The sequence below is a fragment of the Populus trichocarpa genome, chromosome 4, assembly GCF_000002775.5.
Source record: "Populus trichocarpa isolate Nisqually-1 chromosome 4, P.trichocarpa_v4.1, whole genome shotgun sequence".
Lineage (NCBI taxonomy): Eukaryota > Viridiplantae > Streptophyta > Magnoliopsida > Malpighiales > Salicaceae > Populus > Populus trichocarpa.
In genome coordinates, this window is record NC_037288.2 from 7,458,030 (window position 1) to 7,530,118 (window position 72,089).

Genomic DNA, 72,089 nt, shown 5'->3' on the forward strand with positions numbered 1-72,089 from the left:
TGTGTGATACCCGGTTATGAATTGGACACTTTGCAACATCACTGTTTAATCAGGTGAATTCTTCCTCCCTTGATCTTGATTTATATATAAAAATCATGATAGTTTTGTATATGCATCTCACATTCTCACTCTCTTCTATGCAGGAATATCTTGGTAAGCCAATTCGAGTTAGCTTATATGTGCTTGGTCGGAAGTTCCAGAGTGGTTCAGTTATATAGGTACCGAAGGATCTTCAGTAAAAATCAAGCTACCAGCTCATAGGAATCATACTAATAGTACTGATCAGTTCTCGGGTTTCACTTTTTGTGCTGTTGTTTCATTTGGCCCCTGTCAGAATGATGGTGACTTTGATATTAGATGTGAATGCCATTTGATAACCAAAGGTGGAGTCCAGAGTGATCTCATTTTCAACAACAAAAGAGATGAAGAAAAGAGGCTGAGTCCTTTGAAAAGGGAGCATGAGTTCTTTTGGAGCATCAACTCTCATTGTTTTTTCAAGGAGTCCATCCACTGTTTGTCCAAAGATTATATTGACGAGCCTGAGCAACCACACACCCTAAAAGATTGAAGATAGACATTTTAGAAATCAACTGGAATCCACTTTTCTCAAGGCCTACAATTTCTTTCAGATGAGTTGAGGATTCTTTGCTGGGTTGGTTCCCTTTAAAATCCTTGCCAACTAATTTTCGTCCAAAGAAACTTGTTGAACTCAAAATGCCTGCTAGTCAGCTTGAACACGTTTGGAATCAACATCCGGTATGCTTTAGCTTTCTCTTCTTAATTTATAAAATATAGATGGGCATCTATCTATTCTTACCTTGCCTCGTTTACTTTACAGCCACTAATGAATTTCACATTAATGAACCTCAATTCCTTCACAAAGCTGAGCTTAGTTAATGCATACTTGTCTAAAGTCCCAAATCTTGAGGTTCTAAATCTGGCATGGTATTGTAGTTTGGTTACCTTACCTCATTAAATACTGCACCAGATTTGCTAAATTAGACCTCTCCTCTTGTAAAAGCTTATGTAATTTGCCCTCATCAGTTGGGCACCGCTCTCGACTAGTCGAATTTGGATTCATCTGTGAAAAGTCTTAGGAGTCTGCCAGACAGCATTTGAGAAATTTCTTGCAAAGCTCAGTAGTGATTTAGAAAAAGATAATATACTATAATAATGTACTACCCAAATCCTACGTTCATAACCAACAACACACCAATGGTGTTGTAAGAATTATAATTATTAAATCCAGCCCAGGGGTTGACCCGGCTAAGAGGTTAGGTCCCGGGTTTCATGGGTCAACCTAGAAAAATTAAAAAAATATATTTAAAGTTTTAATATTTCATATGAAAAAATTAAGAAAAAATCCATGTGAATATAAACTATATATGTTGTAAATAATGAAGTTTAAAATAATATTTTAAAAAGTTTTTTATCCCACATTGAAAAGATATTATGTTATCCTTTTAAGTTGAATTATTGAAAAAACATAACTTTTTTCTTGTGAACATAAAGTATATATACTAAAAGGCTTCAAATCCCACATTGAAAAGATATTATGTTATCCTTTTAAGTTGAAGTATTTAAACCAAAAAGTTTTGTATCCCATATTGAAAAAACATAATTTTTTTCTTGTGAACCTAATATATATACAAAAGGACTTCAAATCTCACATTAAAAAAATAATTTTTTTTCTTGTGAACATAAAGTATATATATTAAAGGGTTTAAAATCCCACATTGAAAAGATACTATGTTATCATTTTAAGTTGAAGTATTTAAACCAAAAAGTTTATTAACCCACATTGAAAAAACATAACTTTTTTCTTATGGACATAGAGTATATATACGAAAGGACTTCAAATCCCACATTGAAAAAATAACTTTTTTTCTTGGAAACATAGAGTATATATACGAAAAGGTGTCAAATCCCACATTAAAAAATAACTTTTATACTTGGGAACATAAAGTATATATATTAAAGGGTTTCAAATCCCACATTGAAAAAAATAAAATATTTTTTCTAATATTTATGTAGTGAACTTTAAAAAGTTTTAATAACTAACTAAATAAATATAAAAAAAGAGAGATATAGGAGAAAAACCACATTTGAAAAAATAAATAAATCAGGTCTCGTCCGGGTTCGCCCTGGTCATGGGTCGACCGGGTTTTGCCGGGTTGTTGCACTGGCCGGTCTTTTAATAAACCTGGACTGGTCTAGCCACCAGGTCGACCCGCTGGGCCGGTCCGGGTTTAATAACTATGGTAAGAATACCCCACCAATACTAAACCTCAAAACATACATATTATAAAACAAATTATATAAAAATTCCCCACCATTTCATTATCTTTCAAAATACAATGTTCTTGAAAGCAATAAAATCAAATGATACTTCAAAAACTATTTATCATCAAATAGAACAAAAACAAATAATCCATAATACTTATTACATTGTCAAAATTCAAACTTAAATAAAACATTGTAATAATGGAGCGTCTAAGACATCGAATCAAAAAGGAAAGTCTAGCAAAAGCAAGTAAGGCATACCAACAAACAAAGTAGGAGGAACTCTCAATCAAAGATCGACCTGCTAATGGAAGCTAAGAACTTTAAACAATATTAAAATGGAGGGGTGAGTTCAACCAACTCAGTGAGGAAATAACATTTAAAAAACATCTTAGATATTAATAATTTACAAGTCGTACATATCTTGATATAAATATACATAATAAACATTTTAATATAAGGTTGTGGAATACATGTCAAGGATCATATAACACCCGGAGGTGATCAGATGACACCCGAAGGTGATCACTGTTGGAGGATCAGTCGCCACAGGCTAGTGCCTCTCTCACAAACTAGGTGTGCAAAATATTATGTGCACATAGACTAACAACGCTCTGTTAATATGAGTTACTAACAAGTTCTATATCAAGACATAATAGATATTCGTATCATTATCAAAGCAAACAAATATTGTATCAAATAAAATTTAATTCAACAGAATACAAGTGTAAATCCAAGAATAGATGAGTACTCAGATAATAAAGCAACATATAAAAATATTCAAGAATTAATCAATTGTTCTCATCATATAATCAACACACATACATTATTTATATTATATTCATAATAAAGATTATCTCACTCACAAAAAAATAAAAATAAAAGACAAACGGATGTAGAACCGTCAGAAACGGATACGGAAAAATATAATTATATTGTATTCATAATAAAGAATACTAGAGATCGTTAGAAGAAACGTCAGTATAACCTATAACGGATACGGAAACACTCAAAAACAACTCGAAGTAAAATAACATAAAAGATTAAAACTCTAAGCTTAGAGACCAAAATATAATTATAAAGCCGAACTAATTCACTTGATCGATCCCAAACATGACCCAAATAGATCGAACCTAACAGACCCAAGTAACCCCTAATATCGGGTCAATCAATTGACTGAAATGTCCAACCGGTTGACCATCACCACAAGCCAACTGGCTAGCCAGTTTAGACCAATTGGTTGACCAGCAACAACCAATGAGTCGGTCGGCCGGTTCAGCCAACCAGTCGACCAAATTGGGATTTCTAGAATCCCGCTAGTATTCAACACTTTAGAACCCCAAAACAAACAATCTAATCTTTAAATCTTAAAGTTCTAGATATCTAATCAGTTTGTTTTGAGTCAACTAACACTATAAAACATCAATTCAAACCCTTAAATCCTTCAATCACCAAAACAATATAAAAACCCTAAACACTTCTTAAAACCATCCATAATCAATCTCTTAAACAAAAAGGAGGGATAATTACTTGTTTCTTCAACCTTTATCAAACTCAAAACTTAAGTTTAAACTGAAATCCTTGTATTTTTTATGAGGAAGTCACGGTAGAAAGAAAAAAAAGAGGAAAAGAGAGAAACAAATTCTAGCAACCTTTTCTTTAAATACCTAGTTTAGTTGAGTTCTATTATGGTCTGAACTTTAGACTTGGGTCTATTATGTCAAAACATAGATCTTACAGCACTCCCTCTATTATACAAAATTCATCCTTGAATTTACACTTTAAAAACTAAAGTCTTACCATCAAGATCAAACAAGTATGGATACTTGTTAAGCATTTCCTCCTCATGCTTCCATGTCGCCTCTCTGTGTGGGTGTTCGCTTCATTATTTCCACTGGTTGGACTTTACAAGACATATCCTCCCTTAGCTCAACTAGTTAAACCTCCAACACACTATGGATCAAACAAATACTTTCTCAACATCAAAACATAGAACACCATATGTATGGAGGATAGATTAGGCGGCAAGGCAAGTCTATATGCTACTGCCCCTGCTCTTTCCAAAATCTTAAAGGACCCTATTAACCTGGGACTAACTTTCCCTTCTTTCTAAATTTGATTATTCCTTTAGTCAGAGAGACTTTCAGAAATACATCGTCACCCACTGAAAACTCTAAATTACATCTCCTCTTATTCGTATAACTCTTTTGCTTATTCTGGGTTGTTTGAAGCTTATCTCAGATCACCTTAACCTTATCTGAAGTATTTTGTATTAACTCGAGACCCATCAATCTCATCTTACCAACCTCATACCAACATATAGGTGATCTACACTTTTGACCATACAAAACCTCATACGAAGCCATATTAATACTCGTTTGATAACTATTGTTGTTATACGTAAACTCCACTAAAGACAAGTATTTGCTCGATACAACTCCAAAATCAATCAAACAAGCTCTCAACATATCCTCCAAAATCTGTAGAGTCCTCTTAGGTTGTCCATCAGTCTAAGGATGAAAAGTAGTACTTAACTGAACATTAGTTCATAAAGTTTTGTGAAACTTCACCTAAAACCAAGAAGTGAACTATAGACCTCTATCGGACACAATTGAGATTGGCATACAGTGCAACCTCATGATCTTGTTAACATAGATTTCTACCAGCTTTACAAACCTATATATCACCTTAACTAGCAAGAAATGAGCTAACTTTGTCAAAATAGTAAACTATCACCTAAACTAAATCGTAACCTTCCTGACTCTAAGGCAAACCCAATATAAAATCCATAATGATCCTTTCCCATTTTCCTTTAGGAATTAACAATGGCTGCAAAAGCCCTAGTGGCTTCTGATGCTCACCCTTAACCCTCTAACAGGTCAAGCATCGAGACACAAACTCGACAATGTCCCTCTTCATACCATTCCACCAATAACACTCTCTCAAGTTTTTGTACATCTTGTGAGAACCAAGATTTATTGTAAAAGTAGTTTGATATGCTTCTGTCATCACATCTCTTTTCAGATCATCCACCCAAGACACACATAGCTTGGAATCAAATCTCGATACACCATCCTTATTAACAATAAAACTTGGAGCTATCCCTAACTCCAACTCATCTTGAATCTTGCAAAATTGTTTATCCTTCATCTGAGCTTCTTTAATCCGGTCTACCATCTGACTTAGCCTGAAAGTGAGCTAATAATGCTCCTAACTAACCAATCTCAAAACTGACATTTTCATCCAACAACCCATGTAACTATATAATCAAAGGTCTCCTCACCTCCTGAATATGAGTCAAACTACCTATAGACTTTATTCTCAATGCATCAACAACAACATTCGTCTTGCCTAGGTGATATTGAATTGTACAATCATATCACTTAACAGTTTTATCCTTATTCTTTGTCTTATATTCAAATCCTTCTACTAGAAGATATATTGAAGACTCTTATGATCTGAAAATCTCTCACATGTCTCTCTATACAAGTAATTTCTCTTAATCTTAAAGGCAAACACTTCTATATAGGGGTAATTTTGCGTGGGGGTAATTTTGCTCATGCTTCTTCAGCTTCTTAAGGCATAAGCAATCACATTACCATTCTGCATCAAAACATAACCCAATCCAATCCTAGATGCATTATAGTACATAGTAAAACAACCAGACCCTGAAGGTACTGTCAAAATCAAAGTTGTAATCAACATTTCCTTCAACCCTAAGAAACTCTTCTCGCACTCTTTTGAATACTGAAACTTGATATTTTTTGTGTCAACTTTGTCAACGGAGTTGTAATTTATGAAAAAAAATTCACGAACCTCTTATAGTATCCTACTAAACCTAGAAAACTTCTAATCTCAGATACCATAGTCGATCTAGGCCACTGTTTAACCACCTCCACCTTTTGTGGATAAACCTTTATCTCATTCCTAGACACTATATATACCAAAAATCCAACACTCTCTAACCAAAATTCACTCTTCGAGAACTTTCCATACAATTGATAATATCTCAAAATTTGAAACATCAATCTCAAATATTATTCATGTTCCTCTTCACTTATCGAATAAACCAAGATGTCATCAATGAACACAATAATAAATCCATCAATCATGTCTATAAAGGCCGATAGTGCATTCATTAACTCAAAAGATAATATTAGGAACTCATAGTGCCCATAACGAGTCTTAAAGGTAGTTTTAGGAATATCCTCCTTCCTAATCCTCAACTGGTGATACCTCGATTGAAAATTGATCTTTGAGAAACATTGAGCTCCTCGTAACTAATCAAACAGGTCATCAATGTGAGGAAGTGGGTATTTGTTCTCAACAGTGACTTTGTTCAACTACCTATAGTCTATACACATCCTCATCGACTCATCCTTTTTTTTTACAAACAAAGTAGGTGCTCCTTACGAAGACACACTCGGATGGATAAACCTCTTATCCAATAAATCTTGAATTTGCTCATTTAACTATTTTAATTCTGTTGGTGTCATCCTGTAAGGTGCCCTTGAAATTGGTTTCATTCTTGAAACTAGATAAATTCAAAATTATATCTTTTTATCAAGAGGTAGTCCAGGTAAGTCATCGAGAAAAACATTGATGAACTCCTTAATTATCAAAAACTTGTTCCATCTTCGGAACCTTCATACTCACATCCTGCATATAAGCCAAAACCTTTTGTATACCCTTTCATACCATCTTTCTCGTAATGACCGAGAGAATACTCGACGAAGATGATAACCCATCTACATGGAATGCAAACTCTATCTTCTCATCAAGCTTGAAAACCATTGTCTTATTCCAACAATCAACTAAGGCATGATGCCTCTATAACCAATCCATACTCGGTATCACATCAAAGCCTACTATTTCTAAGATCACCAAATCACTCAAAACCTTTCTACCTTAAACCTAAACCTCACAATCAATATAAACATATTTCCCAAACATAACCTCATCCGAAAGGCTTTTTTTACGAACCAACTGATAAACCATCCTCTAACTCTCATGCCTCAATAACTCAGGCATGATCCACTACAACCGCGTATGTCTTAAAGTCGTAAGCCCCAATAGCTTTGAATTGGTAACTATTAAGACTTAGAACATACCTTTTGATCTTCCTCTCCTCAGTCTGTACCAAATACCCAACATATTTGGACAACCACATGAACTCTACCTCATACTTTGTCATAGTCAAATCACTTTGAACCAACCTCTCAAACTTATATGCTCTAGCATCCCTCACATTTTCAGGTAGAAAGCGCTATAAACATATCTCAAAAAACTCATCTTAGACTCAAACCAGTTCATAGTCACCTCACCTTCCAACCTGAAAGATTCTAAAGTCACTCTACAATGATCCATACATCTTATGGCCTCACACATATGCCACATTGCATCAAAAAAACTATTATGGAACCTCAAAGTTATCATTTCCCTTAAAGGTGGGAGGTGCTAGCTTAGAAAACCCTGACAAATATATTTTCACTCCATGCACAATATAGGAAGTCAAAGATGCATTCTTATTCTTCTCCTTCTCTATCTCAACTAAAAGATTAGCCAAGGTCTGCATGGCATGTCCAATCTTATCCAAAGCACAGTCAGTATGAGTCACCCTACCGTTAAGTTCCTCCTCCTGGTCCTGACCAACATCCAAACCATAGCCTCTCTTAGACTTGACATCATCCTGAACGTCTACCTCCCATTTGCTAACGAGAAGGGGTTTAAACCCTCTTTCTTCCCCTCTTATTCTTGAGCCAAACAATAGGAATGTCCTTTGATCATTACTGTTATTACCTAATTTTTTACCCTATTTTGGAAAAAAAATTGAAAGAAACCAAAAAATAGCAATAAACAACAAAAACCCAAAAAAATATGTTTTTGACATCTTTGTATCACTTGCAAAGTCTTTTTCTACACGTTCAGTTGTTAACGTGCTTTTTAAGTCGACGTTGGTGTTGTCTGTTTTTTTTTCAAAAAAGATCAAAATACAAAAAAAATAAAAAATATATAAAATATTTAGACAAAAGGACCAAAATAAAAAGAACGAAAACAAGGGACTAAAGTGAATTTAGGTTGCTTGTTGGACAAAGCAATTGGGGAAGAAGAAAAAATTTTTTACCTATAAATAGGTGGTTATCTCACACAAGAAAAGGGGGGGTAAATTTTAGGGGCCAAAAAAAATAAAATAAAATTTTCACTCTCTCCCACACAAAAACAAAACCCGAGCCCTAATAAACCTAAACCTAGCCGCCAACCCGTAAGAACGGAGCCCTCCTCACCAGACCATCTTCTCCAGAAACACATAGGAGCCATCAGTCACACGAAAAAAAAAAGACACATTCTTCTTCAATTGAAGCATAACCATTTTTTTCCCCGATAAAGCCTCGCCCTCTTTCTCCACCATCTCTACCTATTACCGAACCGGCTGCCAACCATGAAAACAACCTAAAAAGAAAAACAAAATAGACGACTGCCTCCTTCACATACTAACACCACCCAGTTGTTATCCTCATTCTCCTAACCCAACAATCACCAACACCCCTAACTCCAACCTACCATACCTATACAAGCCTAATCATCGTCTCCTCTGAACACCCATCAATAGCAACTCCTTTTGGCAGCAGATCTCCTTTTAGAAAAATTCAATTGACCTCCTTCTAACATTATCAATAAAAAATCCACTGATAACCAAAAATAGGACCCTCTTTTTGAAAAATAAGGAGAACAAAAACAAATGTGATCTGACTCTCCCAAAGCGTTCGTTATCTCTATCTCCACCACATTGGCAGCTTCTTCGCCTCTATTTTCTTTCACCAACATCACCACAACAATGGTGTCTACTCTCCCAATAATGGTGTCCTTCACAACATGATCACGCTGAAAATCCATCGACTAGAATCAGCACCATCAGATTTGTCCCTTCACTCTCCCATTCCAAAAACAAAACAGCCATCAAGCTGCCCCTCTCCTTCAGCCGATTACCAACAGCAACTCACCATGATGTCAACCACCTTTTCCTCTATTGGTCATTGTGGTAACAACCATTAGAGAGCTTAAAAGAAAATTGTAGAGAGAAGCAAATCTTTAAAAAAAAAAACTGATTGTGCGTGTTTGAGATCTTTTTTGTTTACAGGTAACAAAAAACTACACAGTTGGCAGGGAAAGGAAGAGGTGAAGGAGCCACTTCAGATCCTATAGTTTTTTCCCTTCAATCAGTGATGACGCATGGATCTACGCACCACCAGTGGTGGTGGCAGCACATAAATACACGTGCCACCACTGTTCCACCATTTTCAAGGGCTTTCCGGTGCTACTCTTGTACCTTCAAAAGACTCCAAACTTGATTTCTTTATTTCTTGGACATGTTAAATGCGTCAGAAGGTCGATCCATAACCTTAATTCATTTTTTGGAAAAATTGCTAAAATATTATGAAATTTGAGACAAATGCTTATTATTGTGTATATTTTTTAGACTGATGAACACTTTGGTTTGATGTGTGTTATTGATTTTGAAATGACTTGATTATTTGCGTTGAATTATGGGTTTATTTTTTGGGGATTGTGATTGTTTTGTGGACAATTAATATCGGTACATGAGTTATAATGACATGATTTTATGGACACTCTGATTTATTTGTTTAGCATGAAATTTGAACGAAGTAGGTGACATTAATAAAATTTGTGGATGTTTAGTGTTTTTTGGTTTTGAGTCTATAAACGATTATTTGTTTTGAATTGACATTGTGGTCAAAATAGCTTGATAAAAACATGTTATTTGTGTTTTGTTAAACAAGGCCTTAGTCTAGTCACTAAATCATTTTTGCAATTAATTTTGAGTTCTTCATATTTTCATCCTTTCATATTTAATATTTGGAATTATAACCGACACACGAGGTTTTTTTTTATATTAAACGAATCGGTTCCCTCCCACAAAAAAAAAACAACAAAAAAATTTCCTTCAAAAATACAATTTCTATTTTAATTTGCATATGGCCAAGCCTCTCAAAAATAAATTATACTTGCATATTTTATCATATTAAAAAATCATAAAAAAAAAATAGTCTTATATATTTGCATGCATTTTGGATTTAATAACCAATTTATTAAAGTCATGAGAACTTGATATATATTTCAAAAATACCAACAAATTTATTTTGTTTCTTTTTAATATATGGAATTATGAACTTATATGTAAGATGTATTCCCTATATTAAATTCAAAAACACTAAAAAATCTTCTTCTTTTTTTGTAGTATATGGGATTATGAACTTATACGTGAGATGTATTCCTGATATTAAATAAAAAGATAGTTTTATTTATTTTTATTTTGGCATTAAAACGGTTAGGTTTTTAATCTGATAATATAAGAACCTTCTTACTGGGAAGGACTTATCTTTAACCATAAATAGACCAACAGTTAGAAAATATAATATTTTCTTAGTTTATATCAGATAAACAATACAGTTTATCTCAGGTAAGGCGTATTAAGGGTGTTAATACCTTCCCTTTACGCAATCAGTCCATTTTCTTAGACTCTGAGACCAGTTAGGGTTTCTAGTGATAAAAAATACTAGGTGACGACTCTCATTCCCTTTTGTTATTGATAAAGGACAAGAATTCCTTGTCCTTTAATCCCACACCATTCCCGACCATCCAGACCCAGGAGGATCATCGTTGCGACGCCGCACATATACAACAATTACCAACATGGTCAGCATTAACTACACGTCTGGCTCTTGGTATTTTCCTAAAAGAATGCATGCATATCAACATAACTATAAAAGAGTTTAAGGAAGACAAACTAAACATGAGATTAAAGAATTTAGAGAGGAATGGCAACAAGACAAAATGGATCCTAAGTTCCACATATTACAGGGGTTTTAACTAAACCAAGTTACAGAGGTTTTAACAAAACCTGGCTCTGATACCACCTTTGTCACGACCTGAATCCTGGGTCCATGACCAGCAACGCAAGAGTGGTGTCATAAGGACACTCCACTTATGCTAAGCCTCAGAACATATATATCATAAAACAAAATATATATAAAAATTCACAGCGTTTCATAATTTTTCAAAATATAATGATCTTCAAAGCAATAAAATCAAATGATACTTCAAAAACTCTTTATCATCAAATAGAACAAAAACAAATAATCCATAATACTTATTACATTGTCAAAATTCAAATTTAAATAAAGCAGTGTAATAGTGAAGCGTCTAAAACATCGAATAAAAAAGAAAAGCCTCACAGAAGCTAGAAAGGCATACCAACAAACAAAGTAGCAGGAACTCTCAATTAAAAATCGACCTACTAGCAAAAGTTAATAACCTTAAATAATATTAAAATGCAGGGGTGAGTTCAACCAATTTAGTAAATAATAACATTTAATGTACATCTTAGATATTAATAATTTACAAGTCGTACATATCTTGATATGGATATACATACTAAGCATATTAACATAAGGTAATGAAATACATGTCAAAGATTAGATGACACCTGAAGGTGACCACTATAGGAATGTCAGTTGCCACAGGCTAGTGTCTCTCTCACCAACTAGGTATACAAAATATTATGTGCATATGGACTAATAACTCTCCATTAGTATGAAATTACTAACAAGTCTTACATCAAGATATAATAAATATTTGCATCATTTTCAAAGCAAATGAATGTCGTATCGAATAAAATTTAAATTCAACAAAATGCGAGTGTAAATCCAAGAATAGATGAGTACTTAGATAATAAAGCAACATATATAAATATTCAAGAATTAATCAATTGTACTCATCATATAATCAAAACACATATATTATTTATATTATATTCATACTAAAGATTATCTCACTCACCAGAAAACAAAAGCAAAAGACAAACGGATGCAGAATCAAAGACTATTGAAGATAATTAGGAGAAATGTCAATATAACCTATAATGGATACAGAAAACACTCAAAAACAACTCGAAGAAAAATAACATAAAAGATTAAAACTCTAAGCTTAGAGACCAAAACATAATTATAAACTTGAATTGATTCACATGATCGATCCCGAACATAATCCAAACTGCTCGAACCTAATACACACAATTAGCCCTAACTGTTAGGTCAACCGATCGACCGCCACCACAAGCCAACAGGTCGACTCGCAACAACCAGTCAACCGATTCAGTCAACCGGTCGACTAGTTGATCGAGATTTTTATAATTCCAATTTGTCAGTCTTCATCAATGCAAAACCCCAAAACACACAATTTGATCTTCAAGCCTAAAATTCAAGATATCTAATCAGTTCATTTTAAGCCAACTAACACCCTAAAACATCAATTCAAACTCTTAAATCCTTCAATCACTAAAACAATATAAAAAACCCTAAACACTTCCTAAATCCTTCCATAATCAATCTCTTAATAAAAAATAATAAAAGATAAGGATACTTACTTGTTGGGAGGAAGTCGGGTAGAAAGAAAGAAAATAGAGAAAAATAAATTCTAGCAACCTTTTCTTTAAATACTTAGGTTAGTTGGGTTGGGTTTTTGTTGAACTTTGGGCTTAGATCTGTTGGGTCAAAACATGGGTCTTACAAATAAGATTTGAGTTTTTTTATAAAAAAAAAAAAATTAAACTTCTAGTCAAATATAAAGAAAACAAAAACTAATTTCTTAAGTTTCTAAATTTATATTGAGTTTGAAAAACACATTTTAAATATTCTACATAGTTTTTCTTCACAAGTTTTTCATTGATTTTAAAATAAAAAAATGAATAATAGCATGTAAAACATTAAATTTATTTTTTTATATTTTTATACTTGGAAATATTTATAATTAAAATGTATAAACTTTTTCATGATAATTTTAAACAAAATACATATACTACAAAAATATGCAAAAAAAAATAACATTTAAAAATTATGTTCAAATAAAAAAAGGATAGATTTTCTTATTTATAGTGGAGAATCCTCAATAAAATTTGAATCAGAACACAGATGCTGACAAACCAAGTGTTGTGGTGGTTGAATTTGTTGTGTGAGGTTGAATTTGTGTTGAGATTAAGTGGGGGAGGGGTGGCTATTTGTTGCAAAAAAAATGCATAAGAAATAAGAAGAAATGGGGGATGGCGAGAGGAGGGTGGATCGTCAGGTTATAAATTAAATATTATTAATGGATTTACCGACAAAATTACTCCGTCGGGCATTCCATCAGTCATTATATTGGTAAAAAGTATCACATCATCGTATGATTTTTTTTTTAATCCCACTGTAATATCGTCCGTAAATCTATAAATAAAAGGCATTCCACTTAAAAAAGAAGTGCTGACAAGGAAATGGGGTGACACTCACCCTAAATAGTTAAAAATCTAAATAAAAAAGAAAGTTTTCAAAAGTACTTTTAACTTAAAAAATAAATTAGTGTTTTTCGAATAGTTTTAATGTGCTGATAAAAAAAATTAAAATCTAAAAAATTAAAAAAAAATTAAAATAACTCAATTAGAAACACTTCCAAGTCTCAATCAATTATGGGATAATAAACACCTTTGATATTTGCATCCACAACTTGTATACCCTTTCATTTTCAACATTTGTTTTTTTCATTCTTTATAACACTATTTAACCACATTTAATATGAGAAATTCACGTAAGTTGAATTGCAGAAAACATGGTAAAATTAAATTAACCCAATTGAATTTTTTAATAACTCATGAACTCATTAACCCCAACTTTTTCTTTTTGTCAATTCGTATCCATAATCACATCCAACAACTACACTCTCATGTCATAGATCACGTCACATTAAAAGAAAATATGGAAGTATAAATCATCCACCTAGTTCATTTACTCATGTTATGCCACAAGTCAGATAAATTTTTAAAAATATAAAATAAATATTAAAGCATAAAGAATTTTTTTTACTATATTATTAAACTAAGTTTAACACATCAAATTTGAAATCTCACAACCTAACTCCTAACTTCTTACCTGACTCAATTTTTAAATTAAATCACGCAGAAATTAGCTCGAAGTAAATTGAATAATTTCATAGATCTAAATATAATCTTGATGACTGGTAAAAACATTGCTTAGCTTTTAACAAAACTTCAAATTAATAACTTTTTTTTTACAAAAACTATTGAAACAATAACAAACTAGATCGATCTCAGTCCCTAAACAAACTATGTTATAAACTCCATTTTTAATAATTTATTTTTTTATAATTTTTTTAAATTATATGATAAAAATATATAATAACAAAATTAATCATCAATTTAAAAATAAAAACTTATTTAAGATAGTAATAACACTAAAAAAAGCAAAAATAATAATAATTAAAAAAAAGGCATGCAATTTATTTCCTATCAAGAAAAAAACTATTATAAACAATTAACAAACTAAAAACAAAAAATAACATATTCGGTCAATGAATGAGCTCATTAAATTTATGAACTGGATAACTCAGGCTAACATATCAAACTATAAATCAAGTTATAAACTCCAATGGAATTATATTTTTTTTTCCAAAACTATTTTTATTTAACTTCTTGATAAATTAAAATATATACAAAAAATTTACAATCACAAAATAAAGCATTCGCTTTTGTTCTTATTATAGCTGGCCTCTCATCAGCTTTCCATTCAAATACAGAAACTTCACTTGATTGATGAAATGCCATATGCATTGTTGTCTTAAAAGTACAATTATTTTTCAAGACTGTTATTGCACAGCACTAAAACAGGCATGTTTGCCTGTCAAAAGAAGTCTCAACCAATTAAAGAGCGTGACCTAGTTGAAGTGCAAATCACCAACTGTTTCGTGGACCCTTTACGCTCTTGAAGCAGTGTTGCACGTGCAATAACCATTCCAGGAAAGAACATGAAGTGAGATCAGAACAATCTGTTTATTCAATATTGCAATCTAAAGCCTTTATTGTCTCTCTCCGCCACCTAGCGGTGTTTGGATCAAACCTCAACTCCCATGTAGGCCAGTAGTGCAAGTCCTGCTTCAACGTTAGCACTCGTGGCTTCCCATCCAGATTGATGGTCTTTACACGAACGAACTCATCATATCGTAATCCCTGATAAATGTAATACAGTACAAAGTGAAATAAATACTAACAAAGCATGCAGGATAGTTCCCCGATCAATTATTCTTGTACTGCTAATGCATATTCCGAGATGTAAGTACAGAGAAATTAGAGAGTATCATAAAAAAAATGTTTGAGGAGCGAAACTAATTAGCATGCTAGTACTAGTCTACTCCCACTGTTTGTCTCTTGAGAGTCTTATTTAGAAGATTCTTAAGTGAACTTCTCATGTAAGTTGTGAACAGCTCCACAAAGGACATTCCAATTTTTGAAGAAATATGCAACTAGCTCACAAAAGGTACTCCTATTCACAATGCTTGTCATGGTAAAAATACACACACACACTAGTTTTTCATGTACTGGTATCTTGTGGGTTACATAATATTGTGCTCAAAGAGTCGCATCCCCCAAATTCAGACTTCAAAAGTGTGATTTGTATCATAGCTTTAGTAAATAGATACCAAAATGTAATGATGCCTTTATTCTTGTTCTTTCTTTTCTTTTCTTTTCTTTTTTCCTTTTTTGAAAGGAAAAAAAATCTAATGAAGATATAATGCACACACATTTCCTTGCTTCCTACAACCCATATTCAAAAAACAGTCATCATGTTCCCGCAACAAAAGACACTATGAAAGAACTCAAAGCTAAAAGTCAATTTGTTTTAACCATCCGTTTCTGTTCCTTGTAGTCTTTATCCTTTTTCCTAATTTACTTCATTGCTTTCCATATATTCTGTTGTTTTTAAGAATTTGCGGTTTCCACTTGGATGGAAGCAAATGCATTGATTGCAGATGCATTCTATAAAAAACAACTCCACACAAAAATTACATAAATGAGTGGCCATACCTTTGTCACATTTACAAAAGCATCCAAGTCAGGAGTGGGTTTTCCATTGACTCGAACAATCCATCTAAGAGCACCTAGAGCATATCTATCTGCAGGACTTCCACGGCAGCACCTGTGAAATTGAGAAAATGTCAAACCTGTATTCAATAAGATCAACATTTTCAGTCTTATGTGGTTGATTATCATTGGGGAAAATATGCAGGACAACTTAATAGTTAGAATCATGCCATTCCTCTGACATTGTTTGACTTCTGATTGAAATTGGGTAGGAATTCCTTCGTTGAAGACCATTATTCTTTCATGACAAATTTATATTGACTGTATCCAGCAAAACAGCCATAAACATATCATTACTAAGTTCATCTTGCAAGTAATTAGCCAATTTTTTTAAGTCCATTTCCATTCACATCATATAGACTGTAACTGTAAGGCTATATTCTTATTTTTCCAACATTGTAAAGGTAACTCTTATCTCAACATCAAGAAACAGAAAAAAAAAAAAAAAAAGGTTTTTTTTAAAAAAGAAAGAAACAGAACTTTTAGAACTCAAAGAAAAATTCTTACATTGCTGCATAGACACCATGACCTTCACCAGGAAGAAATCCAAGAGCACGAACTGCTGGATGAGGATCCTGAACAAGACAGCCACACCAATTTACTGCTCGTGTTGTACCATTACCATCCCTAATGTCTGTTCCAACAAGTAGATCAACTTCACCTCCCTAGCAAGCCATACAGAAAAGGGCATCAGATCAATTTACTTACATCAACATCAGAGATTATACCAAACAAGCTAAAATACTTCGCAAACCAGACAAGAGAAATAATAGTTATAATAACATGTCAAACACAAGATAATGATACCTCTATCAGGTTTTAGGAGCATATACATCTGGCATAAACTTACCTGCCGACAAATGGTAATTTTAAGCTTCCCATCACTGTCAACACAGTTCTCTAATGCTTGACATGCATTTTCTACATCTTGGAAGCAAGTAACTGGCTCTTTGTTGATTGCCAACAACATATCGCCTTGTTTTAATAGATTCTCAGTGTTAGATCCAGCCAAACAACCTTTAACACGCAAAACTTGTCGTCTCATTGGGTCTTTCTTTACAAGTCTCTACAGTAAAATATCAGTCAAGTTTTGATATTCAGAATAATGATACAACGTTGTACTAGAGCATTTTTCTGCAAAGCATGTTAAGTTCAAGAGAGCAGTTATCCAGAACAAAAACCAATTGAAAGACATTATATTATCAGAAACAATATTCTATTACCAGAAACAATATTCAATTAAAACAAGATTAAGATTGGAAAATGCTCACTCTCTAAAGCTCAAGTTTAAGACCATCACTTCCATGATTTTTATTGAAAGAATTTTCCATGAAAATGTTAACACACATTCATTTGCAAACAAGATGAAAGAAACATGAGAGAGTGGCAGGCTAAGATTGATATGCATTCTCTGGGCACAAGCAGAGATGAAAGAACAGAAATATTTTACTAGGAAGAAGACATACTTGGATCCATTCATCACCAAGACCAAAACTCCGGGCCTTTGAAAGCAATCTAGAGCAAAGTTCCACCTCTAAAGTCCTAACAAGTGGCATTGACCTTTTGATACCGTTTATGAGAATAGAAGCCCCATTTGCACCAGATATGATTTTGTCAAGTACTTGGCTAATCATGTAGATTGGGACACCTCGAACAAATTGATGATCCTTTGATGTAGTGTGACTAGATTTTGGCTGAAAATGAAGATTCAAGGTTATTACATACTATCATAATAAGGCAAATCATGACAAGTAGATTAGTGGTGAAAACCTTATTTGAAAAGCTCCCCCATATAGCCTGAACCTTTCCATGCTCATTACATAGCACACCAGTAAATGCATTACCAAAATCTGAAATACAGAACAAAATAAGACACTAAATCTAAATATAAACATGATCTTGGGAAATTCAAATTTATTCTCTTACCAGTGTCAAGCTCAATCACTTCCATATTTATTGCTCTATACCGTGGACGATCAGCATAGCCAAAATTTAATGTAACATAAGGGTTTGTCACAATTGATTTCCTAGACTTTGCTCGTTGATTTTTACTTAACCCAATCAGATATATTGGATCTCCACGACATAATGCAGGCTCTGTCTCAAAAAGCACAAGGATGATCGTTACAGTGAATAGCTTGGATCTACTTTCAGTTTACTTGGAGAGAGCAAATTGAAAGATCACTCACACTAACACAAATAAAATGGGCAAAAAAAGGATGAGATTAAAGGATTCATCAATCCAAGACTTATTAAATAAATGGACCAAGATTGAACATTCATGGATGTGACTCATTGTTTTCACTACTAGCATGTTTCTATGGGCTCAAGCTTTTCCCAGCACTGCTACTCAGAATAGTAGTGGTATTGACTAACAAATACAAGGTAGCTGTCAGTTTTCAATGTTGTGGCTTGCATAAACAAGTCAAGCTTGAACTTGGACTTGGATCTAAATTGACCGAGGTAAGCTCAAGCTGAATCTCTAAAGAGATAAATTTGAGTTTCTTTACTCTGTTCAAAATTTGAACAAATAATATTCGGCTCTACTTGACTCTACTTGACTTTTTTTGCAGTCTAATAGAAGCCCTCACCCTTGACCCTCCTCCCTCAAGGATGAGAAGAATATGCCACTACTGAAAATCAAAGGTGAAAGCATGCACCTAAATAAGGTAGAAGTTCAGAATTTAAAAAGAAAATAAGTTCTATGGGATCATATAATATCACCTGGGAAAAAATACATAGAGTCAAACCTACCAGGAAGTAACTCAGCAGCACGAACCATAGAAGCACCAACAGCTCCCAGAGCAGAGGGATCATAACCAACAAGAGCATAATTGTAAACAGGATGAAGAAAGACAACCTGCAATGAAGTATAGGCAGTAAGTGATATACCCTCAATGGTTTATAACTTCATAGCATTACTTCGAAAATGTTTACCTCTCCTGGAATCTCGATAGGAAAAGCAGCAAATGACAGCATCACATCACATGCAGATGTTTCAACGGTGTTCTTGTCAATAGCAACCAATCCCATGTCTTGAGAATGATGTACAACAACACCAGTCCCAGAAGCATGCACTGAATGGATGCCATCAAGCAAACATGATGGTGGCACATTGACCTGCAAGTATAACTATCTAATTAGATATCCCATTTCAGCATTACTTGTCTCTTTTTTTATCAGCGAGATGTTCATAACAGACACTGATCAGATGATGACGTATCTCTGACTTGATAATTGAGAACATAAATCTGTTCAGACTTACACAGAATAAAGCATATCTAGAATCTGATTTCTAAATAAGAAAAATCACTAACAAGCAGATAAATTCTCAGTAAAGAGATGAAGCACAGTAGTTTTGAAGGCTACGTCTAATTCCATTATTGTCATGTTATGTAGCAGCGTTATAGGAGAAAGTTCATAAAGCAATACCAGAAACAAATATGGAAGTTTCACAAGATGGTTGACTAGAAGCTGAGGCATTTAGCAAAGTAGGGCAGCTGATTGATGACAATAGGAAGATAAAACTTGTCACAGATTACCTCCAATGTTACAAGAGTGGGCTCCACCACACATTCCGCAAATGAAGCATTAGTTGCTGCTGCTATTGCACCTTCATAGCCATTCGAAACTGTAATTTCTGTGGTACCTGGAGTCTCCAATTTCATTTCTCCAATTTCAAGCGAGGAATGGTCAGCAACTGCAATTTCATCAGAGGACAAGTTCCCCTGTACCTGTTGCTTATTAGTTTTAACATCACACTCTTCCCTGGAATGGACCTCCTCAGAAATATGTTCATAACCGGCTTCTGTTCTTAAAATATCATGTGTCAACTCCTGGTTGTTAGCTTGATCCGTACCTTCAGCAGGAGTTGATTCACTATTCAATGAAGATGCTTGGCTGTTTAGACCTTGAGTGACATTGCTACTACAAGGTGACAACTGCAGGGTGGTCGGTTGAATAGCAGGCCTTGCCATCCATAAACCAGAACTATCATCCCGTGTGTATATCTTCGGAGCATCGTACCATTCATGGCGATCAATTGTGACCAGGGTAGACTGCGGCCATCACAAGAGTTAAGAAAAAAAATTCCAACATCCTAAATTTGTTAATCAAAATAAAAAGAGTGTGCACATGCACATGCATGCACTTGCAGAGAGATTATCATTCACAATTCTATTCTAAATATCAGAAATTTTCACTTCCTATGGTGCTTTAAACGCAATTTTCTAATTTATTGATTTATGGAAATGAAAGGTAAGTCTTTCATTTTCATGTAATATGCTTAGGTAAGTCTTTCATTTTCATGTAATATGGTACAATTTACAAGAATCAATTCATCAAAGATTAGATTTCTTAAACCTACACAACCAAAAAACAAAAAAAAATACAGTGCAGGCAATGTCATGCTGCACATCAGCACATTTAATGCATACCTTTCTTCGATGGCGATCCCTGTAGCTTATATACTCCAATGGCACTCTATCACCCTTACATAGCTTAGACAGAACAGAGATTACATCTTCAAGTTGTGATATCTCATCATCGGCAAACTTCTTAATGATGGCATGACGAGGAATGCCAGCCCTAGATAGCATGTATCTGCAAAATATACAAATTCTTATCATGTAAAAAGAAATGGCCCCTTTGCTATTACATGGTTTCCTTCAAAACAAGCATCAAAGAGTCATCACACAGCTTTCCTTCTCCTTAAAAGCCCATCAAATTACTCAACAAAAACACTTCTATTTTGCCTTGAATTTGTCAATTTCATTCAGGGAAACAAAAAAATACAGGACATGATTCATGGAATTCGTAAACTCAATCAAATTAAAAAAACACAGATATCTTGATTAAACTAACCCGGGGTCCGAAACATATACAAGACCACATTGGAAGCAGAAGTTTCTGGCCTGATTCAATTACAAAGTTGCAAGTGTTATAATGATGAAAAATGATGAGCAAGAGCACGTAGTTCAAACAGAATAAAAAGAACTGCAAACACTTTTAGTTGCTTCACAAACAATGCTATCTGAAATAAATAAATGATTAATAGATGAATAAACCCAACCAACCTGTTGATAAGACAAACGGTGTATCACTGCACCACTTACTTCTAAGAAGCAGTCAGGAGTTATCAAGTGCAAATCCTGAACCTGCAGCAAAGGTGCATAAGCATACTAGTTTTTCTCCATACACCTAAGCAACATGGAATACAAGTGATCCCAGGAGAGCAATATGACCATGTAACTACACCAGGATAGACTTAGACATGAATCTATCAAGGACGGACATTGATAGAACATGTGGACACAATACAATACAAACACAAACTTAGAATATTAGAAAATGTACTAGATAAAGTAAATTCACACATTAGTAGAGAAGTCCAAAACACTAAACGAATTACAAAATTACCTATTGCTCTACCTTTGATGCCATCTATTTCACTCTCTCGTTTCTAACAGTTATCTCCATAGGCCTCAGAGAAGCACTTAAAAAACTGATTTAATTGGTGATACTTTATTTTGGAGATTGTTACATGTTTTGTGTGCCAACTTTTTGATTTTATCTATTTGAGTGTTCCTGCTTTTATTTTTGTTCTTTAAGCATGTGTACCTTCAATTTGTTTTCTAATCAAGTGCTTCTATTAGATCTGTCAAATATATATAACATGGAAATTGACATCTGACATGTTGACATGTTCACCAAGTGTGCGTGAATTTTTCCATTTATTTCTAATTGAGTCTTTGAACTTTTATTTCTAAGTCAATGCACAACTTTTAATACAGGTAGGTTTCTAAGCAAAACAATATGTTTTACCATTAGACTAAGGCCAGTCCAGATAATGAGTAGTTATACTAGAAAGCAACTGCTTACAACATATTTTCCAATGAAATTAAAGGCAATGGGAAATTTTAGTTGATTATTAACAAAATAAAGTTATGTCCAGAGTAAGTTTTACCACTATATCAACGGTTAATGATGTGCCACCCCTTTCAATCTGTAATTCGATCTTTTTGTCAACACTGTCATCAAGCAATGCCTCCAATTTTAAAAACTGAGTAGTCACCTGCAATAAAGACATTTGTCAAAAACAAAAATCAACATATCAATCACTACAGGAGATGTAGATAAACGGAGATTCTCTATTTCAGTAGTGTTGTAAATATAGTAAATCAATTATAGGATTGATTATTGTTCTAAATAGAGTAAGTCAACTATAGGGCTGTCAGTTACAGGGCTGATTTATATGCATTCAATTATAGCTTGATTCTAGGGATTTAGATTAATCCTAGACCTGTATATATACATACTGTACCCATGCATCAAGAATAAGAGAAATATCATTTTCATACTCTAACAATTCTACATGGTATCAGAGCCATAGGATTGTCTTTTCTTTTAGCGTGGCCCAATTGAGTCACAATTTTATTTTTTTCTCTACTGTTGGGTGTCCTGCTTTGAGTGCAGTAATGGCAGAGGGTAGGAACACAGAAGTGCAAACTGTGATTTCTGATGTTGTTCCTATGACAACAAAAATCACAGAGCACAAACTGAATAATACCAATTATTTGAATTGGAGCAAAACATTGCGAGTGTATCTGCGTAGTATTGATAAAGATGATCACCTTGTTGATGATCCACCATCTGATGCTGCAGCAAAGAAGGCATGGTTGAGAGATGATGCCAGAATTTTCCTGCAGATTCGAAATTCTATTGATACTGAAGTGATTGGTCTAGTTAATCACTGTGAATTTGTTAAAGATCTCCTGGATTATTTGGCTTTCTTATATTCTGGCAAAGGAAATATCTCTCGTATATATGGTGTGTAAGGAGTTTTATCGCCCAGAGAAGCAAGACAGGTCTCTCACTGAATATTTTATGGATTTTAAACGGGTATACAAGGAGCTGAATTCTCTTCTTCCTTTTAGTACTGATGTGAAAACTCAGCAGTCTCAACGTGAGCAGATGGCTGTTATGAGTTTCCTTGCAGGTCTGCCACTAGAATTTGATGCTGCTCGAACACAGATTCTTTCTAGTCCGGAGATAACCACTCTTCGTGACACCTTTACAAGAATCTTGCGTTCAGAGGGATCTCGATCTGCCCCTATTATCACTAGTGCCCTTGTGAGTCGTGGAACTTCAAATGAAGCAGGTCGAGGAAGTCGAGATAGTCGAGGCAGTCGTAAGAATACTGGTTTTCAAGGTAGTTGGAGTGGTGGAGGCTTAGGTAGAAATACTGGTCATAACAAACCAGTTTGTTATTACTGTGATGAACCTGGTCATACAAGACGTACTTGTTGGAAGCTTCATGGTAAACCTCAGCAGCAAGCCCAAGTTGCTAATATTGCAACTCAAGGAATCAACCATGTATCTACAGTGTCTTCATCTAATGACAAGTCTGTGCTTGTCTCTGCTGATGAATTTGCTCGCTTCACTCAATACCAAGCCTCACTAAAGTCCAATCCTTCTACAATTGATGAGTCAGGTAAACCTACTACAAGTCTTGTGTCATCCTCTAGCAAATGGGTCATTGATTCAGGTGCTACAAACCATATGACAGGTGACAAAGGTATTCTTTCCCCTTTTAAACCTTACAAAAATCTTCAAAATCTTCCTAGTGTTACTTTGGCTGATGGGTCAACCACTTCTGTTATTGGTTCTGGAACAATCTCTCCTACATCATCTCTTTCATTATCCTCTGTCTTGTGTTTGCCCAACTTTTCCTTCAATTTACTCTCTGTTAGTCAAATCACTAAGGCTCTCAATTGTTGTGTCTTATTTTTCTCTGACCTTTGTTTATTTCAGGATCTTATGACAGGGAAGATTATTGGTAGAGGACGTGAATCTGGTGGTCTGTATGTGCTTGAAACTACCATCCCAAAAATGCCAAATCCGAAAGTGCCAAAACTTGTTGCTTGTTCCAGTACTATGACACCTCTCGAACTTCACTATCGGTTAGGGCATCCTTCGTTAGCCATTTTAAAAAAATTGTTTCCTCATTTCCAAAAGTTATCTCATTTAAATTGTGAGTCTTGTCAATTTGCCAAACATCATCGCTCTTCATATGTACCAAGAGTAAATAAACGGGCTGCGTCCCCCTTTGAGTTAATACATTCTAATGTTTGGGGTCCTTGTCCAGTACTTTCTAAGTCTGGATTTCGATATTTTGTCACTTTTATTGATGACTATTCTCGTGTCACTTGGTTATATTTAATGAGAAACAGGTCAGAATTACTCTCTATATTTAGTGCCTTTTGTGCTGAAATAAAAACTCAATTTAATGTTTTTGTGCGCATTTTACGAAGTGATAATGCAAAAGAGTATTTTTCCAAGCCTTTCAATTCCTATATGTCACAAAATGGAATTCTTCATCAGTCTTCATGTGTTGACACCCCACCTCAAAATGGTGTTGCAGAACGACATTTACTAGAAGTTGCTAGAGCCCTCCTTTTTCAAATGAATGTCCCTAAACAGTTCTGGGCAGATGCAGTTTCGACTGCTTGTTTTTTAATTAATCGTATGCCCTCATCTGTTTTGGCTGGTGCTACTCCTCATTCTATTTGTTCCTCTCATTCTATTTGTTTCCTTCTCATTCCTTATTTCCAGTTGAACCACGCATTTTTGGTTGTACTTGTTTTATTCGTGATGTTCGGCCTGACGTGTCTAAACTAGATCATAAGTCTCTGAAGTGTGTCTTTTTAGGGTATTCTCGTCTACAAAAAGGGTATCGATGTTACTCTCCTGAGTTGGGTCGTTATTTGGTGTCTTCTGATATTTCATTTTTTGAAACCACTCCATTCTTTCCCATGTCGAAAATTTATAATTGTGAGGGGGAGAATGATGATATTCTAGTGTACAATATTACCACTACTATTAACCATGCTTCCTCAAATGACCCAGTTCCCATAAAACCAGTCATCACCCAAGTGTATTCTCGATGTCCTCCACCAAACACCTCACGTCCTCCACCAGCTCCTACGTCTACAGATCCTAGTCTTGATCTTCCTATTGTTGTTCGTAAAGGTAAAAGACAATGTACTCATCCTATCTCATCGTTTGCTTCTTATATACATTTGTCTCCTTCTTTGCGTTGCTTTATTGCTTCTTTAGACTCTGTATCTGTTCCCAAAACTTTAGTTGAGGCTTTGTCTCATCCTAGTTGGCGAGCTGCAATGGAAGAAGAGATGAGAGCTTTAGACGATAATGGCACTTGGGAACTTGTAGACTTACCAGCAAGAAAACAAACTATTGGTTGTAAATGGGTGTATGTTGTCAAGGTCAATCCTGATGGGTCTGTGGCTCGTCTTAAATCCCGTCTTGTTGCCAAAGGATATGCTCAAACATATGGAGTAGATTATTCTGATACCTTCTCTCCAGTGGCTAAACTTGCATCTGTTCGTTTATTTATGTCTATTGCTGCTAGTAATGATTGGCCTTTACACCAGTTAGATATCAAGAATGCATTTCTTCACGGTGATCTGAAGGAAGAAGTGTATATGGAGCAACCACCTGGGTTTGTTGCTCAGGGGGAGTCTAGTAAGGTTTGTCGACTTCGAAAGTCCTTGTATGGGTTAAAACAGAGTTCACGTGCTTGGTTTGGGCGATTCAGTGAGGTTATTCAAGAATTTGGTATGAAGAAGAGTAAGTGTGATCATTCGGTATTCTACCAACAATCTGAAGTTGGCCTTATCTTGTTGGTTGTGTATGTTGACGATATTGTTATCACTAGTAGTGATAGTAAAGGCATCTCAGCTCTTAAGTCTTTTCTTCAAGCAAATTTCCAAACTAAAGATTTGGGGATGCTAAGGTATTTTTTAGGTATTGAAGTTACAAAGTGTAAGAAGGGTATCTTTCTATCTCAAAGAAAGTATATTCTTGATCTTTTGACAGAAACTGGAAAGTTGGGTGCCAAACCTTGTAGTACACCAATGGTCACCAACACACAACTTACAGCAGAAGATGGTGAGTCGTTTGCAGACCCTGAGATGTATCGTCGATTAGGTGGCAAGTTAAATTATCTAACGGTGACTCGTCCTGACATTGCATATCCTGTTAGCATTGTGAGCCAGTTCATGGCTTCCCCACGAACCACCCATTGGGCAGCCTTGGAACAGATTTTGTGTTATCTTAAAAGAGCTCCAGGGCGTGGTATATGGTATAGAAATCATGGTCATACTCATATTGAATGTTTCTCAGATGCAGATTGGGCAGGTTCTAAAATTGATAGAAGATCTACTACAGGTTATTGTGTTTTTGTTGGGGGAAACTTGGTGTCATGGAAAAGTAAGAAGCAAAATGTAGTCTCTCGTTCCAGTGCTGAATCAGAATATAGAGCCATGGCACAATCCACGTGTGAACTTATATGGATACAACAATTGCTCAATGAGATTGGTCTTGGTAGTTCACTACCTATGAAGTTATGGTGTGACAATCAAGCTGCTCTTCACATTGCATCAAATCCAGTTTTTCATGAAAGGACTAAGCATATTGAAATTGATTGTCACTTCATCCGTGAGAAAATTCAGCAAAATTTGATCTCTACTAGTCATGTCAAAACTACAGAGCAGTTGGGTGATATATTCACTAAAGCTTTGAGTGGTCCTAGGATTGAATATATTTGTAACAAGCTGGGCATGATTAACATATATGCTCCAGCTTGAGGGGGAGTGTTGTAAATATAGTAAATCAATTATAGGATTGATTATTGTTCTAAATAGAGTAAGTCAACTATAGGGCTGTTAGGGCTGATTTATATGCATTCAATTATAGCTTGATTCTAGGGATTTAGATTAATCCTAGACCTGTATATATACATACTGTACCCATGCATCAAGAATAAGAGAAATATCATTTTCATATTCTAACAATTCTACAAGTAGTATCATCTTCTACATGATCCCAATCAAAATCCTTTCGATACATGAGAAATGGAAAAATCAAGTAAAGCGCGTTAAGAACTCCCACCAGTGATTTTAAAGCCTAAGCTGGACCTGCCCATTTGACTATTAAGGGTTAACCATGGTGTTTTGGATTGCATGTAAATCAACTAACAAGATGCTACCTTTGGTTTAACCTAGTCTTTGGACAATTCCCAAACAATAGAAAGCTGTCCTGACCTAAAAATGATAAATAAGTGCAGCCTCTGAATGTTGACTACGCAAATGTATGGTAGAGAAGTCTGAATCTCATGCATAGACAAGTGTGTTAAAGAAAAAAAGGGGGGGAAGCATATATAAATCCCATATCTAAAGAAGGAAAGAAGAGGACATACAGGGAAAACAAAATAAAAGAGAAGAAAAAACAGAGAAAATACTATCATGTTCTTGTGTATATAATGGCAAGTCAGCTAAAAAATCAATGTAGCGATTTACATGCAATGCATCAAGATTATTCATTACAATGGATCAAGATTCAGTGGTGTGAGATTGAATGCATAACTTACTTCCCCATTCACACGCACAAGCACATCCCCTGACTCCAATTGCCTATCAGCTGGCCCACATGGCACCTGAAGAAGTTCATGATATTAGGAAAGATAAAGATAGTTCTTTGACAATCTTCAATTTAAAAACACAAAAATGTGCTCACCACAGAGTCAACAACCAACATTCCAGTTTCACCTGGTGCAGAGGCTTGCCGCACCATCTAAACAAGACAGCAGAATGAGCCACCCGCCATTATTCTTAACAATTCTATGCAAGGAAGAAATACCTGCTCTGTTTCATTCGGAAGACCAAGCCGGCGTGTCTCATCAAATCCTTTATGGAGAAACGTTACCTATATCATGAATAGCTAAACTCATGTGAAATTATAAGGAAAAGAAAAACCCATATTGTAAATCAACATACAAATAGGATAAAAAAGCAAAGCGTCCATATTGCTAAAACCAAAAGGTGGGATGATAAATTTATTACCATTGGAGGGGACCAAAAATCTTTATTGAAAACTATTTTCAAGACTTTTTAAGACATTAGCATAGTTTTATTTGATAAAACAGAATGAAGGACTACAGAGCAAGGGGGGTAATGTTTTCATCTTCCAACAAAGTATAGTTTTACTGCCAAATATGATCTTTCCACGTGGTTAGCATTAAAAGAAATCTGGCCTAATGTCAAATGCAAAATTTCCATCTATGTTCTAGCATAATGCAGTATAATACTTGAAGCCTTCAAGAAGCATGAAAGTAACATCAACTACAGACCTGAAGGGTGCCACGAGGTATAGAAACTGCTTCCCATTTGTTTTTACAGGCATCTTTGGACTTCTGGAGAAATGCCAATGCCCTAACAACCTGCATATCAAGTAATTATGTGATTCGGTGCCCAGGAAACACATAATTTTATTCAAAATCAGGTGCTTATGTAAAATTAAAGGCTTCATATATTGCAAACCAAAGTAACAAAGAACGGAGGACTTGAATTTTCATTAGACACCCTGCTGCATGAGTTACCATCCATTTCAGATGAAAACTTAAACAGACCATAATGTATTAAGCCATTAAATAATAACATACTCTCTCTAAATGTAAATAGAAGGCTGATGAAGATGATACACTGCCCCCAGCGTTCAAGGCCACTGCCCTCCCTTGCTTATCAATCACCGGGGAACCACTAGAACCACGCTTAGTTCCGGAGGCTGCCTGAAATTAAAGTGAAACAAATATTAAAGAACAGTTTATTAAATGGTCTGTCTGGAGAAGTTTTATTGCACATAAAGAACCAATTGACTGTTTGGAATCTGCTACTCATAAGATTTAGGCTTATCCCTCATAGTCATAACCTTGTATAAGGATCTTAGAGTAAGGACTAGTAGGTGGTTCAGTTACCGCCTGTGATGGTACCAAACTGCTTGAACCAGGGAATATTCGTCGGAGTAGATAACGAGCTCACACTGAGCTGGACATTAGAAGTATCACTGCATATGTTTTAATTTTATATTTTTTTATGTATAAAGGCAATTTGAAATAACAAAGAAAAAAAATGGCTGTCAACAACAAACAGCAAGATATGGAACTTTCAGTGGTTGTGACCACTGAATAAATCTTCCATGCAACTATAAGGAAAGGAGAAAGGGATATGCCAAACTAGGGCAGTAAAAAACCATTAAATGAAACCTAAATCAGTTCAGACTTCATCTTTAAAAGGCACCAATGTCAAAGTGTCAAACTAATTATAAAAGGAAAATGAATTATTGATTCTGAATTCAAAATGATTCAAGCCATATATAACTGTTTGCCTCAGATTGCCAGCATGATGAATTAAACTACTTACTTGCATGTAGAAGGTATTGAAGTCATTATAACCATCTCTGCACCAAACAATAGTCATTGTTAATCTTTATGATTAAGCATCTACAGGTCGGTTGAGTGAGTTTCCATGTATCATGGACCAGTCAACACTATGATACTAACTTATTGTTCAAATATAGTTTGAAGAGATAAGATGTGCCAAATAAAACCATAGAAGTAAAGCTAGAAAATTTAACATCACTCCACTTGCAATTCAGAAATAAATACTTTATAGAACATTCCAAGGGCGAGCTTATAACCAATTCATCTAGTTAGCTGTTACTATTATGTGGGGATGCGTGACCTTTTTCCTTGCAAACACATACATGATTTATTACCCACGTACAGTTATAACTTTCTGGAGATGCATATTAGCTAAAACAAAATCATGCAACATGATAAATCACACAAAATCCCTATAATCATCACTCATAGATAGCATGATGGACAATGAAGTCATCAACGTATAATAACAACTTGCAACTTTTAGTAAGGGATTCAAGCAAAAGATTAGTGAAGCTGCTATACCTTCTATAAGTAGGTGCATTTCTATCCAAACGAGCAAGGGTACCGGCCAAAATAGAAACCTATGAAATTGATGTTACCAGCACTAATTAGAAACTAATAACTTAACTCTCAAAACCTAAATAAGTACTAAAACTCCAACCAGCTAGCAAATTTATAGGTGCAAATTCTCATATACAAGTTTTGGTAAACAAATAAATAACAAAATGAGAAGTAATGACTACCTTCTCGCAGCTATCATTGCCGATAACTCTGATTTCAAGCCCAACAGAAGCAGCTTCTGGGGCAAGAGGAATCTCCTCATACTTGTGAAATTGTATTGCACTAGGATCATAACGAAAGAATCCAAAATCATGAACCTGATAGAAATTGGAGAAACATAGTATATTAGTGTAACTCACATGTTATGCAAAACTAAACAAACCCCATTTTTGTAGTCTTTACAATATGCAAAAAAAATACAAAAAATAAAAACTCACAGGGTCTCTGTAAATTGGATACACTGGAATTTCTTCATTGTTGACAAATATAGCCTGGGCAACTACAGGGCCTACAACACCACAACCATCATAATTAAAAAAAAATTAAAAAATAATAATAATAATTAGGATTTACATTCCAAAAGCAAATAATTAAACAAGTAATTCATATAGATTATCAAAAGTATATTTAAGAAAATAAACTCAAAACAAAAATTGAAAAGGCAAAAATGTAAGTCATAATGCAAAATGTTTTCCTCGTTAAGCATTATGTCACGTTCCCAAAACAACCAACCTCATCAATGAATAATCGACGAGAGAAAATTGCAATCACAAAGCCACAGATTTTTAACCAAAAAGAAAAATAACACAAATATCAAGGGCAATAAAGTAAATCCACTTCAATCATTCGCATAATACCAATCTTACCCTTTTTCCCGCGTTTTTCTTATTAACCAAAAATGAAGAAAAGCGAAAAGAAGTCAACGATCAATAAGCACAATCACAACAAGAAGAATGATCGAGTAGTGATAGTAGAAATTACCAGGCTTGACGACATGTCGGTTAGTGAGAATGATACCGTGATTCTTATCAACAACAAACCCAGTGGCGGACCCCGAGGAAGGAAGTTCGGTGTCGAAGGAGCGGCACGCGGTGGTTTGCAAAACCACCACAGCGGGGACCACCTTGTTGATGGCGTCTCTCCAGTCGTCGGTTATGACTTCCTTCTCTGGTGGCAACTCGCTATCTAACTCAACCTGATCAGTCGATTCCTGGCTTCGTAAGTCCATGGATTCCATCTCTGACTCTACTATCTCTCGCGAATTTGAGTCTTCCATTCTTAAAATTGGAAATGGGATTGGAAGAGGAGCTGATTGACTTGGCCTCACTTTTAAGTCGTTACGGGAGCAGGTACAGTTTTGTAATTTGCAATTTGTCTTTTTTTTTATGGTTTGGTGTTGGTGGTTTTGATGATAAATACGATGTCAATGTCGTAACGACTTGTAAAAGAAGAGTAGTTTATTTAACCCTCTCTGCTGCGGGTAATAATTTTTAAAAGTTTGAAATCCGGCCCTGCGTTCGATCCGAAGCTGAATCCGGGTCGTATTTAAGAAAAATAAAAAAAGACAAAACTCAGGGTGATTCAACGAGTTGACCTAGCAAGATCTGGTTGCAACTCGTTAATTTTTGTTTTTTTACTAAAACGACGTCGTTTTCATTTAAGAAAAATTGGAATTGACCCGGGCGACCCGATGACCCGGTCAAAACTCAGAACTCGGGCCTTGGACCTAGCCGAGTTTAAAAATTATGGCATGGACACCACCAATGCTAGCGCGTGAAAAATATGCACCAACAGCTTTTCCAAATTTAATATTAAGAAGAAATGTTAAATTACTAAAAACCCCTCTATAACCCTGGAAATAACAAATAAATCAATGTGAAAATATCTAAACACCCCTGAATGCATAGATGCTATTTTTTCTTATCTAAGGGCAAATAAGTATTTTTCTTATTTTAAAGTTTGTGCAAAGTCAAAAAACCTCTTGGTAAGTAAGTTTAACTTTTATTGACCTTGGGGGTAGAAGAATATTTTTACTGTATAAAATAATCTAAAAGGACAATAATACCCATGTTCAATCTTTTAATGACCATTGGGTCAGTGTGAAAGACCAAAATACTCTTATATCCCAGCCTTCCAACTTTTCACTAAGGGGCACAAAGGTAAATTTATTGTATAAATCCATAATAAATTGTGTCTATTGCTATTCACCATGTGTTTTAGAGTTTTATTAAATTATAGAGTCAATGGTTGTCAAATAAATGAATTTTAAAGTGAGAAATGATTGATTATTAAGAGGAAAGAAATTAAATAGTTATTGTTAATTAATGATTATTTTTTACAGATCAATCAAGATGAGAATATATAGTAGTTAGAAAAACTCAACCCAGCTTATGACTCGATTTAAGGCCTAGCTCATGAGTTAGGTAGAACAACATAAGGGTTATAAGTTGGTTTGGTTAACTTGCGGGTCACTGGATTGACGCAAGTTTATTGGTTATTTCTTTAAAAATAAATTGTACTAGATGGTGTTGTTTTGAATATTAAAAAAAAATGATATCATTTTGAATTTTTTTAAAAAAAAATTAATCAAATTTCATTTAAATTTTAACCAGTCATTCAATTTTCAGGTTAATATATCAAGTAACTAGGGTTTATCCAAGATAACTACATGAATGGTCTAAAATAAAACTCAGGTTGGTCAAGAGCTCGGGTAACAGGTTAGCCTATCAAGCTCAAGTTAGATTCTAGAGCATCAAAATATATTCTCCATTCACACTTGATGTTTTTGCAAAAATATATTTAAACTGAAATTAATATTTTTTATATATTTTTTCAACATTAATATATCAAGATTATCTAAAAGATATCAATTCACAACACTTTTGAATATAATGTAACTATTTTACCCAACATTGCTTAAATCATGTTTTAACGTTAAAGTTATTATTGTATATCTTTATTTAACAAGTGGAAGCCCATTTCATGAAACAATTATTCTTTCTTCTTTTTGTAAATATGCGATAACGTATGAGATAGATGATAATTATAAGATTATTAATAAAAGCTAAAACACCATTGTAGCATTTAAGTGGAAACAATATTCACTAAAACAATGTTTCGTAGTTTTGCGATTTCCACCCAAAAAAAAAAACTTAACACTAATTATATGGGATATTGAAATCTCTTTATAATATCTATTAGTTATTATTTAATTAATAAAATATAAATACATTTTTTTTCATTTTTAAAACATAAAAACAATCAAAATATTCTTGGAAGCAAAAACAATTAAAAATTAGCATGAAGGGAAATTTTTGTTTTGTCATTATTATCAGGTTAGATGAAGGTCAATTTAATTTTAGATCAAATATAAAAAATAACAAAAAATAAAATAACAGTGAAACAATCAAAATGTCCTTAAAAACAAAAAAATAAAATAAAATTGGTACCAATAAGGTTTTTTCATCTTTTCACAATGTTTTTTTTTTTAAATTATCAAGTCATTCTAGAGACAATTTGATATTTGACTATATATATATATATATATATATATATATATATATATATATATAAAGGTATAGACACGTGTGACACACTCTCTAGTGTATGGTTGACACCTATGCAATTTTGACAGCACGTGTGGCGCACATCAAATTCAAAAATACTCTTCCATCATATTGATGGAAGCACCACTATGTCCTTTTCTTGTTGGTGTTATGCGTGTCATCATAGTAGTATGGTTTGTTGCTAGTGGGCTACTTTTTTTTTTTTTTTGCTTCTTTTCTCTCTCATCCCTTGAAAATATAGCTTGACTAGTTTTTGTTTTTGGTTTTTTTTTGTTTTTAATTTCATTATTCAGTCTCAATTTGTCTCAATTTGTCATATATTTTTTCTAATTTGGTCCTCATTTTTTTAATTGATTTACTTTTCATATTTTACCCTTCAATAAAAAAATTGTTTGTATTTCTTATTTCAATTTTGATTCTCATTTTTTTTTGTCCTTTTAATAAATTGGTTTTTCTTTTCAATTACATCCTTCAATCAAAGATAAAAATGTATCTTGTATTTTAATTTTGATCCTCATTCTTTTAATTGCTATATTTTTAATCCTTTTGTATAATAATTTTTTTTTAATTTTATCCTTCAACATTTGATTGATTAAAAATTAGGTTTCATGGTTTTTCTAAATATGGTGTTTTCAGTCTAATAAAATAGGTCATATGTTTAAAAAGTTAACACAAGTTGAAATTTTTTTTTTTAAATAAAAAATAGGGCTTTATGGTTTTCATTGTTTTTTTTCTATCGGGTTATCCCGATCTTATGACTTGGATCATAAATTTGACGGGATAACTCGAGTTAACTCGATCTTAATTATCAAGGACTATGTTTGTTATGCTAACTTAGATCGACTCAGGATGATTTTTTTAGTTTCTTTATTTTACCTAATTTTGTGCTTTCATATTTAATGAACTAGGAATTGAGCTTCATCGTTTGTCTCCTTTTGAAAAAAAATATTTTTTCCTCATGTTATCATGATTATTTTTTTAATTTTATCTATCTACCATCATTATTATTTTTATCATCTAATTAAATAAAATCTACAATCCAAGTCATTTTTTTTTTAAAACACGTTTGCAACATTTAAATATTATTTTTTATATAAAAATAAAAATTAGGCCCGCCGTGTAACACGTGTCTACAGTTAACAGATTCTAAAAGGAATAAATTTAAAAGAAATTAAAACAACCATAAAGAGTGGTTGTTTCATATTCGTGCCATTTATGATCGATGATCATAATTAAAGTGCTGTGAAAGATATATAATGCCAAAACCTTAATCATGCAGAATTAAGATTTATCTCCTCCCGTGGTAATAATATACACTAGAAATCAAAACAACACAAGCATGCATGTGAAAGAGCAGCATCCGGACATGAATTTCCTAGGCACCGCTAGGCAGATGCCATATCAGGAGAAGCCAAGATATAACAAGATAATTTTATTGTTTAATAAAATCAAGTTTAGCGGAGACTATTTTATTGTTTAATAATATGATATAGAGTATTTTTTAAAATGTTTTTTAATTGAAAATATATTAAATAATATTTTTAAAAAAATTATAATTTTTTTTAATATCAAGATATTAAAACCATTGAAAAACACATAAAAAAATATCAATTTAATTTCTTTTTAAATTAAAAACAATTTAAAAAACAGGAGCTACCAAAATTACAACGAGCAAAACTATAGCTATCAAACCAAGACCAATAAACCACATAAAACTATACGCTAGAATACCAGCAGTAGCAGCAGAGAAACCATGTAGTCAAGGTTTCTTGCAGAAAAAACCAGCATAAAACTCCACTAAGAACAGCATAGGGTGGAGACCAATCAGACAATAATCGAGATAATTGAAAGAAATCAAATTAGAAACTGGAAACTTAGACAAGTGCAGCTGAATCCTCAATCCCAAAAGATCCAGGGAATACCAAAATTTGATAGAACAATCTGTTTATCCATTACTGCAATCTAATGCATTTATTGTATTCTTACGCCACATTGCGGTGTCTGGATCAAATCTCAACTCCCACGTAGGCCAGTAGTGCAAATCCTGCTTTAGTGTTTGCACTTGTGGCTTCCCATCCAGGTCAACGGTCTTTACACGCACACACTCATCAGGTCCTAGTTCCTGATACAAAAAATCATGAAACATATTTTCAGAAATTAAAACGCATGCAGCAATATAATAAAAAAACAAATGCAGCAAAATCAAGTTTGTTCTAGTTTCTTTTTTGAACAGACTTGAGAACCAGAAACCTCAATAATGTTACTGTTAAACTCTCATATTTCTGAGCTATTCTGATAAGAAAGTAATATCGATCAGAGACGGAATGCTTTCAGGCTGAAAGAACTGTAGCCATACCTTTACCACATTAGCAAAGGCATCTAAATCAGAAGTTGGTTTTCCATTGACTTGAACAATCCATTTAAGAGCACTTAGACAATATCTATCTGCAGGACTTCCGAGAGACCACCTGACAAAATTATAAGTAATTGTCATTGAAGATAAGATGTTGTAACTGGTTATCATTGAAGCGGAAATACGAGTCAACACAAAATTTCCTTCTATGCCACTCCTCAGACATTCGAGGAATTCTGGTAGGATGGCTTTTGCTGAAAGAAAGCCATGTGTCTATGATGCAATAATCTATATTTTTACAAAGTTAAGCTTAACAAATCTAACAATCAACATTTGCTTGTTCCCAGAATTACAGTTCTGAGTCTACCAGTTAATGAGCTCAGTATATAAGCAATCCGCCAACATTTTAGGCCCAAGTTGTCGGATTAAAAAGATGTCAACTAATCAACTTCTTATTGGAGGCCATGTAAATGCGTTCTTGCATTACAACAACAACTACCACTGAGCCGCAATCCCAAACTAGATGGGGTTAGCTATATGGATCTTTTTGTTCCATTTTCCCACGACCGTATAGAGCACTTTTGCACTAAAATAAAGGAAATCCCACATGTAGTTTTCATCACTGTCAGGCTGTTGTTATTCCCAAGGAGACAGGAAATTCTGAGACAAAGAAATCCTTACTTTGTCACAAATACTCCATAACCTTCATCAGGAAGAAATCCAAGAGTACGCACTGCTGGATGAGAATCCTGAACAAGACACCCACACCAACTTATCGCTCGTGTGGTGCCATTCCCATCCCTAACATCTGTTCCAACAAGAAGATCGACTTCACATCCCTGGCAAGCCACACAAAAGACATAATCAAATAAATTATTTTCTCACATTAATGACATATTAGAAGATACGTGCATTCATTTCTAGCAAGAAAATTACAATACTTCTTTCTGATCAGTTCAAACAGTCATTATACATACTTACCTGGCGAAAGACGGTTATTTTAAGCTTCCCATCACTGCCACCACACTCCTCTAATGCTTGACAAGCATTTTCTATGTCACGGAAGCAAGTAATTGACTCTTTGTTGACTGCCAACAACATGTCACTTTGTTTTAATACGTTCTCAGCTTTAGATCCAGCATAACTACCTTCTACACACAAAACTTGTCGTCTAACTGGATCTTTCTCGTCAAGTGCCTACAGTAAATAACAGTTAATAGTTGATATTCAGAATAATAAAAGGCCCTTACCCTACAAAATTTTACTGCAAAAGTATGCTAAGTTCAAGATCAGTTACCCAGCATGTGAAAGACTGGAAAATGCTCACTCTTTACAACTCAAGGTTTTAGCAGTCTGCAATCATGGTATTAATTGGAACAATCTTCTTTGGAAATGTTACTTATTTGAAAAGCACATAACCGAAAAATTACAGACTAGTATAAATTTCTGTTTACAATTACATGCTTCCAAGGCCTAAGGAATAATATGCGAATACAGCACACAAGCAAAGATAGGAGAAATAAAAATATCCAGGAAGAACGCATACTTGAATCCAATCATTGCTGAGACCGAAATTCCGGGCCTCTGAAAGCAACATGGGACAAAGTGAAACCTCCAAAGTCCTAATAAGTGGCATTCCCCTTTTGACACCATTTATGAGAAGAGATGGCCCATTTCCACCACATACAATACTGTCAACTATTTGGCTGATCATATATATTGGGATACCTCGAACAAATTGATAATCCTGTGATGTAATGCCAACAGATTTTGGTTGAAAATGGAGATTCAATAATTGTAAATGCCAGCATAACAAAGCAAACTATGAGAAGCAAATTAACCATGAAACCTGATTTGAAAAGCTCCCCCATATAGCCCGCACCTTTCCACGCTCATCACACAGCACGCCGGTGAATTCACTGCCAAAACCTGAAATACCACATAAAATAGACATTTGAAACCAATATAAACCAAGATTTGGGAAATTAAGATCTGTTCTCTTACCAGAATCAAGTTCAATCACTTCCATATTTGTTGCTCCGTACCGTGGACGATCAACTTGGTGAACATATAAGGCGAGACATGGATTTGTTACAGTAGATTTCCTAGACTGTGCTCGTAGATTTTTACTTAATCCAACAAGATACACTCTATCTCCCCTACATAGTGCAGGCTCTGTCTCAAAAAGTACAAACATAATCCTTACAGTGACCAGCTTGGAGATATATAATATCACAATTACTTGCTAAGCAAAAACATACAAACAAAAAATAGGCAAATAATGCTGAAATGAAAGGAGTTATCAAGCAAGCGTAATCAAGTAAAAGGGTCAAGGTAGATTATTTTTGGATGTGATTCTATAAGTCAGCTGGCCAGCCTGGCCTGAATTTTTTATTTGTGGATTTAAATTTGCCTCGTAACTGCTCATATGAGTCAGTGGTAAAACTAGCAATTATTTGGTGATTGTAAGATTTTCAATGTTAATTGCTTCTTTCAATAACTTAAATGAGTCAAGCTTGAGTTTTGCCTTGGAAGCAAACTCACTGAGCTATGCTCAAGTCAAAATTTTATTGAGTGGAGATGACCTTGAGTTTTTCCTAGAAAAGCTCAAAAAGCTTGAATTTTGGCTCTGCTTTTCTTTTTACCAGCTCCAGAAAAACCCTCATCCTCTGGTAAAACCCACGTCTTTCCTCCTCGTTCACTCCATGGTTTTGAAGAACCATATTTATCAGACAAAAATTTTCACTATAAAGCTAAAATGTGAAGATTCTCTTTCTGCAACTAAACAAAATAACAGTTTGGAATTTAAAGGCTAAAGAAACTCGCACTTTGTCATATAATATCACTAGAGAATAAATGCATAATTAAACGCACCTGGAAGTAGTTCAGCAGCATGAACCATTGAAGCACCATCAGCTCCAAGAGCAGAGGGGTCATAACCAACAAGAGCAAAATTGTAAACTGGATGAACAAACACAACCTGCAATGGAGTTTAGGCAGTAAATGAAAGAACCAACAATGGTTTCCAGCATCTCTACTTCTCAGAATCTTACCTCCCCAGGGATTTGAATAGGAAATGCAGCAAATGATAGAATCACATCGCATGCAGATATTTCAACTGTGTTCTTGTCAATTGCAACCAACCCCATACATTGAGAATGATGAACGATAACACCAGTCCCACAAGACGCCACTGACTTGACACCATCAAGCAAACAAGATGGTGGGACATCAACCTGAAAGTATAAAGATGTATTTACTTCATTAATGAGATAGATTTAAAAGAGAACAAAGATTGGTAGTACACTCTTAAAAAGCACTAAGACACCATGCTAATGTAAGCTCTCACAACAAACATTTATGGAGAGAAATTCTAACACATTCAACATCATTTGCAAGAAAAGCATAAAAAGAAGCATTATAACAAGGATGGAGAACCCAAAAAGTCAATACAGCAGCACCTAATATTAGATAAAAGGTGGCATATGAGCTTCATAAAAAGGTAGATTGCTAATGGCATTGTGCTCCTTTTGGGTTGAGGTCATTACTGAGACAGCTTGGTGAAAATTCCACAGAAATTAAGGTCATACTATCCATTGTAAGGTACTGAATAAAATGGCTCCCAGCTCCCTCCAACATGAACAATAAACTTATTAAAAAGAAGTGGTGGACTGAATTCTACATGTTTGAACAACAAATTAAGGGTCTATTTTCAAAAATCAGTATCAAGTTAAGCATGCTCAACATGATGATGAATATTTAAGGGACATCCAACATGATGGTTATTTGTGCAATCTAAAGAGTAAAGTTGCATGCCCCTTCAATATTCATCATCAAGTTGAACGTGGCAAAAGTTTTTTCTTCCAAGGAAAAGAAATTCATAAAGCTATATCAGGAATGAATACAGAGGTTTCAGAATAGATTACTAGAAGTCAAAGCATTTAAGTGAAAGCAGGCTGCTGATTCAAGGCGATTGTGAGTTAAAAATTGTTAGATATTACCTCGAGCGTGACAAGAGCTGGCTCTATCAAACTTTCTGCAAATGAAGCAGTTGAAGTTGCAGTTTCAATGCCATTCAACACTGTTTTTTCTGTGGTACTTGGATCCTTCAATTTAATTTCTCCAATTTCACGAGAAGAGCAGTTGGCAGCGACAATTTCCTTAGAAGAAAAATGCCCCTGTTCTTGGCACTCCTTAGTTTTAGCATCGTATTCTTCTCCAGAATGGGCTTCCTTAGAAATATGTCCATTACTGTCTTCTATCCTCGCAACACCATTTGTCAACTCCTGTTTGTTAGATTGATGCATATGTTTTGCCAGAGTAGATTCACCAGATAATGAAAAAGATTGAATTTTTGGATGTTGTTCAGCATCACTGCTACAAGATGACAGCGGCAGGAACTTAGGTTGAATAGCAGGCCTCGCTATCCATAAACCCGAACTATCATCCCGAGTGTATATCTTTGGAGCATCATACCATTCATGGCGATCAATACAGACTATCACAGACTGCAGGCATCACAACAGTAAACAAAAATCCACCAATATCCTAAACACAATCACCAGAATAAAAGGGCACAACGATGCATGAAGACACGCCGAAGCACACATGCACAGGCTTGAACACACTCACTCAAGCACATGTGCACAGACACAGAGAGATCATCCAAATTTCTATTCTAAAAATTAGAATTCTCACTTCCTCAGGCACCCAATGTTTATATTCAATTATCCATTGATTTACGCAAAGAAAAGAATAGTTGATCTGTATTGTTCAGAAATAAAGAATACACAGAAGACCAGATATCTGAAAACTTAAACAATAAAAAAAAAATGCAGTGCATAACAACATATCCACTAGGTAACATTTTCCTCAGCAGCTCATGCATTGCATACCTTCGCTCGATGACGATCATTGTGCCTTATATACTCCAATGGCACTCGAGCACCCCTTGATAGCTTAGAGAAAACCGAGATTAGTTCTTCTAGTTGTGATATCTCAACACCAGAAAACTTCTTAATGATGGCATGGCAAGGAACTCCAGATCTCTGTAGCATATACCTGCAGACCATGACAGTTATATCTCAACATCAGCAAAAAAACTTGATGATGGCATGGCAAGGAACTTGAACTGAAATCTGCATCCATATTTTTTTTTCCTCTCAATTTTTCTTCTCTTTCAGTCTCAAATCTGACAAGCAGATGTTCAGGATATATTAATCCTTGAATCCAGGGCAATTAAATTGTTTTAATCATCAAAACAAAATGAGGTACTTACATTATCAATAAAGAAAAAGCTTGCTAAGAAAAATATAGATTACATTAAACAAATGCTACATGCATTCAGATAAGGCATTTCAAGCTACTGAGGTAGAGACAACTGATTCTACATACTATATAGCCTATAGTTTTCTATCACTTCCATTCAGGTAATCAAATAAATGCAAGAGAAGCCAAATTAAAATTGTGAAAAGATCTGGATAAACTGACCCAGGTTCTGCAACATATACAAGACCACATTGGATAGAGAAGTTTCTGGCCTGTTTCACACAAAAGTTGCACATGTCAAGATGTTCACAGTAACGAGAAAACATACGCATTTACAAGCAGAATAAAAATATGAGCATCAGTTTTAAGTACTTCAAAGTAATGCTATCTGAATAAATAATTTAATCCACCCTACCTGTTGATAAGACAATGGGTGTATCACTGCACCGCTTACTTCTAAGAAATGATTAGGAGTTATTGTGTGTAAATCCTGAACCTGAAGTGAAAGATAGAAATATGACAAGTCCTCTTTTGTAAGAAGCTAAGGAAATACGGAACACAAATGATCCTGGGAGAGGAATGTGAACAAATAATAACACCAATATAGATTAAGGGGGTGTTTGGGGGTTGCAATGCAACCTACTTTTCACCAAATTTTGATTTTGTTTTTGCTTAAAATTATTTTTTAAAGTTTTTGGATCATTTTGATGTGTTGATGTCAAAAATTATTTTTTAAAAAATAAAAAAACTTTATTTTAATGCATTTCTGAGCGAAAAACAATTGCTACCACACTCATAAACACCCTAAGATATGAAACCATGAAGCAGGATACAAATACAAGATATGGCACTAATGACCAAACAACAGAAACACATAAACATGAAAGCATGTTGTTTGACACTTGAAACCCTGTCCAATCAAGATAATATGAAAGTCATACTAAAACAAGCTATTTAAAGAATTTTCTCTCATGAAATTAGAAACACCAAATAAGTTTAGATAATTATTAAGTTAGTGTTAAACTTACCGTTAAATTAACAGTCAATGATATGCCACCCCTTTCAATCTGTAACCCAATCTTTTGATCAACATTGTCATCTAGTAATGTCTCCAATTTCAAAAACCGAGTAGTTAACTACACAGAGAAATTCATCAAACAGTGTATTCAAACTCTATGCAATATGAAAATAATCAGAAGATTGTTGGTTTGAAATGAAACGTCTTCTATATTTTCCATAGAATTCCAAATTTTGACACATGTAACATAGAAAAATCGGATGATGTACCTTTAAAATCTTACAAATTAATTCACTCTGGAAGTAATGAGAACAAAAACAGAAAGGCAATTTGAAGTGCCTAACATCTCATATACTTTAATCTTCACAGCAGGTTCTTTAGAGAGAACTTTCACTGTGAAACTAATGAGAACAAATACATTTTTTTACCATTGTCTTGAGACTACTATTTACTATAGCCCCCACTATAACAAATGCAGCATTGTACTGTTAACGAGGTCTTTAGGGGAGAGAGCTCTGATACACATGCACAATCAGGTCCAGTACGAAACAGACAAAGAAAAAGGAGCCCCAAAACTAGAGCCACAATGTATATATAAGGCAAGAGGACGTCATGAAAAGAGAGAGAGAGAGAGAGAGAGAGAGAGAGAGAGGATCATTTGAAACTGGTCCTTCTATTTGCAACAGCAAGCTAGAATTCACATTCATGGGTTAAGATTGCTCATTGCAGTTAACCAAGACTCAAGAAAGTTGTGTGAATAAAGGAATAACTTACCTCCCCATCCACGGAAACAAGCATATCCCCTGGCTCTAGTTGCCCATAAGCTGGACCACCTGGCACCTATAGAAGTCCATGATCATAGAAGCAATAAAAGTAAGCAAGTGTTGCTAAAGAAATTCTTCATTGACAATTTGGAATCTGAAAGCACAAAGTATGCTCACCACAGAGTCAACAACAAGCATTCCGGTTTCACCTAGTAGAGACGCATTTCGTACCATCTAAAAAGTTAATAGCAGAATGAGAAACCTACGGATATTCCAAGCAATTACTCATGAGAAAGAAATACCTGCTCTGTTTCACTTCGAAGACCAAGTCGGCGTGTCTCATCAAATCCCTTATGGCAAAATGTTACCTGTATCATAAATCACTAAATTATGTTGAATCGAAAGGAAAAAAAAAGAGCCTTAGATAGTGTAATCATATATGAAAATAAGACAAGCAAAACATCAATATTCTTAAGAACAAGAATATGGGATTGATCCATCTCAATGGAGAATATTATTTTGAGGAAGCCATAATGGAAAACTACTTTTAAGATTATTTAGCACGCACGCTTGCGTATCAACATTTGTTAGCAAAACTTGACCATATTAGCATCTTGTCGACTTTAAAGAGTTGAGACAGAACATTGAAAAACAAAAATAAGTTGAGTACTTGAACATTTAAACTTAAAAGTTCACTATTAATTTTGTGATTCTCCTGGTTAAAAATATGCAGAAAACATATATCTCCCAATTTCCCAAGGACCACCAATCACAATAATTTTGGAAGTAATATAAACAACAGACCTGAAGTGTACCACGAGGTATGGATACTGTCTCCCATTTATTGGCACGAGCATCTTTGCACTTCTGAAGAAGTCTCAATGCCCTAACAACCTGAAATTAAGCAAACATATATATCAGTTCCCAAGAAATGTAGAATTTTGTTCAAAAGCTTATATGTTGAAAACCAAACACATGAATAATTAAGAGCCTAAGATTTCAGAGTTGAATTCACATAAGAGTTTTGTTCTTGAGTGAGACTCTACATTATTCAACTTTATATTTCCCAAGAGGATATTATTCGGAAAAATTATGCACTTTAATTTGTGTTTATAGGTGACTTGAAAAAAGAACAAACAAAAAAAAAAACACGGAGCTTGCTGTTTTATTTACTAAATTCTCGAGAGTCATCTCCATTAAATTCATATCTTGCTGCAAGAGTTGCAGTGCATTTTAGATAGCTCCTTAACCACAAAATAATAAATAGGCCCTTAAGTAATAGAATACTCACTCTCTCTAAAGGTAAATAGAAGGCTGATGAACTTGATGAACTGCTCCCAGCATTCAAGGCCACTGCCCTACCTTGCTTATCAATTACAGGGGAACCACTGGAACCAGGCTTAGTTCCAGATGCTGCCTGAAATTGAATGATACCGAACATGAAGAGCAGTCTATTAAATAACCACGAAGCCGGAGTTATTTATAGTCACAAATTCCTACTAGAAACTAAGAAGCAATTGACAATATAGAATCTCACATTCATAAGATTGTGGGCTTAGGTCCATTGTCAAAGAACCATCTTAACCTAATAGCTTAAACTATTAGGTGAGGTTCCAAGATACAATTTATATTATTTTCTAAGATACCTTATCAAGTGGGCTTTAAACTTGCACAAATTCACACTACCTTGTGCTTAATTTTTATCAAATAAATGGAGATGGTGAGATTCGAACTCGTGATCACCTGATCATCAATGCTCTAATACCATGTCAAAAACCATCTCAACTCAATAACTTAAACTGTTAGATGAAGTCCTAAGATATGATTTATATTATTGTCTAACATCCCTCATTATGAATTCAATAACAATTCGAGTAACACAAATAATTTGGCCTTCAATTGGTAGCATTAATGAATAAACTACTTACTTGCAGGTAGAAGGTATTGAAGTCATTATAACCATCTCTGCACCAAATAACAGTCACCATTAAAAGAAAGTGTATGAAGTGCTGAAGAACAGCCAAGAAAAATCTTCCATATTATCATTGACTAACAACACTACTGTGATTACTAATTCATTGCTCTCTATAGTTCAAAACTCTAGAGGGCCAAGTAACAGCCACAGTAAACCTAATGCACCATATCCATGTTTATCAAATTTTAAAATCATTACATGAAACCATAGCCCAAATCATCTGTTTCGTTCAAATTCGCAGCTATAAATGTGTTTGAATATGACCCTCTTCCATAAATATGCGGACAGTGCATTTGTAGATTGGGAGTATTGAATCTATAGCATAGTCAAGAAAAGTTAACCCCAAGATTACAGAGAAAAAGAGTTACAATGTTAGGGAGCGGGAGCAAGCCCTACTCTGCAGAAAAATGACAACTTTTGGGAGATACATATTGGCTCAAAATCGTAACTTGATAAAATGAGCAAACTCGATAACTGGGATGAAGCCATTTATGTATATATAATCCTAATGCCTATCATCCAAGAAGAGTATTGAAGAGAATAAATTTACCATACTTTTCATAAGCAGGAGCATTTCGATCCAGACGAGCAAGGATACCAGACAAAATGGAAACCTGTAAACAGAAGACTTTATCACCATAATAAAGTAGTAACAGGAAGTGATTTGCTCACCAAGAAGAAACCAACAATCTGTTGTCTCAAGGACAAAATATGTGCCAAGTTCCAACCAAAATAGCCATTGAAAATGCATATTCCCTTTCAAATTTTGCTTCCAAGTAACAAAGCAATATAAACACAACAGTAACTTCAAACGTGAAGGGGTAAATATATACCTTCTCAGAACTATCATTTCCAATAACTCTGATTTCCAGTCCAACAGAAGCAGCCTCAGGGGCAAGAGGAATCTCCTCATAGTTCAAAAATTGTATCGCACCAGGATCATAAGAAAAGAATCCAAAATCATGGACCTGATAGGAGAAAACATGAGTGCAAAAGAAATTACTACATTATATATTTCATCATTGAGTCCCAATGGATCTTGGGCCAAATAATAAAAGTAGTCCTCCCTCGTATTCCTTGTCTCATGCATGTGCATGGTTAATGCCCAATTCCCAGCTTCTACTTTTAAAATTATTTTTATATGAAAAACATATATATTTTTTAGGTATATTTTTATAGTTTTAATATGCTAATATTAAAAATAAATAAAAATAAAAAATATTATTTTAATATATTTTTAATTAAAAAGTATCAAGAATCACATTACTAAACAAACACTTAGTTACTAAGCCTACAGGTTGACTTGGAAACCACGATTTAGACTTATACTTGAATTAAATTTTAAATTGAATCGAAAAATATTAACAAGACAAAACTCGGTTAACCTGAAAAAATCCAATTTAAACTTGGTTGGATCAACATTAAAAAAATAAAAAATAAAAATAATATTGTTTTAATAAAAATAATTAATCATAATTCATTTAGCAGCAGAATGAGTGACTCCAGGGTGATGGTTGATTGGTATGCAAAGTCAAAAACTTTAATTTATTTACCAAGTTTTAAGAACTACAATTCCATTGCCGACTTGCGGAAAATAAAAAATTCTACAATAGAAGTATAAAACACTTTTAATAGACTATGATTTTTATCATCCTACGTACCAAACTATTATTTTGTGACGGAGAAAGTGTGATTATAGAAGCATAATGAACCAAATTTTATGATTAAGATTATGCAACTGAGACCTTAAATTAAAATTAATAATAATAACAAAAATAAATAAAAATAAAACTCACCGGATCTCTATATATTGGACGCAGTGGAGTTTCTTCGTTGCTTACAAATATAGCTTGGGCATTGACGGGGCCTTAAAAACCACATTCGTTAAATAAATCTTTCAAATCGATAATTCTATAGGTAAATTTTTATTTTTATTTTTATTTTACTAATGTTTACATGGCAAAAAATATGACTACTACTTAGATATATATATATATATATATATATATATATATATATATATATATATATATATATATTCATATATATTACGGGATCATGTCTTTAAGCATTACCCTTCTATCATTAGTAATTAATTACATAAATTAATATAGATCATTTAATATATTCAAATTATTAACTCAGCATCTATACAACGTAAATCAATACAAAAGAAATGTTTTTTTTTCTTTAAAAAAAAAAGAGAGATAGAATTAACATGGTTAATGGTCCTGATCACTTAATATATATTATACGAACTGTTTTTTTTTTTCAAAAACAAAAAAAAAAAACAAAAGGGTAGAAAAGTAAAATAAGAACACAAGATATTCTGATTTGGGTATGGAAAACTATTTGGTTGACATTTTCCCGCTTTCCCTATTCAGTTATCAACCAAACCAAACAGTTGATAATAATTTCAAAAATAAATAAATCATTGAAAAAAAAATAATAATAATTTAGAAGAAAAAATCATAATCACAATTTACAACAACAGCAAAAACAGAAATAGTTAAACAACATACCAGGATTGACAACATGTCGGTTAGTCAGGATAATACCGCGTTGCTTGTCAACGACGAACCCAGTGGCAGAGCCAGAGGAAGGAAGCTCAGTATCAAACGCACGACATGTCGTTGTTTGCAAAACCACCACCGCAGGGACAACCTTGTTGACGGTTTCAGCCCAATCATCGGCAAATGCTTCCTTCTCTGGTAGGAACGGCATGTCGTTTTGGAACCCCATATGATCACTCGATCGTTGGCTTTCGTTTTAAGGTTTGAAAGAAAGAAAGAAAGCTCGAACTTCGAAGTCGCTATAGTTGACTCGAGCGTTTTAAGTCATTACAGAGCAGGTAGGTCAAGCACCGGTTTTTTTACTTGACTTGAACATTTCTTTCTTTATTTTACTTTAATTATAAGACTAGTTTACTGGACCAAAAGAATTTGAATGTTAAACAATTGTCGGAATTTCTTGGCAATGTTTTTTTTTTTTTTGGAAAAATTCTCGGCAATGTTATGTAAGATGATCTCATAACTTTTTTACCTTATTTTTTATTTTGTTATTGTTTTAAATTAAACTATACCAAGTTATTTTAATCTAATTTAGTTGACATAATAAATTAAAAAATAATTTATATAATCGATAAAAATATAACTTAAAAAAATAATTAAGATCAATTTTTTTTAGTATTAAAACAGCAACCTATAAGATAGTATTATTTTTTATGCTGATAAAATAAATATTAAAAAAAACAAAATTTTCTTAAACAAAATCTCTAGTTTTTACTCGAACCTCTCGTTTTGAAACCCATAAAAAACAGAATGTCACCTCATTATATACCTTCATCAATTGCTATCTTCCTTACATAAGAACAAATCATCCCATTTCCAAAAATATTACCAAGAAAATGCAAGATTTCAAAAGTAAAACGTTTTAAATTAACACGGAAACAATTTTTACTTTCAAAATGCAAATTCAAGATTTCAAAAGTTATTTTTGGATAAGGATTCCTTTACTAAAAAAAAAAGAAATGAGAGAAGGGTTACTCAAAATCATTATTTATCTGAGTCATTGACAAAGCATCCTTAGAGATAATGATCAGTACAAGAGCGCAATATTGTGCTTAGAAAAAGATTTGATTTTTTTAGGGTAACGATAAAAAAAAAAAGGAAGGAACATTTCCTATAATGAGACAATAGAGCATTTTTGTTTACAAAAAAAACAGATTGATCATTTCTAGATAATTAGCAACACTAAAGGTTGTTAGTAAAAAAAAAAAAGGAATAATGAATAATCCTCTCAAAATGATCAACAAGACATAGAATTTTCAGCAAGTAAATGGATTGTGTTAGGCATCAGGAACGTTGAGCTAACTAAAATTACAAACATTCTAGAAAAAAACATATATAAGCTAACTCGAGTAGGCTAGAAGTCAAAAGATCAGGAATAACAGACATCACCAATCAAACAACAAAGAGATTGAAGAGAAGGGGAGACATATATTTCAAATCAGGTAAAGATGCATGCATATCATCTAACACAAAATCATTGAACAATGTGTTCTTGCATATTATTCATAAAAAAAAAATCTCGATGGGATCCATCAAAAGAAATGCCACCTCGAAATGACCAACATTGAAAATACTTCTGAAAACTTTTTTCTTTTGAAAAATCTTTGTATTTTTTATAATTGGATAGGTTACCAATTACAATGAGACCAATGTTAAAAAACTTTCAAGTTTTTCACCAATGGGCAGGTCGCCCATAAGAATTAGACTAACTAAAAAATCTTTGTATTTTTTACAATTGTGTAGGTCACTCATTACAATGAAACCAATGTTGAAAAACTTTCAAGTTTTTTTCACCAACAGGCAGGTCGCCTATGAGAATTAGACCAACTGTAAAATCTTCATATTTTATCGCTTGGATAGGTCACCCATGAAAATTAGGCTAGCTAAAAAATCTTTATATTTTTCAACTGGGTAAGTTACCCATTACAATGAGACCAATGTTGAAAAACTTTCAAGTTTGTTTCACAGACGGACAGGTCGCCCATGAGAATTAGATCAACCAAAATTGTTTTGTATTTTTTCACCTAGAAAGGTCGCCCATGAGAATTAGATCAGCTAAAAATTCTTTGTACTTTTTAATTGGATAGGTCATTCATTACAATGAGACCAATATTGAAAAACTTTCAAGTTTTTCACTAATGAACAGGTCGCCTATGAGAATTATATCACTTTTGAAAAACCTTTGAATTTTTCACATCAAACAGGCAGATCATCTAGAACAATTAGACCATTTTTAAAAATGTTTGGATTTTTCATTAACAAGGTAGGTCGTCTTTCAAATGACTAATTTTTAGATTTCACTATTTCTCAATGAAAGTCATCTGTTAATTTGCTACTTTCGAAGTTTTCAAGATTTTTTGAAAGAAGTAAAAGTTTTTTTCCATGTCTAATTTTCTTTACAAATTTATAACGCAAAGCCAAAAGAAAATGAAATTTTCAACTTAAATTTTAATTTTTTAACGATCCTTTCTTTCAATATTTGAAATGATTTTTTTAAACAATTTATCAGGATAGAATTATTTTTCTATTTCATACCTCTTTATTTTATTTTTTAAATTTAGCTCTCATTCTTTTGATTGCTATTTGTTTTATTTGAGATAAATTCTTTAAATTATTTTTATTTGTTTGTTTTATTTAGGATATTCTACTAATTTTGAATAAAAAGCCCAGGTAGTTCCCATTTTACATGGTTATGGGCTCCTAGGCTATATCATGAATGAATTTCCTTGCCCACTTACAATTATTGCTATCTTTGATGGTATTGTAACTTAGAGCCTTATTATAGACAAATAGTTAAGCATTGATCGATTGGTCTTTGGCTTGATCAATAGCTTATTGTTTGATACTCTCTATAGTGATCAACAATGAGACCAACAAAGAGTAGTTCCAAAAAAATCAATATAATAATAAGAGATAAAATTAAAAAAAATCAAGAAAATAATAAAACATCAAAACGGAGCAATCAAAAGAATGAGGACCTAATTGGATACAAAAATTAAATGAAATAAAATTTTTAAGGATGAAATTGAAAAAAAATCTAAACTTTAAAAAGCATTAAAAGCAAAACAAATAAGAATAAAAAAAAATAAGGATCAAAATTGATAGAAATACAAACTAGAGGACACAATTATTTTTTGGAATTGCCGGCATGAATTTCTATGCTATAAGAGAGAAAAGAGAGAGGAATTGGAGTTCAACCACACCTCTACTGTAACGACGCGCCATACCATTGGAAAAAAGATGATACACTGCTTTGAACGCCACCACAAATGGCAACATTTGGTAATCGAACGGCCTTGCATACTACGTCAAAGGGCGTGAGGGCTGTCACAAGCTGAAGTATGCTTCAGCAGTTTTTTTTTAATAATATTTAATTTATAAAATTGTCAAATAACCTTTAAGTAAACCTAAAAAAAAGCAGAACGAGAAGATGAAAAGCCCCTCTATGCAAGTGTTTTTCCTATTTTTAAGGGTAATAGTGTAATTTTACTATGCAAGATTATTTGAAAAGATAAAAAAACCTCTAACTGAAAGTGTGTATATATATATTTTAAGGGCAAAAAAGTCATTTCTATGTGCTAAAAAAATTGCACCAAACAATTTGTCCCCAGTCAATTTTGCAATGTCCCATGGATCTCCTAGAAAAAGACAGATTTACCCTCAACTGCTTAGTTTTTTTTATAATAACAAAAATATCATTTTACTCTTTCAATAAACAATTAAATATGTCTTGGGTCCCGGTGTTTTACTAAATTTTTTCCTTTTTTTTATATAATAAGCAAGAGATGGAAACAGATATAAAACTACTCTCTAATTTTCTTACATCGTTTTACTTATTTTCTGGTAAATACACTTCAGGCAGTCTGGTCCTTGTATTTGGCACAATAGTGGTATACCAGTTACAAGTATTCAAGCTCCTACAAATTTCTTCCTTTTAAAGAGTATCTCTCTTTCACAATATAACTTCAAGTAATTGGGGTAAAGTTTGAAAGTATGGCTCAATTGATCTCAATTGAAGTTTAAAGTTTTGGTCTGGTCTTGAAGGAGAGAATCAAGATGACTGACAGTAGTGATTAGTGAATATAGGCATATAGCCTTTGGTATTTGTTGGGATTTGCCCCCCCTTTCTAAGAGGGTGCGCTTGAAAGGGCAGCCTCACACTTGCTTCCAGTCCATAACTCAAATGAATTTGTTGATTCTGTCCAAAAGAAGGCCTGCACACTCAAATTTGTTAGTGATAACAGTACCTCCTGGTTTTGTTATCATAAAAAATCCAAGGAGAGCTCGACAAGGCAGTGTACTGGACTTGAGACTTGAGTTACTAGGAGAGAGCTGGAAGTCCAAGGTAAGACTGCGAAGGTAAACTGCCTTTGGCATTCCTATTGATAAGAAATGTAACCATGGAAGTAAGCCGTAATTATGATGCTAGTTAATTTGCTAACAAAATGGCAGGTTCTGATTCAAACTTACATCCAACAACCCAAAATCGAAGAAAACAAAGGAGCTGTTATAAGGGATAAGACTGCTTTATTAGGTATAGACAGGTAATAACCATTCAACGCTTTCAGTAGGATTCTCCCCCTCCATGATTCCTAGCAGGTTACTTTCCCTATCTTACCTAACTTGTCAAGAAATCATGTTACCACGATTCCAAAAATCCTTGAACAAACCAAGAAGCCAGAGGAATCGAGTCAAGAAATTTTTGGAACAAACAGAAGCAAAGATCAATTTAACATGCACTGGATTGACGTTGACATCATGTCCATGAATCTTGAATAATAAGTCACCCTAGTCGGCTACCAGTTTCAATGTCATCATCAAGGAATTCTATTCTTGGTCAGACACATGGTTTGATTTCAGGTCTACCCAAATCATTAATACAGAGGATTAGATCAGAAAATCAGGACAAAGCTCAAAAATAGAAGGGAGAGGAAACTGTACTGATTGTATAACATTCGGTACAATAGTAACTATACAAGCCAAGTTTCTTTGATTTTGAAACTAAACTATATTTTTCAACGTCATACAGCTTCCAGATTATTAACGCTCACCAGTCACCTGATACCTAGACAACGGCCTGGACTGGCATTCTTCACTATACTTTTTTCCCCTCTTTTCTACGAGGAAAACTTGTCTCACAAACCCCACAAGTAAAGAAGTAAAAAACTGATGGCCAAAACAATCATTTTGAAGATACTTCAGAAGTGCAACTACTGATAGGAAGGTCATTTGGCGTAGGTGTACATACCAAAGCCCTTTGTTGTAGATGTCTCAAGCTCTGTTCCATGCTAACTTGCACCATCTCAGCAAGCATCTTCTTTGCTTTACCAGATTGTTCATCTCCATCTATCTGGGAGATGATGTTGCACACAATGTTCTCTAATGTGTCTGGTTGAAGTTCAGATCTTGGGTATGGAGTGTCTCTCAGCAAGCGTAACAGTGTTTGAGCTTTTGACTGAGACTTGGGTGTTCCTTGAACAGTAAGCTCAAGTAGTCCAGGGATCACACCTTCTCTGAGAATTGGTTCTCTATATTTACAACGATCACTCTGACACAAGGTTAGCAATGCCCCAACTGCATGCTCTCGACTTTGGAGAGAGCCATTTTCAAGCACTTCAATAACAGCTAGGATTCCACCTTCTTCAGATGTTAATGCAATTCTACCTTCGTCAAAACCAACTAAAGATTCTATGAGAGCACAGCATTTTTCTGCTGTTTTTGAAGATTTTTTACAGGTTTTTAGTAAACTAACTATGGAAGGGATTGGATTTGTTTTGAGAATTATGTCAAGATTATCGGAGTGTGTTGAAAGATTTGAAAGAGCCATTACAGCATCCACTTTGGCTTGTGTGATGCCATTTCTGAGGATTTCAACAAGGAGAGGAATGGCACCACAAGCACTTATAACTGGCTTGTTAATGGTAGAGGCAGATAGAGTGAGAAGAGATGCAGTTGCATACTCCTGCAAGATTGAATTTTGTGACTGAAGGAAGCTAATTATGGATTCTAAAGCTCCAGCTTCCACAATGCTGATTTTGTTCCTGCAAGATAAGGCAGAGAAATATAGAAAGTAAACAATCAATCACCGAATTAATAACGAATCTGTTACCAAAATAAAAATCATACATTACAAATAGCTTCAACCTTGAAGACATTGTCACAAAGTACGTCATACAAAACACGAAGCAAAACCATGAAAACATTCATGTGGAGAAAAAGAATGCAACAGGAAAAGGTTAAAATTGTAGTTGTAAACTAGTGTACCTTAACCAAATGAATTTGAGTTTGTTTCAAGCATAATCAAGGTGTAAACAACCTTACTCCTATACCATCACTTGCATGTATCTCATTTGCAAAGACTCCAAATGAATTTGAGTTTGTTTCAAGCATAATCAAGGTGTAGCAGAATAAGAGCCCTATGAACACAGAGCCAACCAAAACAGACCTTTTAGATCCCAAGACAAGATGGGGAACATGTTAAATGGTAGCCATAATGTATGAGTTTCCTTGTTCAAACTCAAAAGGCAGCAGCATAACTCCAATTGCTAATGATATCTACCAATCCAAGTGCTAAACAACCAGTAAAATGACAAAGCATGCATAAGAACCAAATGGTATCAATATCCTATCGCAGAAAATCTTGCAGAATACAGGCTCATTAAGAAGGCTGACTACACTAGAAAAGTACAAGGACAAAGCATGCAAAAGAACCAAGCTCTCTCTCCTGGAGAAATTTATCCTCTTATCTCCTTTTTTCTCACATCAACTCCCAAGAGGTAATTAAGTCCACAATTAAATTCATTCAGATAGTTTATTCACCTTTCCCTCCTCATATTACACCAAAGCCAATATATTCAACATATCCTCAAAGTGAGAAGATAAATCTCAATTAGGGTTATAAAAGAGTAACGCCAGCAGTCTTTACTAATAAAGATTGGCACATGCAGAAAAGGAAACACTTCGAAAAAAGAAAGAAAGAAAGAAAGAGAACATAAGTTTCCCTCTCTAAGAAGTTATGCAACCTCCCCCTCACCCACCACCAAACCAAGAACCCATAATTATCATATGATAACTTCATAAAGAAGATAAGAGAAAAAGTGAAAAGGCAAAAAAGATAAAGATTAACATGTGAATCAAAAACCACCACCCCCTCCAATCAAATAGCTTTTAATTTCCAACCATAAAAGCATCAAATTCTTTCTAAAGCCTTCATTCATTAATAATTCCACCAACAAATTCTAAACCCGCCAACAAATAAATATCTAAGCACTATTACAAACATATTATACCATTCAACAATCAGAAAATAATATATTTTTTAAAATATATTATTATACAAAAATTACCATTTTTTAATTTGGCCCTTTTCTTTCCACATGTTAAAGTCCTTTTTCTACAATATCCCGTAAAGCAAAATAAACTAACTTCCTCGAATTGGATAAACTAATATCCCAAATGTCAAAGTAGTCCCAGTAATCCAAAGTAACCAATCAAATGCAAAAGAGAGAAGAAAGGCAACCAAAGAAAAAGAATAGATTCTTTATGCTTACAGTACCTACATAGATTTTTGGACATCAAAAATTGAGGAATCCAAGGAAAATCTTATCTTAAAAGTTAAAGAAAGTGAAACAGAGTCACCATCCCATCTTCAACTTCAAGCAAAGAACCAATCTTTATCAAAATCCCCACAAACAGCAATCAATTTTTTGATAATTCTACAACAATAACCTAAACAAAAAATTATTTCACCTAAGCCCTCATAGATTTGTAGGCTACAAATTTCACAACAAAATCCTCATAATTCCAAATTAAAGACAAAACAGAATCTAAATGCTAAACCCTCATCAGACTTAATAATTGAATTAATTCTAGAAAAAAGCATCAATTTTTCACAATTCAAAGAAAAATTCATAAAATTTTAAACAAGTTTCACCTTGACTCTTGTAAAATGTAAATTCAACCACTGCAAGGTATAAAAAAAAATCCCTATTTCTACAAATTGCAACGAACCCCGTAATTCCAATTAATTAGTAAACAGACCCACAAAAAATAGAAAAACAACGAGAAACTTATTTTGATAAAAATAAAATAAAAAATAAAAAAAAATCAGAAATTTCAAAAAAAACCTAAACCTTAAAAGTAATTGAAAAAACACACACAATCCAATCAAAAAAAAAAATCCAGAAACCACATGACAGAGGAAATTTACAGAAAAATCACTAAGAGTCCACTTCATTACAAAACTGCCCAAAAAATCACACACAAAGATAGAGAAAGATAAGGATCACATACTTCTCATCTTTAACAGCAAGATTAAGCAAAGCCAAGAGAGCCGACTCGTTCTCAACGGAGTCATCATCACCAACTCGTAACATACAAACCAGTGGCTTAACAGCATCAGCTAACTGCCTCCTGCACCTCTGAGAAGTTTTGGTTAACCTTCTTATCTCCTTCGCCGCTTCTATTTTCAAACTCAAATCATCAGATTGGATTAATAGTAGCGCACGGCAGACTGCGGCGGAGGGGGAGGGTGGCGTGTCGGTGTTGGAAGAAGAGGTGGAGTGAGTGAGTGCGGAGGAGCAGGAGGAGGGGGGGGAGTTCATTGTGAGATAAAGAGGAGTTAGTTTTTGTCTGTTGGGAGGTTTAGCTGCGTGGGAGTTTGGGTAGGAGAGAGAAAGAGAAAAAATCGGAAAGTGAGGGGTTCGTTAGAGAGAGAAAAACTTGTATGGAGGTGTCTGTACTTATGGTGGTGGGAGGTTTGTTTCGTCGTTGGTTGCGTGGGAGAGTTTGGGGGTCTTGGCTTGGGGTGGCGTTAAGCAACCTCTTTTTTTTTTCCCGTGCTCGCCAATTGACGAAGGAAAATAAATATTTTACGATGCATATATTTAGCTAGTTTTTTATACAGTTATTAAACGTTTCTTGGATTGATTAACATTTTTACTTAAATTAATTTAAATATTAATTTAATATAACTTTTTAACTTGACTGAGTTTTTAATTATTTTTTTAATGTAATATAATCTTGGTTAGGTTAACTTAACTGAGTTTTTAATGATTTTTTTTAATTTAATACAATCTTGGTTAGGTCAATAACTTGTTAAGAAATTGTTGTTTTGATAAAAATAATTAATTGGATTAAATTTTTAAATTTTTACATACAAGCGGTTTTTAAAATTTTTAAATTCATAAGATTAAATTGAGAAAATCTAAATTCAAAATCCATTTTAATCATATTTTGATTCCACAAATTACGATACAAAATATAAAGTTTTTCATACTTTTTTAAGAAGAAATAGGAATTTTATTATAATAAGATAAGTTTAAAATAAAAATAAATCGCTATTTGTGACATAAATATTTCTAATTATAGTTTGTTAAAAAGATAGGGAAAAGAAGGAGAGTTAAAAGTCGTCGTATTTTTGTATAATTGTGCTGTTATTTATTTATTTATACCATGGATACGTGATCTAAAACATTCTTGCTTCACGTTTCGCAATTGTACTTCACGTTCAGTAATGAATTCGCGACTATCGCGTGGCTTTATCTCATTGTAGTGAAATTTATCTAGATTAGCAGTAGGTGGCGGGTGGTGGGTGGCGACTAGGGTGCAAGGCAGGTGAGGAAAGCTGACTTGGTGAACTTCAACGAGTAAATGAAGAGCACGTGTGTGGGTTACGAAAAAGGTGTGATAGCAAATGTACTTCACGTTCAGTAATGATAAAATGATAAATATTATTGAGATTATTTTTAGATTATTGATATTTCTTTCATTCTCAAGCAAAATTTATAATATTATAAAAAGTAATTAGCAAAATTATTTCATATTTAAAATAAATTGAGAGAGAAGGAGATAATTTTATCATATTATTATCCTTGCTTCCCAAAATACTAGCCTAACTTATTAATGGTATATTTACTATTATGGTTATATTTTTTATTTGAATTTTTTTTAACTTCAAAATAAATTTTTTATATTTTAATATGCTAATTTCCTCTTTTTATCTTCCTCCTTCTCCTTCCATTCGACAGTCTACATCCACTAAACTTGACTATCTCTATGAGGTTAGCCTTTTAGATGATACCCAAAAAATCTCTGAAACAGATCTTCCTCTCGTCAATCCTTATCATGCTTTTACCAAAAAATCTCCATCTGTTATCCGTAATATTAAAACTCTCATCAAACAACCTTCTTGTGTGGCCAAAGAATATGTTCAAGCTTCCTTTTTTGATCAACATAAAATTCCTGCTACTTCTCGGGAACAATTTGTTACTCTTGAAATTCCAACTGAATTTCCAGGACAATGGATTTCTCAAGGCTACACGCATATTCATTTTGGTGCTATTCGGCTAGCCTTATCTTACCATGGCCGTAAAGGTTTACCTGTTGCAGCCCGATTAGCTCTTCTAGATACCAGATATCTAGAGTATCAACATGCATGCATTGGTTCTCTTGAAACCACCCTCAATTGTGGTACGATAGTTGTTGCTTTCTATCCCAACTTCAATATGGCATTGGACGATCCTCAACTCCATAATTTTTTAAAAGTCCAACTACAGATCACTGGTGCTGATCAAGTTTTAGACACCTATCAAGCCATTCTTCATTATCAAATGGCTTACCGGGTCCAAAATCATGCCTTTGATTTGGTACTCCCTGTTACCAATGATGCTTTGCTTATCACAGTTGATACCAATCAACGAGCTACCTGTACTCATGTCCCGAGGCAAATCCCGAAAGAGGACTTACAAAAATTACTCCCTTCTTCTTGGATTACAAATTATAAAAAGCTGCATCAAAGCTCTGTCCCTATACAATCCACAGAACCTGAGTTCACCAAAAACGCCACACGCATATTCATTTTGGTGCTATTCGGCTAGCCTTATCTTACCGTGGCCGTAAAGGTTTACCTGTTGCAGCCCGATTAGCTCTTCTAGATACCAGATATCTAGAGTATCAACATGCATGCATTGGATCTCTTGAAACCACCCTCAATTGTGGTACGGTAGTTGTTACTTTCTATCCCAACTTCAATATGGCATTAGACGATCCTCAACTCCATAATTTTTTAAAAGTCCAACTACAGATCACTGGTGCTGATCAAGTTTTAGACACCTATCAAGCCACTCTTCATTATCAAATGGCTTACCGGGTCCAAAATCATGCCTTTGATTTGGTACTCCCTGTTACCAATGATGCTTTGCTTATCACAGTTGATACCAATCAACGAGCTACCTGTACTCATGTCCCGAGGCAAATCCCGAAAGAGGACTTACAAAAATTACTCCCTTCTTCTTGGATTACAAATTATAAAAAGCTGCATCAAAGCTCTATCCCTATACAATCCACAGAACCTGAGTTCACCAAAAAAGTTGATGGTACTGTTGAAATCATCTTCAAGAAAGGAGAATCTTCCTCTTCTCCACCAGGAATCTTTTCCTCCTCCATCTCAATGGTGCAACCCGCTCAAGCTCCTCTTCCCGTACCTGTCGAGTCCTTCTCCAAGGACGGCCGCCCAGTCTATTCTTTTTCTCAAGACAGCCATGTTTTTTGGGACGTCTGTAATTATGAGCGTTGTTGTAATGAGGACTTGGAACCTGACTCCCCCAAGCAAAAACGGAAATCCTCCGGTCAAAAGCTGAAAGTGAGATACAATCAAGGAGACCGCATAATTGACACTTTGGGGCAACCCTCTGGCAAATTTGACTACCTTGTCAACTATACTCCTCCCTCTTGGGGATCTCCAGAACAAGTCCCCACAGTCTCCATGTATCAACCTACAAAATCTTATGATGATGATTTTCCTGCTCTGCAGGAACAGGTTAAAGACCGAGTTCGAACTCTTCCCCAAGTTCACAACCCTCAAGGTGTAGATGCTGATGGCCGCCCTAAACAAGTCACACAAGCCGAAGCAGTTCTTAATTGGCAAAGTCAAAATGCCATCGCTCAAAATTCTGTTCTTCATAGAATTGAATCTAAGGTTGACCTGGTGTAGACTAATCTAAAAAAGATGACAGTCTCTGTTGATTCTAGAATTCTCCATCTCGAGCAACTGTGTGTTGAAATTCAACAGAGGATCTCCACCATCCATGAGTATTTACTCCTTCAAGCTTCTAATGGCAGACAGGTAGACCCTCAGAAGGAACACGAGATTTAGTCTCTCAAAATACAGCTCAAGTCTCTTCAGGCTGAATTGGCCAAATCCAAATCTAAGCCTTTACCATTTCCTGAACCTCCACAAAGTAGGATGACCTCCTATTATCCATACCCTTATTGGGCTAAACATTCCCCTTCTTACAACCCACAACCTCCACCCACTACACCTCAACTATTTGGAAACCCAGACACCGAAAAACTTTTCAAGCCTCTCCCTAAAAGAGATAAAGGGAAAACCCCAGTCCCAACCATTTCCAAAAAAACCTCGATCACCAGCCCCTCTCATCTCCTCATCTTCTGACTCTTTTGACTCAAAAAAGTATGACCCAGATGACCCCTTTCAAGACTCCCAGGACCCTTATCAACTTTTGATTCAGTCCAATCAACCTTCCAACCCTATTCAGTCTTTTCTCACCACATATTCCTAACAGACCATTCCCAAGATCCTTACTCATGAACCTCTTCCCCATACCTCTGACGAAGCGACTTCTGATTCTGATGCTGCAACGCTTGTTACTTCTGAAGAATCTTTTACTGAAAATAATTTTTCTGCCCCTTGTCCCATACCACCGTTACTCATGGCTGATCCTCCTACAGATCCTCAATCCTCACGAACTCAGCACGAGCCTCCTCCAACTTCTACCACAAGAGTCAGTGTGGATGAACCAGTTAGCAGTGATGATGAGGTACCTCTCAATCCTCGCCATTATCAACCCCATAACAATTCTTCAAGCACTGGTGGTTATTTTACTCTGGATGACATACCACGAGTCAAATGGCGAGACAGAATCCTTGAATTTCATTCATGGCTCACTAGCTATATGCTCAAGGATGGCGCAACCCTCAAAGATGTCTTACAACAGTTTTCTGCGAAGTTCTCTGGTACCTTATGGGATTAGTTCCATGCCTTAGGTGATTATCGGCAAATGCAATTTGTAAACAACGCATCTCTTTCTGAAGCTTTGGGCTGGCTCCATTATGAATTCCTTGGCGAAGCTTTAAACGATAAGGAAATAGCACGGTATGAGTACTTTAAAATGAAGTGTTGTTCCTATTTGAGATCTGATCTTGAACGACATTTTAAAGAAATGTGCCGAAGATACCATATTCTCTCTGGTCCTGATGATCCAAGCCTTAAGCATGCCTTTTTGGCATCCATACCTAGAGATATGGCTGATGAAACCTTCAGATTATTCAAAACCAGAAAAGAAGTTATTGACAACCAATCTCTCGGCACTATCTTTCATCAGGTGTTAGAAGCCCTTAACAAAATGTGCGATCAACACAAATATTTCACCAAGATCTTACAGCCTGATAAAACTATGCTCCGTGCTTGCAAAAGACCAGATTTGCTAATCAAATGCTCAGATCATGCTGATTGCAATTGCCCCCTAAAGAAGAAGGAGCATTTTAAGAAAATTCACCGCTCTTCTTTTCATGGCCACCCAAAGAAATGGAAGTTCTTAAGACGTCGTCGTACTAGACGCCCCAAGCCCTTCACTTCCAGCTCCAACAGATGCTTCATCTGTAAGCGCAAAGGTCACTTTGCCAAAGCGTGTCCCCAAAAGAAGGCCCAGTCCTTGAAGTTAATTGATTTCCTGGCCCAAACCACAAAGTTCAATCCTGATGATGATGAAGTGGAATTTTTATTCTCCCTCACGGATGAGATTACTCCCGATACCATAGCCGCTGTGGCAGACGAAAGTTCTGATGACGAGATCTATGAACTTTACCAAGCCCAACCTACACTCACCCCTTCACATCCCATACCTTTAGCCCCTGTTTCTATTTTTACATCCACCTATGCCAAGCCCATCAAAGCCATAGCCTTATTCGACACAGGAGCCCACAGAACCATCTTTAACCCTAAAGTTCTCCCACCACATTGTTGGGTTACCCATAGAGAATACTTCCGAGCCGCTGATAACCAAGTCTTTTGCACCCAATATAAAACCAAAAGGCCCATTACCATACAAATCCTGCCCCAATGTTCAGTCAAAACCTATGTCCTTGGTTCTCCTTTACCTGGCAAAGATTTGGTTATTGGGTTTGACGTTTACTTCAAATCTAAGTTCAAGATCCTTCCACGTGGTATTCAGTATAAAACCCATTTCCTTCCCTATACTCTTACCCCTTCACTTTATGAAATACAATCCTCTTCCACAGACCATATAGCCCTCATCAAAGCCCAAATAATCCAACACTCATGTTCAAACTCTCATCAGGAATTTCTTGCTAAATGTTCTCATCCATTATGGCAAAATCCACAGTTTTTTATTAAGCTTCCTTTCAAGCTTAATGAGGACATCAATCCCACGAAAGCCAGTCACTCCGGGATGAATCTTGAGCACAAGCTGCTAGCTCAAGAGGAATGTGCCCACTTACAGGCTCAAGGATTAATTGAACCTACAAACTCCCCATGGTCTTGTGAAGCCTTTTATGTTAATAAACGGTCTGAACAGAAACATGGCAAGCTCTGGTTGGTAATTAATTATCAGCCCCTGAATCATTTCCTACAGGATGATAAGTTTCCCTTGCCAAATACAATGACCTTATTCTCATGCCTTCACAATGCCAAGGTATTCTCCAAGTTTGATCTTAAGGCTGGGTTTTGGCAACTTGACATTCATCCTGAAGACCGCTACAAAACAGGTTTCTGTATACCAGACCATCATTATCAATGGAGAGTCATGTCATTTGGTCTCAAAGTGGCACCCTCATTATTTCAAAAGGCCATGATAAAAGTCTTTGAACCCATGCTTCCCTCAGCTTTAGTCTACATTGATGATGTGTTACTTTTCTCAAAAGATGAGGAGTCACATGCTACTTTGCTACAACAATTTGCCGAGCTTGTCCACCAACATGGCATCATGCTACTTTGCTACAACAATTTGTCGAGCTTGTCCACCAACATGGCATCATGCTTTCTGAAAGCAAGATGCTCATCTGTCAAAAGGAAATTGAATTTCTTGGCATGGTTTTTGCGGATGGTGCTTATACACCTGGCACCCATATCGCTGAAGAACTTCAAAAGTTTTCAGATGGCCCCCTCTCGAGAAAGCAAGTCCAACAATTTTTGGGCATTGTCCAATATCTCAGAAATTTTATTCCTCGAGTTGCACAGATGACCAGGCCCCTCCAACTCATGCTCAAAAAAGATGCGGACCCTTGGACAGAAAAGCAGACCCACGCTGTCAGACAATTAAAGACAGCCACACAAAATCTGCCTGCTTTAGTCATTCCATCAACAGCTACTCGCTAGGGTTATGTCTTATTGAATGATAACAAAGTCCTCTAGGTTTTTTAAATGTAAAGAGGTTGAAGAACAGAGAATTTAGAAAAACAAGTTCTTTTATTGAAGAGGCTTCCCCTTTGAAGTCGCTAATTTTAAAAATATATTTTAAAAAATAAAAAATATATATTATTTTAATATATTTTTAAATAAAAATAATTAAAAAAAACAATCTTTAGCATGTGAATATTTCAAAGTCCAGTGGATGTCAGATCAATAACTTACATTTTATTAGAGGTCGACAGTTCATGAAATTTCCTTAAAGTCCCTTTCCTGTGTACGTGTCAAGTAGGGTCTTCGAAGCAATAATGAAGATGGAAGTATTAATTAATTAATTAATTCTTGCTTACTAGCTTGGACCCTGCGTGACAAGATTCCAATCAAGTTCCATACCATAGATTTTGTTTAATTATTATTTAAAAAATTATAGAAACGATAATAAGGAATTGATGATCTATTCTTAGATTTTGTTAATTGATACGTTGATTATCTTAATTCTAAATGGCTGAGTAGAATTATGCCTAACATCACTTCAATCTAATAATTTAAACTGTTAGATGAAATTTCAAAATATAATTTATATTCTAAACTTGAAACTTGTACACATCCACGTTACTTTGTGCTTAATTATTATTAAATAAATAAGGACGGTGAGATTTAAACTTGTAACCATTTCAACCCAATAGTTTAAGCTGTTAAGTAAGATTCAAGATATAATTTATATTATTCTCTAACATTTTATAATTAAAGAAAAACTCCATCAAATCGTTGTATTATTCAATGCGGATAAATCTCAATATTTAGAATAGAAAAATTGATACATATGAAACATGTTTATATTCGGTAATATATATATTTGTTTTTGTTTTTTTTTCCGCTCAAAACAAAAAATTTGGCCGGTTGCATATTTGGCCAAATTAATTGAAATTTCCTTCTCCTTTGAATAACCAAGGGGCCTACATTCATTGAATTTCCAAGAACCACTTGCGCTTAAGTGCAAGAAAATAGGGGGCATCAATCTGTTAAATATGTAGGGGACAATTCCAATATGAAAATGGGTTTTATGATATGTTAATTTACCTTCTAAAAAGCTAAATAGTGTGGTTTTAGCGAAGAAAAAAAACCCAGATTAAACCAAATAAAAGAACCGGTCAGGTCAATTCTATATTTATTAAAATTGAATAAGTCTAATTTAAATGAATAGATCTTTATCTGATTTTTTTTTAACAATTTTGATTTATCTAACCCTTTAATTTATAATAGGTTGTTTCAATTTGATTTGGAGTTTCAATTTCTAAAATCTAAAACTAAAACAAAATTGAATCAATTTTTTTTAATATTCAAATAACCAAAACTATCAAAAACAATGGGAAAACAATTTCAGTTAATTTTCTCACTTCCGCTTCTTTGTTATCCTTTTACCCTCTATATTTCTCATTCTATCAATATTGACATTAAATTCCATAGTTAAGTGTAAAATTAACAGTATATAGAATCATATACTACATTTTAAGGGAGAAATCGCTTATTGTCATTAAATTTTTTAAGAGGTGTTTGAAAGTGTGATTACGGTTATTTTTTAAAGTATTTTTCACTTAAAAATATATTAAAATAATATTTTTTTTAATTTTTTAAAAATCATTTTTAATATAAACGCATCAAAATCACCTGAAAACATAAAAAAAATATTAATTTAATAAAAAAAATTAAAAATAATAATTATTTCAAAAATATTTTTAAAATACAAAAACAAACATAGCAAAAAAAACTACGTGCCAAATCAGCCATGAGATGTAATCATGGAGCTCCATCAATGTAGCTAGAAAGTCTCCACAGTGATGCTGTTCTTAAATTCTCTCTTTGAACGGAGCCATGCATGATCCTCCAACTAGCCCCTTAGTTTCTTCGCGTGAATCATAATTGGCAACGGAGACAAAATATTGAATAGCCACAGCGCCTTTTCTTCTGAGTGGAGGTTAATTATTTCTAGCTACAATACTACTTTGTTTTTGCTTGAATAGTTGTGTTCATCATCATGCTTATACAACGGCCGGCGTGCATGCATCTATCGGGGAGTGGCCATCATTACCTCCAATTAGACAAACGTTCTGTGCTTTGAACATGAAAACCACCTGATTGGTGAAAGTCATGATCTGTTCGAGGTCCTTCTCACTGCACTTTTGCCCTCCTCCGAGTTCTTGAGTGTACCTTTTACATATATATTCCTATCATGGCGTTCTACAGTGTTATTTTATATAAATTAGACAATGATAAATCTCAATGATACGACAAAAAATAAATAGTTTGTGATATTTATAATTCCAATTAATTTGAATAAATTTTATTTTTAGTAAAAATTAACACTTAACGAGAGTTTAAAATGGATGAAAGACAGAATAAACACTACAAGATTTAATAGTTTTACTGACGAAATTTTTCCATCGGTGTAAGATACATATTCCGTCGGTAATTAATTTACCGACGGAATCACCAACGGAAATTCTCCGTCGGTGAATCTTTCGTCGGTAGTTTTTTTTTCCATGGAAATATTCTCTCGGTATTTCCGTTTGTATTTATCAATTTTCTGGTAGGGAAATATCAAACTTGACAATAAAAAAATTATACCATATATATTTTGTGTATACATCAACAAATAACATTATAATAAGATTTCATACTTCTAATAAGGAATTGTTCTTTTAAAATTAGCTTCCAAGAATCTTTCAACAAGTATCACTCCTCTAAAAGATAACCCTTTAAGACCAGCTCCCCACCACTCCCATTTCTTAGTTTTATTTTTCTTTAAACGTGTTTTTTTTTTTTTTTTCCCTATCACAAGCATAAAGCTATTTGGTACGTAGTGCTGGGAGACAGGTCCCATGAAGAATGTTTTGCTGTTATTGTACTAAAACACTGTAACGAATGTTGCACCGCAACTTTATTTCTAAACGGGATGTATTTTTTATTTTGAGTGTAATTTATTTTTATTTTTTATGATTAGTTTTTTTTTAATTTCATATATAATCATTAAGTTTTAATTGATTTTTATATTAATTTTGATCTTCTTGCTTTTGATTTTTTAAATCATTTCATCGATTAAAGTTTTTCTTAATTTCATCCCTATGATTTGATTTTAATTTTTTTCATGTTAAATTTGATCCCATTTTTGTTCTGATGTTTATTTTATTTTGGATCATTTTTTTTTTTTAGATTTCATCCCTTGATTTTTTTTTATTAAGCCACAGGTTTTGAAAGTTAACACAAGTTGACTTAAGTTGTTTCTTAGATCATTTTTTAAAAAACATTTTCTTTTCGATTTCACCTTTCAATATTTGATTTTTATGTAAATGATCTTCTTGTTTTTTTTCGCTTTCCTTTCTATAGGGTTAACCTTGGTTGATTCAGATTTTTTTTTGTTACTTTTTAATTATTTTTTTCTCAATTTCATGCCTCAGCATTATTTTATTAAGAATTCATCTTCATTGTTTTTTTGGGTTTGCCTTCCGCGGTCTCATGACTATGATCATGAGTTTTAAAGGTTAACACTAGTTAACTTTGATCTCTTTTAAGTTATTTTTTAGAAAGTTATTTTTTTTAATTTTATCATCCAACATTTAATTTTTTGAAGAGTTTGTCTTTGTGCTCTTTTTTTTTTAACTTTTTTTTTATGGAGTTATCACAATTTTGTTTCCAAGGTCAAGGGGTTAGCATAAGCCATGTCCTAGTCTCATAATCACGGTCATGAGTTTCAAAGGTTAACATGGATTGACTTTGATATTTTTTAGGTCCCTTTTTATTTATTTATTTTTTAATTTTATCCTTAAACATTTAATTTGTTTAGAATTGATCTTCGTGCTTTCTTTTTTTACTTTTCCTTCTATAAGGTTCTCTTAATCATGCGCTCATGGTCACGAAATTAACGGGTAATGTGGGTTGACCCAAATCTTTTTTAATTATTTTTTAATCTCATCACTAAACATTAAGTTGTTTTATAGTTGAACTTCATAGTTTAAATCAGTTTGCTTTTGTTTGTGATTTCTTTTTACCTATAATTTGCACAAATAATCATTTGATTATATAAATAATATATTCTAAGAAACATAATTATTAAATACAACTTAGTACATGGCTTATGCTGCGAGATTAAATATTTTAATGTTTTTCCAATTTCATCTTTCAATATTTAATTTTTATTATGGAATTTGTCTTCATGTTTTTTTTCACTTTCCTTATTATGAGGTTATCCGAATTACATGCCCATGGTCGCGAGGTTAGGGCGTCTATATAGGTTGAACCATGTCTATTTTTTCAAGTAGCATTTTTTTAATTAATATTTTTTTCAGTTTCATTGTTCAACATTGAATTGTGAGTTTTTTTTTACCTTTTATTGGCACAAATGGTTGTTTCACTAAATGAAGATAATATTCCAAGAAACATAGTTATTAAACACAACTAAGTACATGACCCGTGTTACGAGATCAAATATATTAATATTAATTATCTCTTGATCAAATATCAATTAATTAATTAGATATGTGTATAAACATTTTGATTTGTGATTGAGAATGTTTTGTAATTTTTTGTTAAATGATATTTGCTAAGAAATATATTAATTTTTCAAAATTATAAGATCAATTTAGAAATAAATCACGATATGTTTTGGAACATTAATTCAAGGAACTGATAAATTGATTATATATATATATATATATATATATATATATATATATATTATTAACATGAGTATTCGGGCCAGCTTGCATTCATCTCGACTAATCTCACGGGCCCTGAAATTAACAACCATGTAAGAATTCATTGATCCTAAGGGGACTCGAACTTGTAATTATATAATAATATATTTGATTTATTTCTCTAACCTAATATAACATATAATATCTTGTGACTTTTATTCTATGATGCAACCCACTATCAACATGTTTGTAACATTTTAAATTGAATTGAATCTAAATTTTATGTTTTGGATCCTTTTAAATGTTAATAATTGAATTTAAGATGGAATTCAATCTCCATAAATGCTACAAAAGTGAATCGGAGTCAACCCCTCTAATTTACAATTTCAAAAAAAAAAAATATTAAAACTAACCTTTTCAAAATATTCATCTAGCCATCTCTTAGAAAATAAAAACATTTGAAGAAATAAAATGAAGATAATAAGAATAATATAGAAAACAAAATTAATTGAATTTTTTTTTAGACACGTGAATTCAATTTATTTATTAATTTAATTCAAATTAAACACTATAATTGAATTTAATTACAATAATAAATTGATTCCAAACAACAACCGGTTGCACGATGGAATCATGTTAATTTCTTTTCTATCATTATCTTTTTAATTTTGACAACTGGGATTCTAAGAATATTTGATTTTGGATAATTAATTGACTGGAAAAGGACCAAAGAAGGGAAAGGCGCGCCAGATACACAGCTAACTTTAAAACTAGTGAAATCTTGAATTAATTCATCGTGTCGGTTCAAGAATCCCTGCCGACGATTCTTCTCCTGCCAATGCCATGTCCTTGCTTTTCAAGAGGGCAAACAATTACGTTCGATGGAGGGGATTCTCAAGGCCCGACTGTGCCCATCCTTGTCTAGCTAGCCCCAAAAGTCGCTATGCACAATCTGCATAATAATGTAAGCAATCAACCAAGCCAAAGCCACCCTTATAATTAATTAATGAGATGGAAATCATTCATACCACTTAATTAATAATTTGCACAATGGCAGCAAGGGGGAGCATGTCGATGGATAGGGCCATGGTTCGATTCCCGTTACTCTTGGCTAGCCATTCTTGAGTCACTTCTTGTATCAGGACTAGCTCTCGTGCCTCAGATGGAGCAAAAGAATTGTTAGAAGGAGGGCTTGTTCTATCACCAAAGAAATTAACATCACAGAAATGAAGAATCACGTCAAGAAAAGACATAATAAATACAAAAATAAGGAAAGGTTTTCCCGTAGAATACTGCAAAAAAAAAAACTTCACATCAAAAGAAGAACATGGGAGTCTCTTCAACCAGCCTGATAATACATGAACAGCTAATATTGTTTTTTTCTGTAACAAAAGACTGTTCAAAACCTGTTGATTGTTTGTAAATCTACTTTGTCTTATCTCTACTGTTAGCCGCCCAGAGGCACATATCTTTCAAAAATAGTTTGGTTCGTTTTCTAGCGACATGACTTTGGGTGGAGAATATTCTCTTTTCTTTGCCACGTGGATTTTATACTACCACACAAGCATTTTTTATTTATTTATTTCTCATGTCCATTCTTGCTGACAGTACTGCTAGGAGAATTGTTATATCCCTGATAATGTTCTATCTACGTTTTCTATGCATCTGGGCCTTTCTTATTTTTTGAAAAATGAATTGATTTTTATTATATATGAAAAATAACATTTTTTAGTATTTTATATATAGGAGAATATTTTATTTTTGGCTTTATATTGTTTTTTACAATAATATAATTTTAATGGCTTTATAATTATGGTTATTGTGGGTGTGCGGCGTTAATTATATTATTATGTTTTTTGCGTTAAGTATTTGTTTGGTATTGTGATGTAGATTAATTTTAAATTAAAAATATATCAAAATAATATTTTAAAAGGCATTAGTTTGATGTTTTCAAAACAAAAAATAATTTGAAAAACAGGTTGTAATGCAAAAACAAACATACTTATTGGTGTATGTTTGGGAGTATAGTAAAGATTACTTTTCAAAGTGTTTTTTACTTAGAAATACATCAAAATAATATATATTTTTTATTTTTTTAATATTTATTTTTAATATCAATACATTAAAACAATAAAAAAATTTAAAACTAAAAACACTCAAAGATTTAAAAAAAAATAGTTGAAGCAATGACCAACAGTACTGGAAAAGCAATTCCCATTTAAAGAAATACTATTTATAGTGAGGTGTTTTCTCCTTCTTTAAATGGGAAGGCAATCCCCCGTTCTAACACCAGTTTGTTTTTCTGACCGGAAGTAAATTACCGACCGGTTTCCTGTAATAACATTAAACATGAGAAAGTGAGGATTCCTTGCCAAATAAACACATAAATATCTCAAATTTTCTAGCATTTCTATTAAAATATGAGCAAACTCATTCTATGTTTTTGTCTTCACTCGAGTAGTGGAGGACACCAGCACACGCTACAATATCCCCTATGGTTTTCAAAATGATGAGAAACACTACTTAATTATGCATACAAATCTCTTGTAATAGGGGATTTGTAATGATCTCATGCAATTGACGTTTGAGAAAGAATCAACTTCATGCAATTCATTGCTCATCAACATGTAAGAAAATGTTGCCGTCAAAATTCGCCACATTTTATGATTTTAGTACCAAGGACAATATGTGAGATATTAATCGGGGTGTTTGGAAGTGAATTTTAATATGTTTTTTGTTAAAATTTGAAAAAATATCTCTGTTTTAAATTATTATTTTTTAGTATTTTTAAATCGTTTTGATATGTCGATATCACAAATAAATTTAAAAAAAATAAAAAAAATATTATTTTAATGTTTTTATAAGCAAAAAGTATTTTAAAAAGCAATAACTACCACACTTTCAAATATCCTCTAAATATTGTCAAATGACAGGAGGATAAAATCTGATTTGGTTTGGGTAGAATCAGTTGAAGTGGATGAAGGGTCCACCCGTACCATCATTTGACCCATCCCTGATATAATTTTCTAACTTTTTATTTGATTTTATCGAGTTGTAATTTTATTTTTTAATATAATGCAGATTTTTATTTCATGATTCACAAATTATTTTATGATTTTATACATAGATTTAAATTTTAGATTCTATTTTATAATTTTTTTATTCATAGATAGGGATATATATATATATATATATATATATATATATATATATATATATATATTTAAGTTTATGTTTTATTTTTCTAAAATTGATTAAAAAAATAAAAATCTAGATTAGATCCACTATCTAGGGGATACTCGTTGGGTGGAGCAAATACTTCACCCCCACATAATTTTATTAGATTAAAATCGGAAACGAGGAATGAATTTAGATATTAATTTCTCAACTCCAACCCAATCTATTATCATCTCTAATGATGATCCAAGCTACAATGCACGTATGTATAACATAAAAGAAAACTAACATTTAGAACTTCAAATTATGAGAATTTATTTTTCTTGGATGCATATTTGTTTTATGCATTTTATGCATAGCAAAATTAGATTGGTATTGACAACATTGTCATGGGCTACTTGACTATTGTCCCTTCTACTTCTATCATCATCTTCTTAGCAACATATATAGCTATTATTAGAATAACACCTAACTTACTTTATCTATAAAGGACTTAATTGAAACATTATAAGGGTATAAATAAGAGCTAAATTCAATTCATGTACTATAATAATTTCTTTAACAACTTAGAGATTTTTAGATTGGTTGATAAGATATTTGATATATTTTCATTGTTTTTTTTTCTATACTTGTTAAAAAATACGCAATATACATTTTAATCCATAGCTATTAGCACAATCTTTTTTCTAATAAATCTTATAACACAATTTTTAATCTGGTTAAAAAATATATCAATAACAAATATATGATAAGAGATTTTCTCTCAAAACTAAAAGAAATTTATTTATTTATTATATCAGTATATTAAAATAATTAAAGTAAAAAAATCATTTCTCGTAAAAAGCAAGTTAAACCGTAACCCTAAACAGGCATTGTATATCAAAGTATTTGATTGAACTAAAATATTTTAAATTTTTATTAACTTAAGTCTAAAATCTTTTTCTCTATTTCTCCTCTTAATAAACCACCTCTAAATAACATTTTTTTATGGGTTGTCACCGGCAACAATTTTATCGGCCACAAACCTTGTTTCTTTATTTTATTTTTTAATTTAAGATTAAGTTATTAGATACAATTTTTTTTAATAATCTCAATAATTATAAATTTAGATTATACGATCTTAAACATGTGGAT

The 72,089-nt window shown here is 33.7% G+C and overlaps 4 protein-coding genes across 7 annotated transcripts in view; 1 reads left to right on the plus strand and 3 right to left on the minus strand.

Annotated features, from left to right (window-relative positions):
• Positions 1-816, plus strand: part of LOC7493550 (disease resistance protein RPV1) — a 7,972-nt gene extending 7,156 nt beyond the window's left edge. The window contains exon 6 of the mRNA XM_052452281.1: positions 173-816. Coding sequence (XP_052308241.1) covers positions 173-568 — 396 coding nt within the window. The 3' untranslated portion in view covers positions 569-816. The remainder of the gene's footprint in view (positions 1-172) is intronic.
• Positions 817-14,783: 13,967 nt separating this feature from the next.
• On the minus strand, positions 14,784-31,504 carry LOC7487384 (protease Do-like 7). 2 transcript variants are annotated; one of them, XM_002305170.4, is made up of 24 exons: positions 31,110-31,501; positions 30,566-30,636; positions 30,311-30,445; positions 30,090-30,148; positions 29,545-29,581; positions 28,788-28,913; positions 28,476-28,565; positions 27,986-28,051; positions 27,863-27,919; positions 27,717-27,782; positions 22,233-22,340; positions 21,343-21,423; positions 21,131-21,180; positions 20,704-20,869; positions 19,810-20,325; positions 19,205-19,387; positions 19,022-19,127; positions 18,194-18,364; positions 18,038-18,117; positions 17,734-17,961; positions 17,118-17,333; positions 16,775-16,932; positions 16,211-16,322; positions 14,784-15,355 (listed from the first exon to the last, which is right to left on the minus strand). In XM_002305170.4, exons 1-24 carry the CDS (start codon positions 31,402-31,404, stop codon positions 15,179-15,181), a joined length of 3,354 nt encoding a protein of 1,117 aa, XP_002305206.3. In that variant the 5' UTR covers positions 31,405-31,501; the 3' UTR covers positions 14,784-15,178. The 2 variants fall into 2 exon arrangements, with proteins under 2 accessions (XP_002305206.3, XP_052308500.1); XM_052452540.1 differs by lacking the exon at positions 14,784-15,355 and having other exon boundaries at positions 16,211-16,347; positions 31,110-31,504.
• A 3,927-nt stretch (positions 31,505-35,431) lies between these two features.
• Positions 35,432-47,924, minus strand: LOC7487383 (protease Do-like 7). Of its 3 annotated transcripts, XM_024598528.2 has the most exons (24): positions 47,595-47,918; positions 46,869-46,939; positions 45,906-46,040; positions 45,628-45,686; positions 45,026-45,062; positions 44,389-44,514; positions 43,902-43,991; positions 43,400-43,465; positions 43,275-43,331; positions 43,108-43,173; positions 42,344-42,451; positions 41,731-41,811; positions 41,538-41,587; positions 40,943-41,108; positions 40,049-40,555; positions 39,101-39,283; positions 38,922-39,027; positions 38,052-38,222; positions 37,897-37,976; positions 37,594-37,794; positions 37,029-37,244; positions 36,729-36,886; positions 36,051-36,162; positions 35,432-35,816 (listed from the first exon to the last, which is right to left on the minus strand). In XM_024598528.2, the coding sequence occupies exons 1-24, from the start codon at positions 47,812-47,814 to the stop codon at positions 35,640-35,642; spliced, it is 3,243 nt and encodes a 1,080-aa protein (XP_024454296.1). In that variant the 5' UTR covers positions 47,815-47,918; the 3' UTR covers positions 35,432-35,639. The 3 variants fall into 3 exon arrangements, with proteins under 3 accessions (XP_024454296.1, XP_052308501.1, XP_024454297.1); XM_052452541.1 differs by lacking the exon at positions 41,731-41,811 and having other exon boundaries at positions 47,595-47,919; XM_024598529.2 differs by lacking the exons at positions 35,432-35,816; positions 36,051-36,162; positions 36,729-36,886 and adding an exon at positions 37,345-37,400 and having other exon boundaries at positions 37,104-37,244; positions 47,595-47,924.
• A 4,637-nt stretch (positions 47,925-52,561) lies between these two features.
• Positions 52,562-56,476, minus strand: LOC7487382 (U-box domain-containing protein 4). Its single transcript, XM_024600205.2, has 2 exons — positions 55,935-56,476; positions 52,562-53,683 (listed from the first exon to the last, which is right to left on the minus strand). Exons 1-2 carry the CDS (start codon positions 56,243-56,245, stop codon positions 52,825-52,827), a joined length of 1,170 nt encoding a protein of 389 aa, XP_024455973.1. The 5' UTR covers positions 56,246-56,476; the 3' UTR covers positions 52,562-52,824.
• Positions 56,477-72,089: the final 15,613 nt, after the last annotated feature.

Excerpts from the sequence above, each read along its gene's own strand:
- LOC7487384 (XM_002305170.4), bottom strand. The coding sequence starts at position 31,404 with ATGGAAGACTCAAATTCGCGAGAGATAGTAGAGTCAGAGATGGAATCC. Across the intron at positions 28,052-28,475 it reads TACCTCGTGGCACCCTTCAG|GTAACGTTTCTCCATAAAGG; the intron begins GTCTGTAGTTGA and ends TTCATGATATAG. Across the intron at positions 20,326-20,703 it reads GGGATCGCCATCGAAGAAAG|TCTACCCTGGTCACAATTGA; the intron begins GTATGCATTAAA and ends TGATGGCCGCAG.
- LOC7487383 (XM_024598528.2), bottom strand. The coding sequence starts at position 47,814 with ATGGGGTTCCAAAACGACATGCCGTTCCTACCAGAGAAGGAAGCATTT. Across the intron at positions 41,109-41,537 it reads GTATATGTTGCAGAACCTGG|GTATATGCTACAGAGATCTG; the intron begins GTCAGTTTATCC and ends CATGGTCTGCAG. Across the intron at positions 38,223-38,921 it reads TGCTGCTGAACTACTTCCAG|AGCCTGCACTATGTAGGGGA; the intron begins GTGCGTTTAATT and ends TTTTTGAGACAG.
- LOC7487382 (XM_024600205.2), bottom strand. The coding sequence starts at position 56,245 with ATGAACTCCCCCCCCTCCTCCTGCTCCTCCGCACTCACTCACTCCACC. Across the intron at positions 53,684-55,934 it reads CTTGCTGTTAAAGATGAGAA|GAACAAAATCAGCATTGTGG; the intron begins GTATGTGATCCT and ends CTTATCTTGCAG.